The sequence below is a fragment of the Phasianus colchicus genome, chromosome 1, assembly GCF_987193195.1.
Source record: "Phasianus colchicus chromosome 1, bPhaCol1.hap1.1, whole genome shotgun sequence".
In the NCBI taxonomy this organism is placed as follows: Eukaryota; Metazoa; Chordata; class Aves; order Galliformes; family Phasianidae; genus Phasianus; species Phasianus colchicus.
Genome location: NC_143436.1, coordinates 127,411,533 through 127,483,621, shown reverse-complemented (window position 1 = coordinate 127,483,621; position 72,089 = coordinate 127,411,533). Strand labels below are relative to the sequence as shown.

Below are 72,089 nucleotides of genomic sequence, written 5' to 3'. Positions count from 1 at the left end.
AAGACTAAATAATATTAGAATTCTATGGCTATCTCAAAATCAGCATTAATAAGTTCTAGACATATGCATTTAAGACTCAAGTGAAAAGATAAATAAACACTTAATGATGCAGAAAGACGCAACAGAAAACATATACAGTTTCTTTTTGATTTTAGAAAATACGTAGTCAGTCCAAAAGTAGTACCTCCTACTTATTCCCATGGAAATTACAGCAGATACAAAAGAGCACAATAGTACTATTTGATAGATCAATTTCTCAGCTATGAAACACTAGCTTTCAGTATTATCAATATCATTAACTACATCTTTTTGCTAGGAGCGAACAAGAACCTGCTCATAAAAATCCATACCAGTGGAGGTGAACCACTGTCACCATTGCCACCGCTGAAACGCATCACCCACTGCCTCACTGTGCTCCCATCCACTGTTTGGTCTCCAGCAATGTTCAACAAGTGTCAATGAATTTGAAAATGAAGTTTTTTTTCTGCATGGAGGAATTCATTTACATGCCTTTTCTTCATCCACAATTCCATGTCAGATGCCACTTTTGTCAGACTGCTCCTCTGCTGCCATCTGCCACAGACCAATAAAGTGCAACAAAATACTGGTGGGAAGGTTCAGCCTCTACTACTACCTTACCATCAACATCCTCTTCTGACATTGTAGACATAACGAAACAGAAGGCATTACTTTCAGAGCAGCCCTCATACATGTTCCTGTTAAATAAGTAACTGAACAATGTCTGCTTTGAATAGTTAAGTGTACACACTTCCAAATCAATTTTGGCATCTTCAGTGTGGTTTTATAAGCAAGTATTTCTCTGTCATTTGGACATAAATTTCTACCACAACAGCTGTGTTGACATGATTTGCTTGTCATTTTTCACCCAAAATGCCACTGGCATTCCCCAGACAAGGAACAGAAAACCAAATTGTCAGTCCCACATCATTCAGTTTGATTGTTTGTATGGAGACCAATAACCTTGGGATGCAAGCTTTTGTTGAAAGAACATCATATAATTCACAACTCAAATGCAATCCACTTGTTTCCCTTTTAAAAAGATGTGCTTAACTTTAAATACCTATGCCCTTTAGCAAGCCTTGGGCAAGAACACAGCACAGAGGCTCTATAGAAAGCAAAACAAAGGAACTGGAATGCTGACGTTCATAGATGTTTTTTTCTTTGTTAACATACTCAACTGGAGGAGCAATATTTCCATTTTTTTCTGTGCTAGAGAAACAGAGTACCCTGATCAAGTTGCATTGGTAATCTGTAACACTTGAGCAGATTTCTTAGGCCATTATGTTTTGACAATTTACATAAAAGTGTACTTTCCAAGATAGTGAATTAGCTCACACAGATGAAGTTGATTCTTTGCTGTTATTCTGCATCCATATAGAGGCTTTTTCCTGGTCCCGTTTAAGTGTAAGGGAATAACTAATTATTTATTTCCTCTTTATCTGCCACAAACCCCATGAGGCATCTGTTCTGTGAAGAGGATTTTGGAAGGAACTCTTGAAGCTGGGGAAGTGGGATTACGCAGTGCAGGAGAGCAGCTCTGAAATGATTCCTCTTACTTCACTGAAGGAGAGGACATGGCTTACTTCAGAGTTTAATTTTGTTCTCATTTATACTTGCGTAAATCCAAGCAAGTAAGTAAAAATGGAATTCAAATAGAAATATATTTTATGGAATCCTTTTTAAAATTATTGTATATATCACTGAAAACCATATGTTGATATTCTCATTCTGAATACACTGTTAGAACAAGCTCAGACCTTTTTAACACTGTAATAAAAGGAAAAAATACAAAACGCAGCAGAAACTAAATAAATCCTCTCTTCTTTTCCACCTCAGGGAGGTTTTTATTTTAAATCTTATCCAAGGGCTTACAGAAATAAGTCCATATACTAAAAGTTAGCTATTAATTGTATCTGAAAAATGATTATTGATCTTGGAGCAAAATTGTCCCTGATAGGAGTTGAACACTAAAGAAAACACTAAAGTAATCTGAACATATACTTAGATTCAGATACTCTATTCATGATATTTCAATTGAATATTGATTTCTTAGTAGCAGAGATTACTTTAAGCTGCAGCATGTCTTAGTTTTTATCTAAAAAAACTGCACATAGATCATGTGAGATACATGCTATTTTGCACTTAATCATCTTCTACAGATTTTAAATCAAGCTTGATATTTGTTCTATTCCTTGTACTACTGCAAAATAGCTATTTTTAACTTTTAACTTTACTGAAGTCTGAAGTCACACTTCACAAAGAATAGAAAGTTACACTTTTTTTTTTTTATAGCTGCAAAGCAATAGCACAAGGAAAATAAACTAAGACAAGATTTTATTTTACTCTTCCTTGTTGTAACCGATAGTTTTCTGTTTTCAAAGCAATTTCTCTATGATAGAGTTCAGTCCCAGGTTCAACTTCAAGCTGTGTCTAGTGTAATTCCAGTGCTGCTAGTATTTCTGGAAAAAAGCCCAGATGGTTTTAAGTACTGTACTGTTAAAAAAAAAAAAAAGTAATTTCTTTTGCACATTGTATGAGATCAGGTATTGCTTGCCGCTAGAAAAAGAAGTACTTATACGACAGACTTTATCCACCTTCCAAATTTTTATTATACAGAAGATACAGAAGTATAAATTCTTCACTAAGACAAAATTAACCTTCTGATACCCAAGCAAAAAATATTTTATTTGTAGACATTTAAATTGCTCCCTTTCAACTTCAAGAGTTGAAGTTCTTCATTTTAATGGAGTATTTACATTCACTAGTATATCGCTTTAAAAAATGGATTTTCGTCACATACACTCTCTTGTGCCTACTGGCTCAGGCAGTCATGCTATTTCTCAGTTTCTATTAAAAACACTGTTTTTCAATATAGCAGCCATAAAGCCCAGATATGCTTTTTTTTTTTCCCTTGTTCTTTGGTGTGTCTCAGTAACCAAATATATATCTTTCAATGTCAGAGTAACGCTCTACAAACCTAAAGTGCATGAACTATGAAAATTTTTCACTCTCTTTCCACTTCAGTGAGTTGGAAGCAATCTTACAGCTGGTTTAGATTAGGAGAGTTGATCACATTCCTTTAGAAGAATAGTTCTGAACAGGTTGGAAACTAGAGGAAAGAAGCTAATGTAGTGAAAGGACATGAGGTCTTTTAGCACTAGGTTGTGAAACAAGTCTACTAGTAAAGTGGTAACTAATCCTCAGGAAAAAAAATGCACTTAAAAAATGCAAAACTCACATAGAGAACTGTAATTTTTTTTTTTTTTTAAGAGGAAGTAAGCAAAAGCTACGACTGACAGGTAAACAGGAGATTGAGGCCTATTTAGTTCTGAAAAGTATTTATAACTAGCATCAACTTAGTTTGCTTGGACGTCTACGTTCCTTATATGAGTCTATCGAAAATAACCTGTAACTGTGGTATCTTTCAGGAACTTTTACAAGGCCACTTTAAAATCCCACACAGAAAGTAATAAATAAATAAATACAAATAGAAGGACTGAAAAATGAGAGACACAAGTAGAAAGACAATCAGTAGAAATCACACATACTTAAAAAAGATGATGACACCTCATATAATCAATGAATGTACAGATGTTATAAACTTGAAATGTACCAGAGAATTTGGCTAAGCAGTTATTATATCAAAAGAAAGTAGATAGAATGCCTACCTGTACCCTAGGCTTACTGTGAAATTCCAGAGGAGATACCTATAGATAAGATTCTTCCTCACTGGTAGTCAGCTCTTAAATGGGTCTAGGAGAGGTGGAGCCAGGCTCCACCCCTTCTGGCAGCACAGGTGAATTGCCTTCACCTGTGCTCCAGTGGCTGACTCATCGTTTGCCTCAGGTGATCAATCAGAGGTTCAGGCCATGATTCAGCAGTTCCCATACACCCCTGCTTATTGGATACTCAAATATTACTATCGTCAGTTTCTGCTGATTTGCTCTGATTTTACACTTAAAAACAAAGATAGGAAAGATAACTGTTCATCTGAAAGAAAAATGACTGTAAATACATTCTGAACAAGTAGAACTGAGTCTGTTACATTTTTGTTCTTTGCATTAAAATCCTCAAGCATTTTCAGTATATTATCAATACATTGTGAAATATATTTTAATAGACACAACATTACAATGTACTACTGAAAAAAAAAAAAAAACCACTAAAATTTGTGTATGATACATTTAAGGAATCTGTAAATACACCCCTTAATTCCTATGCAGCTACAACTTGCATTTTGATAAATCTTCTTCCAAATAACTCAGTTTCCAAAATATGTTAAAAATCAATTTCTTCATAATGAGTTCCTTTGGTTTTAATATTAAGTTCCTTTAATTTTGATACTTTTTCAGGTGATATTTGGCTTAATGCTTATTGTAACCTTGAACAATATATGTGTAAGGAGTTGATCAGTCAGAAGTATTTTCTGTCAATACAGTCCACAAAGTACCTGAGAATTTTTTCACCTTTGCACAACATAATACTGATGACAAATGGAAAGAAAATATCATAAATACTATCCGTCATCATATTCATTTTGTATTCAATGACTGTAGCAATCACCAGCTACATAGACAGGTATAATCGAAACATAATGAAGTGAAGAAGGAAATCATTTTATAAAAAGCAAGATGGATAGTAATGAATGCCAATAAGACAATGTGACTTATCATTGATGAGTTCATCTAGTTCTCCGTTTTCTGCAAACAAAAATGCTGTACAGTAAGAGAATTACCGGAGGCTGCTCCAAAAGTAACTGCCTATCCTGTCTTCCAGCTATGTTAATACGTAAGTCAGATTTCAGAGTTCAACAGCCAGAAACCAATCTTTTCATGTTGTAACCAGTGACAAAAGCCCACTAATGGTTAGAGCATTTGTTTGTTATTTTCATTTTTTATTTTTCTTTCTTTTAATATCCCGCATAGCAAACCAGCATGCTTCACACAATAAAAACCACTTTTTGTAGCAGATTTGATGGAAGATTTTCTTAAGTAAACAAGAAAATAAGAACAGAGAACATCCCCAATAGAAATGGACTTTCTAATTGCAAAGAAGCAAAGTTTTTCTTGTAGTGAAAAGCTTGATGACATGAGGAAAACAACAACCAATTAATGAGCAATTTGTAGCACTTTGGCCCACTGTGAGTTCTGGCTCTGTTAACAATAAATTTGTATGAACACTTAGTATCTCCTGATAACTCTCTGTGTCTACAGCACTTTCTAGCACAAGTTATGCTCACAATTCATCTGCTTCTCACAAAACTAGAGTTGCAATACAAAAAGTAGAATGCTTTCATACAAATGGTTTCTTCTCTACATTTATGAATATCATAAAACCTCAATGCAGTTAAGCTTGCTAAGACTGCTTTTTGCAATTCAAAAATCTGGAAAGACATGGATAGGCTGAGACCTTCTTTCCCCAGGAGACATCATCCTCTGTGAGTCTTGCGTGAAATTTTCAGAATGGATAGCACAATATAAACTCTTACTAAGCCACAGTTCCTGCACAATTCAAGATCACATGCACCTTTGATTGGGCCCTGAGATCATGCATCAAAATATATTGCTGCTGGTTGAGTACTGGGAGACTCTAAGGGGGAGTCTGATACCAGCATTTTGAATAGTCTGTGTTAAGGTAAATAATGATCCATTTCATCAGGCTTGAAGTCAGGATTGTGACTTCCTATACTGTTTTAGTATGCTGGGCAATGGCAGCAGCATATCCTGTTTCAAGTCTCACACAGAACTTCAGCTTGTAGTATCAGCTCAGCTACAAAAGCAAAAATTTTTCCTGTATGGCTAGAATAATAGGCTTTCTAACCCCTAGCTATCCTGAACAGATTTCATAGCCAGTCATAAGTAGGCTTCCTAGATGCAGAAAAGAAAAAGAGATTACCTTCATTCTGCCGTTCGCAATGAAATGCTATTTCCTTATAATTCACACAGGAGAAAAGGCAGAAAATTAAGAAAAAAAGAAAGCATGAAACTTTTTATTTTTTTAATCAACCTTTTCCCTAACCAAGGTTGGTGGAAAAAATGCTACTTTCCTTTCTTCCAATCTCAAAACCTTCTTTATTTTTTTTATTTTTTTTATTTTTTCTTAGGACTCCTTATTTCTATCAAGACATTGTCAAACTTCTCATATTCATTGTTTTCAGAGGGTCTCTCTATTGTCTCAGAAAATTTTCTTCAAGTTCCAAGAAAACTACCTGCACAGACCAAGGAACAGGCACATGCCGAAAGAAACTCGTATTAAATCTAACAGAAATTTCCATAAGTAGTTTTCTTCATACTTTTTACATGCCCGTTCTCGCCTTCAGACTTGAACTCTTAATGATCCTTATGTTTCTTGCTCAGTTTCTTTGCAGGGGAAGCCCATAAGCCTTCACATCTATAGCATGTGTGAGAAACAAGTATTGAAAAGTCTATTTCCCACCAAGGAAATAGACCACGTAACAGTTATTGATTAGGACAAAGCAAAGCAGCAGATACAAGCTAAGAAATAAAAACTGCACAGGAAAATAAAAATGAGAACAAATGAACCATAAAACTGCAACTACAAATAGTATAACTAATTCAACCAGGAAAGAACATGTGGCCATAATGGATTTCCCACCATCTAAACTAATACCTGGTTAAAAATACTTGGGGAATTAAAGAAAATAGAAAAAAAAAAAAAAAAAGCAACCAAGAATTTCACATAGGAAACCATTTAGAAACAAGGGTTACATACTTTCAAAATGACTAATATCCAATTTAGGTCCTTTGGAGAGGCAGAGTATGGAGGGGTTCAGAGAAGCACCATGCTAAGGCTCATGTCTGCAATGACTCTTTCTTACTGTCTTTTCATACCACTGGTTTATATTTACATATTCTCTAGTATATTAATGTAAGCACTCAAGGAGAGCACATTCCAGCCAAGCATAGAAGAAAAGGAGAAAAATCCTCTCTTTTTGGTGATCAACTATTAGTTGATGATTTAAAATTCTTATTAAAAAAGACAATAAAACTTTCTCACACAGTAAGATTGAGATATTTTGGTTTTATTCCAATTAACTCTTTCTATTTATTCAATTAAATATTTTTCCTTAATCCTTATTGTCATAATTGATACATGATACAAAATGCACGTTTCCAAAGTTTAGGCATTGCCAGTTCTCAGTAAAGAATAAAATTAGAAAGATAGTGCTTCAGTAATTTTCATTGGCAACTGAGTTTACAATTGTTAATTATTAAATACAAATTTAAGAATTCAGATTAATTTATGGTGCAAGACTATTGCATTATCAGCACTTATGATCCCCATAATTTCATGATCATTTTTCCTCTCCTGAACAGAAGAAAACCTTACATTTAAAAACAACTGCAAGTGATTCCACAATGTAAGTTCATCAGGATAATGATTAAAAAAACAAAGCAAAGAAGCAAAGAAGCAAAGAAGAGCGCTTTCCTTCTCAGCTCTCTTTTCTCTTGAATTCACATATCACAGTGATGCATTCTAGCTTTTATAGCTCTGACTGAAAGGAAGCTGAAACTGAAAGAGATTGATCCAGTGGAAGAAGACCACTTCTGTTTATCAGATTTATGTCTCACTTGACTTACCATCAACTTACTCTTTTTGTACTCTACAGATTCAGTGAAAACAAGAATAAAAACAACAGAAAACAACCTCAACCTCCACTGCCAATACCTGAACACCTCCTTTTTCTTTTACTTTCAATGTTTCCTCAGTGCCACAAGCATAAATATTTCAAAATTCTTTCCTAGCAAAATCAAGTGGCAGAACAAAGCTTCTGAGACATTTAGCACACTAGGACCTACTCTTTCAGAATAATTTTTAACCACCTGATCGCTCCTCAAGAATAAGATTTCAAAAACTGGCAGTAGAAGTAACAGTTATGATATACTTAATCTATTATACAAGCAGAATAGATTATTTCATGGTCTTTTTTTCCTGGAACACCATTATCCAACAGTAAACAGTGTCTCCATAGCAGAATAATTAGTGCATCAGAGTCTAACAAGGCCTTACTGCCTTGATCTGGAGACATTAAGCATTTCAGTAAAATACAGATAAACATTTTAATTCCTTTTCAAGCTGTATAGAAATACCTGTTGATGCGCTGCACGCATGGATGGTACTTGCCAGTGTCTTTTCTTGGAGATGCCTGCACGTTATAAAAGCAACTACATAAATTTCCTTAGACTTCACCTTGCACAATTCTTTGAAGACCAAAAGGATATTAAAGGGTAAAGTGATAGCATTTTTTCCCAGACATATTTGCAGCTTCCTAACCGCTTTCGGCTTTTTTCAGGGCACATCCATACTGTTAGGGCTGCCATTAGTGGCTCAGGGGCCCTCACAGCATGTGCCATCCCACCACCACATCACGAGTAGGCAGCAGAGTGTATGGGTCAGCACCAGCACTGGACACCTCATTGGAGCTGGGGCAAAGCTGAAGCAAGTCTAAGACCTGAATTTAAAAAAAAGGAAAATAGTGAACCAAAACCAACTTCTTCCTTCTTAACATCTTTTTCTTACGTCTAATATCTTATTTTGTGAAGTAATTTTATATCTCAATGTACTGGTTTAAGAGAGAAGTAAATAATAGCTTTTTACTTTTGCATGTGCTACAGAGTTAAAGCAACTAAACAGAAGTAGTTAGGACCTCATTGTTTCAATTTCATCAGTAGCACAATTTTGTAAATTCAAATCTTCATAACCTGATATGTTTTATTTTTACTTAAAGGAACTGCCTTCGTGCTTGGGCGTGGAGCACTGAGTCAATACACAAAGGAAAGAAACTGTGTACCATTCTAATACTTTATTTGTATTTGCTTATTTGTGCTTAACATATAAGTAATCCTGAATGGGTGAGGTAAAGAAAAGTTCTATTTCCTTTTTATTTTCTTTGGTTGTCAGTCACTGATTCCTGGAATGCATCAGTACAACAAAAGTCAGTGTAAAGTCTTGTCCCAGGCTCATTGTCCGTGAACTGTGTGCTGCTTCTTGAATTTTAATATTTTTAATGTAAAAAATAGCATCATACAAGCATATAGATATTTAAAGACACATTATATATATACATACATATATATATATACACATATATATATATAAAAAACAGATAATTGATAAATAAAGGTAGTCAGGAAACAAATCATAATACACAACTTGAGCTGCTTTTAGAGATCTTTCTGCCCTAAATAGTCACTGGTCTATTACTATTTTAAGTTGGTCATAATTAGTATTAAAAAGGAAATATACCACACTTTCCTTCTCCAGAGACTAAACTATGTCTGTTCAGAGTTTTCTTATGAAGAATTTATGATTGAAACAACACCTTTAAACTTGAGGAAGGGCAAATGATGCCAAGAACATAGTGTTTATTTCCAAGAAAATAGTATTTTTTACGTCTTCACAAAGACTAACCCTTGTTCTGCATGTCCAGCAGCAACATGGCTGGTCTGAAAAGAGGAAAAATTACACTCCTTAACAAGATATTAAGTTGAAACAACCTTTCAGAATATAGGGGAAATGAACGGAATAAACAGAAATTAAGGATGTGGCTGTTCAGCTGGGTAAACAGAGGACCTATCTGTATTTTTGTGATCTTTCCACTTAACATAGGCATACAAGTCTCAACCTTCTTGCTCAATACATGCTTTTCCCAGTGAGAGAGCATATTGGCACAGTTTCCTTTCACGTCACATAACCTGTCTAAGGATTTCTAGACTGAAAAGGGGGAGGTCATTGTCAGCTTCTGAGTTTCCAGCATAGTCCAAATCCTTAGAAACAAGAAAGCAAGCCTGCTGAGGGCTGATTAAGTCCTCTCAGTTATCTATGACTTTTGATGTCAGAAATGAATCAATTGTTTCTGTACGACAGATATGGTTGTCACATAAACAGCTCCAACAAATTATTTTACATTTTGTATTATACATTTTTGTGCTTTTGTTCTAAGTTCATAATGAAGCAATCCCATAAACAAACAAACAAACAAAATCTCATCTAAGCAGGTTATGTGTGCTATAATCAATGTGAGATTGTGTAAGAACCATTTATAGATCAGTTTTGAACAGAGAAAAGCAATTTTTAAGACAGATAATACAGCACATAATTTTTAATGGAAGAATGACTTCAAATTCTATGAACTGGACTCATCCAAAACTGTGATGCAGATTTGGGAAGAGAGTAGTACTCAATAGCCAGGTCATTCTTTCATTGTATAAGTACTTCACTCACTAAAAATTGTTATAAAAATAATGAAGTTAGTCTTAGAAAGCACATATTGTGTTCAGTTCAGTTCTACCTCATTTTCCAGAAACAATTCTAAGTACATCTTGAAGGGAAACAATTCTTTCTGTGAATGAAGGAGCAGCTATGGGAAGGGAAAACTAGATTGGAAAGACCTATGATTTACGTCACAGGCTGGATCATAAGGCACTGTACTGGCCAGACAGTTCCAGAAATATCATTCTTAGAATGCTGATTGCTGGATCACTTAGCTCCCCTCTTCTACTGTAGTGAGAAATTAGCTATTTAATGCAGTATTCTTCCTTAGTGAAATATCAAATAAGTATTTAAGTATAATATCACACTAGCAACAGCAGATATTTAGTATGTTACTTTCTTATTCAAATTACCATCCTTCTTAGAGGCTTTCTATTTCAACAGGCTGCATCTTCTATCTTATACAAGAAAGAAATCTTGACTTTGAGCATGATACTTATTTAATATTAAGGAGTACAGATAAGCATTTTTTTCTGGAATCTAACAAGAAAGGAATGTTAAACATATCATGATATCCCTGATGATCATCTTAGTAATTGTGATGAAAGAAATCCTGGTTAAAAATATCATTGCAGAAAATACTAAGATGAATGGAAGAGGAAAAGAAAAATTTTCTCCATATAGTAAATAATTAGTAAGGCAAGTCCTATCAAATTCACTTACAGTTACCTAGAGAAACGACAGCTACTTTGGAATCATCTGTAATACTATGTTTAATAGATTGTTAAATAACTTACAAACATGCTATTTGTCAAACAACACAGGCTATTAGCTTACCAGCAAGAACTGTGTGTGATAAACACTGTTTTTGAATTTAGAAGAATTTTGGCACCAAATTTCATAAGCAGTTAAACACTGATTAAGGTCTTCCAGTAAAATTCTATTTGAAACAAGTTATTTGACAAATAACATAGTTCTAAGTTATATTACAATCTATTTAATTTCTTATTGCTGTGTAATACAGCATCCTATATTCTTTTAATACAAGGAGTTTCTTCTTTTCTCCCTTTCACATTGGCATATTTGGATCAGTCAGAGCTGTATACTGTTAAATGAACAGAATTCATGCCATGAGCTGAAAGTTTGACTATACAAAAAAATAATTGCTACGTATGTGGATGCAAGTGTGAGAATACGAGTTAGCAGGAAGAGCTTTGGGTGTAACAGGAAAAGATAAAATGTTTGATGTGATTCTTATCTTATCATGCATCATTTTATGAGTTGTTTTTCATGCTGTAAAGTACTTCTTGCAACACACACATACACTTCATCTTCTGTGGCCTCAAGGAGGCTTTTTGGTTGTTGTGGATTTTTCTGTGGGTTTATTTTTTTTGTGTGTGTTTTTTGTTGGTATTAACACATTTAGTTTAAAAGTTGATAATTTTTAACTGTTTTCAGTTAGTTAGAATTAATTTATCAAGAGGTTAAGTTCAATTCTAAGTGTAACACAGGTTAGTTTACAGTGCTTTCTTTTAAAGATAGATCTCCTTTTAAGGAAGCCCTGCTTTTCTCCTGTTTTTCATCATCATGACCCCCTCATGCAGAGTGTTTTCAATTTCCAGAAGAACTCTGACTACAAAACATAACTTTTCTATAACTTTTACCTATCTATAGGTAAAGATTAATATAAAGATTAATGATACCCCACAATGACTTTCATGAAAAACAGAGCTGTTTCCTGGTAGATCTCAGAATTTTATCTGAATTAGGAATAAATGCTGTATTTAGTAAAACATTTCTGGTGATTCAACTTGTTTTCTTTTTTCTTTTTTTTTTTTTTTTTGTCTGTGTGGCTCCTTTTTTAACCTTTATATCCTGGGTATATCTAAGCTATATGTACGTACAGATTCAACTATATCTAATGATACAGATATATGTATCTAGCTGATTATGTATATTTAGCTATAAAATTCACAAGATGGCTTCTAGAACTGGTGTATTTGATAATCACAGGAAAACAAAATCATTAAAAACTCAATGACTGAAAAAATATTAAGCATCTCCAGTTTGCTAATATTACTTTAGTTCATAAACTAAGAAGGTCTATAGGTTATAGCCAGTCATAGTACTCTTGTACTACGCTCATTCTCAACCACTGATCCATCATGATCTAGCACATCACACAAGACAAAAAAAAAAAAAAAAAAAGATGATCTTCAAACAGCAGGAGGGAGACAGGGAGAGAGAGACAGAGAGAGAATGAGAATATCAAGCTTCAGAGGACTTAACACAACTTTCATTAAGTTAAGGATTTTGTTATGTTAATTTACAAAAGATCTTTACAATTCCCTAAAAAACTATGGCTATAAAGTTATGAAAACTCACTGAAAATATCCAGGCTGGATGTAACTCTGGGCAGCCTGACCTAGTAGTGGTTGGCAACCCTGCCCATGGCAGGGGGTTGAAACTAGATGATTTTTGAGGTCCTTTGCAACCTAGGCCATTCTATGATTCCATTCTATATAATGAGATTTCGGTTTGGCTGAAAGCAGAATAAACATTTTCACAGACTAACTCAGAGAGAAACCCTACAGTTTTATCAAGAGACAAAACAGACAAAAAAAAAAAAAAAAAAAAAAGTTTCATTCTATGCAGCGTAAACCTTATAGGTGAACAGATAAGTTTGCATTCAGTATCAACCTAATAACCAACCTAATAACAGAAAATAAGATATCCTGTGCCTGTGGTAGGAGTTTCAGTTTAGATTTGGAATATCTGTAAGAAATGAGAATAATAATTGTATTTTTCTCTGTGTCACTTAAAAATGAAATCTGTGCAAGCATGCTGCTTAAGGTTTGATTGGACTTTAGGGATTAAACCGTGATAAGAAGAACTCTGACTGTAAGGGAACTGCATTTGAATTTAAGACACTGTGTGACCAAGAGTGGCTGAAACACAACAATAACTGATAGATTTCCATTATGTCTTTACCTATGGCACTGACAAGTTTAAATCCTAGTGACATCTTTAGTGAAACAAAGTGATAAAAACCTTTCAGTGACTGAGATGGGATTGTAGGTGTTTAGACTTAGTTAAATAATGATGTATAGCTTGTTCAAGTTTTGAGAGATAAAATTAGGAGATTTATCTTCCTGTTGTTCTGTGATAGTTTATTATTTATATAATGAAAGATTTAGCTCTGCTGAATGGCAGATGCTAAGGAGCACTTCAAACTAAGAGCTCTGAAGAAGACAGGATTTTGCAAAACAATTTATGAGATTTCTATCGATATATTTAGGTGGTAAGACTGATGCATTCAGTAACTTGGCTGCTCTTCCATCCACAAAAAAAGTAAGGAAAGTTCCATCCCAGTCAAGTGGTTTGAAAAATACCACTCAAATGTCTTGCTTTGAAATGTAACAGGACTACAACAAAATCTACCTGCTGGAAATTCTCTTCTGAAGCAGACTCACAAGTCTGCTGCTTCCTGTTTATTGTTTCTTTTTGTGCATATTTTCCTTGCAGCTTTCAGTGGCAACAGGGAATCCCAGTCTCTACAGCCAGCTTCAAAGACTTAGGCAGGAAGATGAGTCTGTTGTAATCAGAACTGGAGAAAGAAATCATATTCTGGGCACAAGCTCTCCATCTCCTTCTCATTGGAAACATGCTCATTTCCCTCACCCTCTCTCCCTCACTCTGTTTCTCTGATCTTCCATATTCATAACTTAACAAACACACTAATGCTGCAATATGGTTGAAATAACATAGTCAACCAGTTCAGAATTTTCTGCTCTCAAGTTCACAGTGTTGAGACTTCTAACATATATGAAGAAAACAAAGAGTGTTTCTATATTAGTTTATTAATTCTATATTAGTCTATTTTTTTTTTTGTTATCCCTATGAACAATTTCTTACAATAACAATATTAAAATTCAGTTTAATTTGATATGGCAAATCACTGTTTTTATTTCATGCTGTTATTATTGTTGTCTGCTTGCTTTTTCTTTGTGTATGTGATTTAGACCAGGTCATCAGCTTTAACAAATATGTATCCATAACAACAGACAGCATAGGTAATACATGGGAGTAGGAAAGAGGAAGAGAGAGATATGGAGAGGGAAGCAAGAAGAACTTTTTCTTTAGCCAGGCATTTTCTGAATATTACCAAAGTTTTTATGCTACTGCAATGTTCCTTAACTCTACAGTCACAATAACATACAGTATTTGATGGTGCAATAATAAGGTTTTATGCTGTAAGAGTTTGGGGTGGTCTCTTTAATCCTTGGTAGAAACAAAGTAGTATAGCATCTCCTAGACAAATTAAATGAAAATTTCATGACATACTTCTCTGCCCTGTTCTGCAGTAATGCATATACCAAAACAAACAAACAAAAAAACACCAACTGATATACAGTTGCTGAGATGGTTTTCTTTTTTTTTTGTTTTGTTTTGTTTTGTTTTTCCCAACAATATTCATTGTTTCCAAAATATAAGGATATTTGATGACTAACAACACATTCAAGAAGAATTCAAGAAACGAGAGCTTTCAGATGTAGAATTTCACACTATGTCTCTGGAATTTAACAGCATTTCAGCAGTAAGATAACTATATATACTGTATGTCTTTCTGTATGTATGTACATATTTAAGAATATAGGAAGATTTATTTTTAAGGCTTCTTTTTGCATCATTTGTTTAATCAAATCTATGCACTAATTTGTTAGAATACAAAAATGTTTTGGGTTAAAATAGGGAACATTTTTTCCTGAGGACAAATCAAAAAAGACATGATGCAAGAGCAAGAAATCAGATTGTTTGATTTAAATTTTTCTAAAATAATATATTGTGGCTAGTCCTCTTTTCTAATCTAGGTCACACATGAAAATGAAAACTGAAGTATTAACTAATCCAAGTCCTTCCAAATCACAAGACTTTAAGGTGGTAACTGATCAATTTTCACTAGACATCAAAATCATCAAAATTTCAGAAGTACAGTTTGCACCTATGGATATTACAAACTTTTTTTCTTCTAAGGGTTTATTTATTTATTTATTATAAACAATTCCTTTAGTTTAAGCTATGACATTTTTTCTATACAGCCAGGGAGAAATTAAGACAAATTTTCCACTTTCATGAACACAATTTACATAAAAAGTGAATACTCCTTGGCATTCACATAGGTCACTCTGAACCTTCCGTTTATTCCAATGGAAGCTACAACAGATACTAAGATCATAATAACTCTATTTTTCTTTCCAATGATGAACACAAGCCTGAATATTGAGCTTGAAAACTGCATAGCCATCTGGAACATTGCAGTCACCACTGCTGAAATGCACTACCCACTCATATCCACTGTTTGGTCTCCATAAGCATTCAGCATGCATTGATGAATGTCAACAGGTGCATTTTTTTCTGCATGGAGTAATTAAATTCAGTACCTTTACTTCATTCACACTTCCATGTCAGACACCATTCTGTCAGACTGTCCCTCTGCTGTCATCTGTCACACAGGAACAAAATGTAATGGAATATTAGGCAGAGGTTCAATCTCTACTACCATATTGACAACATCTGCCTCTGATGTTGTGGGCCAGCATAATAACATAGAAAGCATTACTTTCAGAGCAACCTTCATATTGAGATTTGAATAGTTTCAAGGTAAAGCAAACCAAAAAAAAAAAAAAAAAAAAAAGGAAAAAAAAGGAAACAAAGCATGTGTCAGTCTTTTCATCTCAGTTTCATAAAAAGTAAGGTTTGTAAGTCGAGGTAGTTGGTATCAAATTCAATTAACTTAAAGAAAAATGAACACTGTTTCTAGTTATTTAAGTTGAGTTTCTATGCACAGTCTAAGAGCCCTTATATTTGATAGAAATACCATGCATTTACTTTTGGATAAGCTTCAGAAAAAGAATGTGGTATAAAAAGAAAACCTTGTGCAAACAAAATAAATATTTATGAGTCTCTCAGAATTTATATTAAGAAAAATGGTATGAATTTTATAGCAAAGGCATAAAACAGAATAGTCAGAGATAGTTTAGATTACCACTCCTTCTGCTCAAAAAAAACTTTATTCTGCTATGCATCATTGACCTCTGTCAGCTGCATACAGTGTCATTGGTTTTACTAACTATATAGCATAGAGAATACTAGCACAGCCTGCTGAGAGGAGAATACCAAAATATGTTAGGAGCAGGAAACAATCATTGCTTTAGTCACACGAAAAGTGTCCACACTGCTGTTAAGAATGTTACAGACATTGCTGTAGAGTGACTGAAGTAGCCAAATCTTATTTAATTTTAAATGAGTTTTACAGTAGTCTGAAAATAATGACTGTTCAATTACATTGTGAAAATGGCATATTAGAATACTCAGATTATTATTATTTGTTTAAGTTTTAATAATATTACTTCAATGTAAAAAAAAACAAACACAAAACAAAACAAACAAACAACAACAAAAGAAAACAAACCCCCCAAAAAACACCATAATCCAGTAATTAAATGATGATAGTATTCTCAAAGGTACACAATTCTTCTAAATATAGGATTTCCGCCAAGACTGTCTTGGAAGTCTTAGATAGCTCTATAGATGCTGTTTGCCAAGCTGATGTGATTATTCTCTCACTGTTTCATTAATTTGATGTGTGAGAAATAAATATTTGCTGTGCAATTAACTGGAGATTATTATGGTCTTAATGGAACTCCCTCATACAAACAGATGTTCACCTTTTAGATGCATAGAAAGTACATCAGCACTTGGTAAATAGAATGAAGCTATGGGGAAAATATTGTGAAAGGTATTTAATTGGTGAACAAAATTGATGGTCATGTAATAGTTTTGGATTCACTTAATTGAAGTAGTGAACAACAACAAAAAAACAGTTACCATATGTGCAAATATGATATTTGCCAAAGCTGTGGAAATTGTACTAACTGTGTAATAAACAAATTTTCTTTTTTTTTTTTTTTAACAAAAATACTTGCTCCTTTTCTCAGTCTCATATATGTATCTTATCATACAATATTTTGTTCTACTAGATATATTTCTTTATATTTACACAAGGTTTTCTTTTTGCACAAGGTTTTCTTTTTATACCACATTCTTTTTCTTATCAAAAAGTAGATGGATGGTATTTCTATCAAATATAAGGGCTCTTAGACTGCGTGAAAAAAGACACTAAAAATTATCAGCTAAAAATTAGCTAAAAGTCACAGTCTATCTCTTTTAAATTCTGCACATATTCTGTATTCATGCTTGCTAACACCACTGGTTTGAGACTTCCTACAGAACAATCTCTTTCAATCTCTTTGTAGAATAATTGAACACTGCTTGAGGAACCAACCAAGGAGAAAGAACTACATCCAATTCAAGAAAAAATAAAGATAGAATACAGGTAGAACAGATTTTTTTTTTTTTTTTCCCAATAGCATGGAACAGTTACAATATAAATATAAATACGTAAATTTCTCAGCAAGCAGCTCCCAAGGAGCGTTTCCTTTCCTGGCTTTAAGCTTCTCTGATCTCTACCCTGAGCTGAGATTAGCTACAGCATCACAACTAGGTCTAGAGATGTCAGAAGCACTAAGGAGAAAGACCGCTGGTAGCTACTCTGTGGGAAGTGACAGAGGAGCAACTTCTTCCATCAAAAATAATATTGCAGAAGGGATCTTCCATAGCCAGCAGCAGGCAGCAGTATTTCTACCAGGGTTTTATGGCCCCATGTGAGAGTGGCACATTTGGTTTTGATCATGAATCTGAAAAAAGTCAGAAAGAGCACTAGACCTGAACACAGCAAGTTTCAGGAGCAAGCAAGAAAACTGTTGATTCAATCTTCTTTATAAAAACACACAAACTTGGCTTAACCACTACAATAAACCAACGTGATAACATCTTATTGTAGATTCTCCAGAATCAGAATTTCACTTAGAGGCAATTGGCAGAGCGTACAGTATTCTCACAGCAACTGTTACAAATGATGCAGTGTAGGTACAAGGATGTGGAGAGTTTAGAGGGAACCTGTGCCCGAAACACTTCTTTCTGTAAAGGGTAAAGTTGTGCAAGAATTTGCCACAAAATATTACAGTTCATCACCAGAATGTCTTCACTGATAAAAGGTCTTTTAGATAAAGAAGCGCAGACAATATATTGATGTTAGGAAATATAACACAGTTCCCTTTGTAACAATATTCTACCACACGAGACAATGCAAGATTTTGTGGTAGAGCCTGTTATGATGAAGTAGCCACAAAACCAATATTTCATCTTAAGGAAAGATAAATCTTCTGTGTCTTTTTAAGCAAACCTATCCTGCCAACCCTAAAAACAGACAGTCTAGCTAGAGGATCAAAGGAATACTTACTCATTTAGGGCCACATGGAGGCCATGTGGTTTTCTTGGTTAGAAAGGTGTTTCTTTTGAGGATTTCAGGGACATGTCTGTTTGCTTTCTGTTTAAAGTTGCTGCCATGGGGATCTATGTACCTCTCATATCTCAACTGCTACTAGTAATAAAACAACAGCTGGGGGCAGGCTGTTAACTGAATAGGGTTGTAACAGACAGTAGTAGAAAACACTGGGGTTGTTGCAATGATGATCTGTATGGGAACTGTTGTTCACGGCCTGAACCTCTGATTGACCGCGTGAGGCAAGCAATGAGTCAGCCATGGGAGCACAGGTGAAGGCAATTCAGCTGTGCTACTAGAAGGGATGGAGCCTGGCTCCACCTCTCCTAGATTCCATTTAAGTGCTGACTGCCACTGAGGAAGGATCTCTTTCTGGAGATTACTCCTTGTGGAGTTTTTACTGTGAGCTTACAACACTGGTGAGCATTTCCATTTAGTTTGATTACCTTTCCACTGAGATAATCTTACTAAGTCTAACCTCTGTATACCTAATAATGGGGGTTGGACTCAATGATCTCTGGAGGTCCCTTCCAACCCCTACAATTCTGTGATATACCCATTGATTGTACATGATCCAAATAAATACTGTAATAAGAAAAGTAGTAAAACATAATTATTTATAATCAATGACAATAGTACTACTCTAAGATAAGTAATGGATAGTGGGTATTGGGCTGAACTGAAATTAGAAACTTTGTCAAAAGGTGGCATTTCGGAAATTATTTACCACCTGTTGACCTGTTCTGACAAATCATCCTCAGAAAACTTCCCTTTGTTAGCCTGACATCAACACCTTGCGCTAAGAAGAAGCTTCTCTTAGCATGTATCAAATTTGAACCATTTAACCTTGTCTTTCTAAGTTAAAGTTAAATGTCATGTATTTATAATGAAAAACATGACCGCATACTTAACAATATTTGAAAAGTTAAACACTTTTCCATTTTCCAGTTTCATCACAGAAAAGAAAATGGAAAGATTAAAAAGCTTAAGACGTTGTTTTCCCTCAATACACTGTACAGACTTCTGACACAAAAGTGAAATTGAACTTGTTACATGCTTCACTAGTTGACTCTAGTAATTTCAAAATGATATGTCAGTTTTCCATCATCCATAATACGCTTTACACTTGCCTCACTTCCCCCTCTCTTTCTTTCCTTCTTTTTCTCTTCTTTTCAAACACTTTTGGGACCATAAGCATTACAATTTAAGTGTAGTGTTAACAATTTTAAACTTCCTGGTCTTATATATGCTAACTTAACAGTCTCCTCCCATCCCACAAAATAAATAAATAAAATCTGTATAGTTTCCAATTCAGATGGAAGGTAGACTTGATAGTAATAAGTCTGCTAGAATACAGACAGCTTAGTTTCCCCCAACTACATATACAACTTTGTTGCAGTAGAGGCTACCCATGAGCTTTGGACACCATTAAAATGAAAACTTCAAGAGATGTGAAAAGATTTTCTCTTACAATTTTACAAACATTCAAACAAGAAACAACCATCCCATGCAAGGTACAAAATGAAATTGAAACCTGAAAAATAGAAGAGGGGAAAAATAAATGAAAATATTATCTACTTTTATCTTTCTTAGTTTACCCACTCACCCCTTGCATGATAAATTATTGACAATGAATTTATCAGCCACATTTCATTACTAAATATTGTTACAGAAAATTTGAATAATTCCCAATTTTCCTTTTCAATATCAGAATTTGCAAACATCAGAAGTATCTATGCCTCAGTTTCCGATGCACAAAGATGTTGATGCTATCAGTGATTATCTGCTGATGGAAAGCAGATGTGTGCTCATCACAGACAGAAGAGAAAGATCCTGCAAGAGAGATAAATACAATCAGCACATCACATTTTCCATTCACCATTACCCTTCAAGACTTCAGTATGCCTGCCTAAAAGGCTCAGAGGTTGTATCAAATTGGACTCTGAAACAGTTTCCCTTCTATATACCAAAACAAGATCGTGTGATAGAGAATTGAGCCTTCTGCATTCTGGTGCTCTGAAGCATTACACTACGGAGAAAAGTGGAAAGGTTTCCTTTTTGCTTAGTATCATGCTTAAAACCAGAAGATAACCAATAAATATTCTTCAGAATGGTTAGCAATGCTGTGAATTTTATGGAGAGTGGAAACATTTGTATTTTTATTGATTCAAATGTTTTTAAGCTTGCCTGAGCAGGCAATTGTTCGTGAGAGGTCTTCCATTACATTAATATACTTTCATAATGAAACTCCAGTCTCTCTTTCCATCTGAAGATGCTCTACGAACTGGCTGTTGCGATGCATGGGTTGCAGTAACTTCCATTTTGCTGATTGTGAATGAAAGTTGCAGTGGGTGCTTCTGTTGATCTCAGCCACATTGGACTAGATTGCTCCCAGAGTGCCTGTGCCCTTAAAGGGATTATTTTACGCAGAAAGAGGCTTACATTAGAAAGCCAGTGAAGTACTAGAAAAGAAATAGCCAGGCCAGGATTCCTGCATTTGAAAAACTCTCCTTTTGACTCTTGTTTTTAAGTTTTGTGGTTGACTGTAGAAAATTAAGCCTAAAGACTTTTCAAGGATTAACTCACATAAAAACTGTTTATTTCAAACAGGAAATTTAAGAGAGTGAAAAGGAATTGTGCTTAAGAAAGGTAAACTTTCACCACAATTAAAACAGATTAAAATTATTTTAGAAAAGGTAATATTTTACACAAATGCAAAAAGTCTGGCAGTTTCCCAGAAATCTTGTGTTTTCAGGGGTGGTTTGAATGTAATGTTAAATGTTTATACTGGCCAGTAAAAATGTTTCCTCACAGATCTCAGGATATCACTTCTAACAAATCTGCTCTTTGTATTTATGTTTTCTCACCTCTCTTTTAATGTTAAAAGAAAAAAAAAAAAAAAAAACTCAGTAGGCAAATACTAAAAAGCATTATGTTTAGTTACTTTTCATGTCTTTTGTTCTAACCTTAAAAAACTAAGGAAGCAAAGTAAAAAGAGTGAGTTTTATCTCTCCAATCACTGCTGGTAAAGCATTGCCACTGTTTGTTTCACAGTATAACACATAAAATGTTTTCTGATTAATATAAGAACCAACTATTTTACAGTTTTATCTCACATGTAAGAATCTGAATTACCTCCTGCTAGATCGTTTGTTTCCCAAATTGCTACTGGCTTCTCCACAGGGATAGAAGACAGTAATTTAGTTGCTTTATTATTAACACCTGTGGTTTTTCCTGAGCATATGCTATGTTCATAAGAAAGCCATATTAATTTTCAGGTCCTTACTTTCAAAAGGGTACTTTATGTCAGATGAAGGTGGAAGACTGCCATCACTGGAAAATCTTCAGAATATTTACTAAAGGAAAAGGAAAAAGATAAAGTCTGATTGTGGTAGCACAAACTTTCATGAATCACACTGCCAATATAATCCAATTATGAATTAACTTTATTCTCCAACATTAAAGCTTTTTTCTTTTTTGCTCAATTTTTAATTTTCCTTTAAGGAATTAACAAAAAGTTATTGTTATAAGCTCCAACTTCTGGATACCTTCACAGATATCTGAAGTTTTACGCTGAAGTTTTACTGTGCCCCCAGGGTACTCATTTATGTAATTATTTTAAGAACTCATTTTTCACTTTTTTAAGAGTGGAATCTGGAGCTCTAGCTTCTCAAAAACTAGTCAGTTCTTCATTTCCTTGTGATATCTGGAAAGAGGAAAACAAGCAAACAAACAAAAAGAAAACAATTATGTAAATTACAAGGAGTCAGGGAGCCCCAAGGGAGAGGGGGGAAAAAAAAAGTGGATATTTATTCAACTGTTGAAATTACATTTTTGGATCTTCATAAAACAGTTTATAGTTAACAACAATACAGCTTATTAGTTTATAGATAAGTAGTTTATAAATAAAGTATCCAAATGATATTAATTTCACAATTTTTTGTTACTGATTACAGTACTGTTGTAAGGAATTGAAGCCTTCAGTCTCTTACAGTAAACAATCCTCATCGGATAGTTTCATTTGTGCAACTGTCAAAACAAACAAACAAACAAAAAAAAAAAACAAAGATGCTCACAAGAAACATCCTGTCTGGGAGCTGTAGGCTCTGTACCACTTATCTAAAGACATTGAATATGTGTGAGTCAGTGGTTTTACGCTTATCTTTAGGAAGTTTTCTTCCTTCTTCTCATTCTCTGTTTAATATTTCCTTACTCTTCCTTTCCTCGAGTTTTCTATTCCTATGTGTGAAATATAGTTTCTGTAGAGATAAAAGTTCATTGCTTGATGTGTCAGTAAAATATATATTACAGTAATGAAAGTAAATGGGATTTAAAAGGCATCAGCATCATGCTCTCAAAGTTGAAGTGATTGTCTTGTTCAACACAAGTGCAGCAACACTGACATAAGTGCCAGAGCAACTAGCTGTTCTTCAATATGCAATTATATTTCAGACTTACATCCTCCCCCACAGGTTTGTGAAGTTAACAGCTTATAAACCAAAACCTGTGTAAAAATCTGTGGCTTCATCACCAAACTGATTTCTCAGTGGAAATAGAAAAATCACAGTTTCTTTTCTTTGCATTAGCTGCCTTTAGATATCTCTGTGAATTTTAAAGTTTCAATATTGATCTATACAGGATAAAATTGTTCAGTGTGCTTCTCCAACTTCAATGGAAAAGGGAGAAAAGGAAATGTGGAGAGAGAGGTGAAGATGAAGAGCCAACAGATGTTTTAACTCCGTAATAGCTTGATTCATACTGAACACTTTGTTGCTTTCTGAAATGCAGAATTCTACCTTGCTAAGATGAGGAAGATTTGCAGCTTACCATTTCTTAAGCGAGCTCTGTACAATATCAGGAAAAAAATATTTTTATTACAGCATTTTTTGAAATTGGTTGAGACCTGGTCATGTGGATTAAGACTCCTCTGAACATGTGTGAAGGACTGGCATGAAGTTATAGCTAAATCTCAAAAGCACATAAGTAACTAGAGAAACTATGGATTTTTCACATTTGGGTATATCCAGGACCAGAACACCAAGCTTCTGTGTTGACTTTGGCAGAAGTATTTTGATGTATTAGGTGAGGCTGCATGAAGCCTGCCAGAATGCAATGTTACTATCTTGCTTGGGTTGTTTGTTAAACATTTAACTAGTATTTGGATCTCTCCATGCTAAATTCAAGAAAAGAAATCCCAGGAAGAATAAGTCATATATTCTGTAGACTCACTCCCCTCAGCATATCAAACAAAATATCTATAGACTTGAATGGAGAACCCAGCTGCACCTCCTTTGATTATATTGGCAGATCAAACAGTCTCAAGATTTTTCCACACATACATTGAGAATATAGAACCATCTGGAATTTGAAAGAAATTCATTGCAACGTTAAAACCATCTCTGTATATGGACACACCCAGGAGAACAGGGAAGTACTAGCAGGTTCCACATTCCTATACATGGAAAGTCTCAAATTCCTGATCCCCAACTATTCAGATTAATCCAGAAGTTTAATAATGCTATCTTCCCTTGGTGACCTGTGTTATAAAAGTATTTAGCTTTTTATTTATTAGTAACATACAATACTGTAGTCTGAGATCAGCTGACTTCATGCACTACTGGCTCTAAATTCAACTTGCAAGCTGCAAATCCACTACTGATATACAGTGTTGGCAATTTCATCCATACATTCTTATTAAGAGGAACTCTGCAAAAAAATTTGTCTCCAAGTCCAACCAAAAAGATTGACAACTTTTTCAACGTATAGTGGTTAATAAAGAGATGTATGAAAATATTCTGAAAGGAAAATATAGCTGCGTTTTCCATTTTTGACTATAAGACTTAGGAACAGTTAAATAATTAAACTAAGCTAGTAGTTTTGGTCAAATGAGCCTACATACTCTTTCTATGTTTCTCTTGTCATTCATCTCATTTCTCTCCTAATTGTGATTGTGGGGTGCCATTAAAGTATTTGCTTTTAGTGTGAATTTCATTTTTGCTCCTGTTTTGTTCTGGTAACTAGTAGAAAGGATCCTGCAGCGTCTTTAACTTTCTAATAGGCTAAAATGCTTTTCTATGCAGAAAACCAGCAGGAGTTTACATATCTTGCACTATTTGGGCAAATGGCAGATTTTCTCTCAAGTTTTCAGGAGTCATTGGACTTAAAGTAGCCTCTGACTGTTTCTTTATCTGTGCTAGTCCTCTCCCATCCTGTACAACTGATCAGCAAACACAGAGAAACCCTGAGGTCATATGCACTATCCTCATGTTGTTCTGGATACAGGTCTGTCCCATCTTACCTGAAGGTCCCCAGTCTCCCCAGAGGATCTGCTCTGCTACATTTACCATTAGGAAGTTTTCTATAATGTTTGTAGATGAAATTTATGCTGAATAAGACTAAATTATAAACTATAAACTAGATTCAAGTTACCTTATTTGTTTAAGGCATGCTAAGGAGATGCTCGCTTTAAGCAGCTGTATATTGTACAGTAGCTACTTTGGAGTAGTAGTTGAACTACAAGGCATAAGTTTTTTGTTTTTTTTTTTTCATACAGCTATATTCATCTGCATTTTTATAGACATTCATAAAATGCTTGATTGCTTTTCAAAGATAAATACTTCCAAATAGGGATTGGTGAAAAGCTATTACTCTTTGAAATTGTTTACTTCTGCCCACATGTTGTTATTCATTTTCATTGCTTCAATAGAAATTGGCACAAAATTTATTTTCTCATCTCTCTGTGATGCCATTATAAATTTTTAAAACAGATTGTGTATTTGTTTTCCATTTAGAAATTATTTAACTATGCCACTCCTCCAGACTACAACCATAGAGCAGTGACACAGACACGCAGTTACACTCTTAATTCTCCCATTTAACATAGTGAAAATGACACTGCTGACAGAGAAGCTACAGCCTACTAGATAAATCCATTCATATTTTTCCAGTCCTGTAGGACAATAATCAATCAGCTGGAATCTAAGCCTTTTAAATATGTATTGTCTCTATTATAGTCCTAAAACTAATCACCATTTCAGCAGATAATTAAAAAGATATTTTTAGATAAATTTATATGTTCCCTGACGTTATAGCTCAAGCTGGTAATAAGAAAAAACACAGGACTGACAGAAGTATAAATGTGATTGTTCTTATTTGTTGTTATATCTCTGATATTTTAATAAAGCTGATTCTTATTTTCATCTCCATGAGGTGGTCTTGGAGAAGGCCTACACTTCAGTCCTCCAGTATATATTAAAGTTGTACGCTATTTTCTAGAGGAGGAGGTTAGAAGGTCATCGTCCATTTATTAACTTGTTTTAAGTTTCAGAGTTCAAAATTCTTCCCAGACAGCTACTTAATGTTTAGGAAATATATAAAATATTTAAAGATTCATCTCTTTGCAGTGCTAGAGAGTAAATTCAATTTTTATCTTTTTTTTTTTTTTTTTTTTTTACAAAGACATTTTAATAGTTTCTATTGTATGTCATAAAGTAAAATTTTTAGATTTGATCTTATTTAAGCTCTTCATTATTTCAAATCTTTCACCATATGTTCTTGATAAGAAGTTGCACTCACACAGAAACTGTGCAGTAAGTACAAAAGTCTTCTCATTTGTCTTCATGAAAGTGCTTATGCCACATATACGTCACTCCTACCCATTCTTTTTGAACATCTTTACCAAATAGCAATAGACTTAAGCATATGCTTATCATTAAGTATCAGCACTGTGGAGGAGTAGTTCTATATCTGTAAATAAGTCAGGGGTGCAGAAGGGAAGGAACTTGATTTTAATGCTTCATAAAATGGTTTTAAGAAGTCTTAAGTATCATCTTGAAAAAAAAAAAAAAAAGAAAATTGAAAAAAAAAAAAAGGAAGTAGCTATATAGCTGAAAGCAGAGATCAGGATAGAAATATAGAAATGAAGACACAGTCTTTCATAGTGAGTGAGAATGATTAGTCACTGCAGCAGTTAACCACTGAATTTTCAGATGCTCTTCTCAAAGCCTTCAAGTCAAAACTGGATATTTCCATGGAAGTTATCCTTAATCAAATCCAGGCATTCAGATCAGTAGGCAGGAGAGAGGGATGAAACCAAGATTTAATAAAACCCAGGGGTAATGGTGCGGGATAAAATTTAATGGGAGCTGCAAGAAAGTTAGCTGATCTCATGGTCTTAAGTGAATTGCAAAGGTGTATGTTAGGACGGAAACCACATCGCTACCTTTTACACTTTGTGGATTTTGGCAGCTAATGTTCACATATGCTGGACTGCATGGTGATTATTAGACATTCAGTATCACTTCAGCAAAGAGAAATAATATTTATTATAAAATATTTTTGCAGTATGTTATTTTTTCTGGCTACATAGAGCAAAGTCATATTCATGTATCTGGTGCTAATGGCATAAACAGGGCTTTAAGAGCATCAGGGGGAGGTGTCTGTTGAAAACTTTGCTGTGTTACATTGTCATTGCCATTAACAATATATATATGTTTTGTCAAGGTGGGCAGCTTTGACTCAACTCACCACACATAAGTGATTCTCCTCCTCTGAGCTGTCTGAAGAAAAATTGCAGAATGGAAAAACAGTTACAATAGAGTTAAGTTTGAAACTACAATATTAGAGGTTGATCTGTTGCAATGTCCAGGATGTGCAATGACAGAAAGGGAAATAAGTGAGTAAAACCACAAGAACCTCCCCCCTAGAAACAAGATTAAAAACATGTTTTTTGGAGAACTTTAATTTTCAGCTAGGTGTTTGCAGCTGTGGTATTTGCTGTATCATCTGAGATTTTAAAATCAGTCAATTAGCAATCCAAAAAAAGAGATGAGGATTGGCATATTGTTTATGATATCTTACCTTGTTAACATTACAGGTAAGTAGATTTTTTGCTGTTGTTTTCTTGTTAACTTTCTAAAAAGAAAAAAAGAAAAAAAGAAAACAAAATACAACCTACCAAAAGCTTTTCTCGAATTTTTCAAAACCAAAGAAAGGTAATACTAAGATTTAATCAGGGATGAAAGTGCCAAAAATAAAATTTGTATCACACTACCACATATTTAAAAAAAAAAAAAAAAATAGTGGGTTATCTTTTACGTGTTATGAATCTGTGCTGAAATTTTTCTGTTTAGGTCCATAAGTCAACGGGATATTAGTGTAAGTAGATGTTGAAATATTTTTAAAACTGTTTGTTTTCTTACGCTAACAAATATAAAAGGAAAAGAAAACATAATATTTGGGACTTTTTTAGAAATTTTTGTATGATACAATGAAAATGCAAGAGATATTTCATATATTAATGATTAAGCCAATAATGGTTTTCACTGGGTTTTGGAATATTGTTATGAATGTGATGCTGGAATTTTTTAAAGATATTTGCTTTATACTTAAATGAAGAAAGTAGCTCAGAAGGGTTCCTGTACTCATATGGGTTAATTACATTTTAAAATGGGTTTCATGTCAGATCTCAGAAAACCAAATCCCTTTAAAGTACAACACATTTCTTTTTGCACATACATTTCTTACATGTCTTCTAATGATAAAAATTCTAGTAAATATATAATATATAAAACAGAGGTATTCAACTATTTTAAAACATTATTTTTTCTGATTTAAAAGCATTTGTTGTCTGTGTTTTGTAATGACTTTCAATTTTTTATACTTTATATAAAAATTCATATAAATCTTTCCATAGGACAAATTGCTTCATTTCAAAGCAGTTCCATAAATTTAACATAATTTATAATGGAAATCTGATTTCAGCTTCTCAGAATGAAAATGATTCACTTCACAGAATTTTAATGTATTTCTCTGAACATGAGAAATATTTTTACATTAGGTGAGAAAATAAATTATTTTATCTGTTTAAATCTTTATTACGGCATTAAAATCAAGTTTTTTCTTTAACTTATTATTTCTGTTAACTGACTACAAAGGGAGAATAGGGTTAAGTGTTGGAGTTTTCAATGTGATTATTTAAAGTTTAAATAACTGACTTTGAAGCAGACTTGTCTCATTATCTATTAGTTAAAATTTTGAATAATTTAGGATGAGACTCAAATGGAGAAAAGGTTTAGTCATGTAAGTTGCTAGAAATTGTGAGGTGTCACTACTAGCTGATCTGATATGGGTATCAAGTGGGTATCTGATATGAGTATTCTGTTATTCACAAAAATTTCCCAGTGTTCATCCTTACGGATCCAGAGGATGATCAGAGGGCTGGAGCACCTTTCTCTTTTAGAAAGGCTGAGGGAGGTGGGCTTGTTTAGCCTGGAGAAGAGAAGGCTCCAGGGAAACCTCATTGTGGCCTTACAAGGCATAAAGAGAGTTTACAACAAAGATGAAGATTTTTTACCAGGGCCTCTTGTGACAGGTCAAGGGGAAAAAAATTTACTCTGAAAGAAGGTAGTCCTACTTGAAGAAACATTTTGTGATAAGAGTGATGAAAAATCACTGAATGCTTAGAAAAACTGTGCATGTTCCATCCCTGGAAGCATGCAAGGTCAGGCTGGATGGGGTCCTGGCAGCCTGATCTGAGGGTGGCAGCCCTGCCTACAGCACACGTTTGGAATTAGATATCTTCCAACCCTCTGGCAGAAGGAATATTTAAATGTATTATCAGCTTAACCTTCAGAATTCTTTCCATTTAATACCTGAATTGTGTTGTCTTGTTCATTGCAACCTAACTTTAACTAATAGGTGCTTTTTTGTTGTTGTTGGATTTTTTTTATTTTATTTGTTTGTTTGTTTGTTTGTTTGTTTGTTTGTCTATTTATTTATTTATTTATTTATTTATTTATTTATTTATTGTACTTTGCCTGCTCAAGGCGCAGTAATAGATGTGTTCAGGCATACTTCCAGTCCTTTATCTCATTGTTGTCTGCACAACAGATATATACAAGAAATCATTCTCAAAAGATCCATTATTCTATGGATAGAATCTTCCATAAAGAAGATCTTCCAGAATCTTCGTCATCCTTCTGCACTAGTTCTATATGGTTATTTTATTTGCACACAGTACTCATAAAAAGTTTTATAAAGAATTTTAAAAAATAAAATTAAAAACCAGCAAAGGACCTAGATATGATGTCAGAATTAATGAAGCTGAAAAATTATGGAAATTCAAGACTTGTATTGACATGGCATAGAAACAAACATTTTGGCATTGTACAGAAAATATCAGAAGTGATGCATGTGGGTAAACTTGAATATTCTTCTATTTATCTTAATACAAGAATACAATATATTATTACAAAACTTTTTACTGCTGTATTCATGTCACTTTTGATTTGTACTTCATTTAGTTATAATTTCATTTCCTTGTTTGTAATTATTCCTGCACAAAACAAGTTGCAATCAAGTATTTAAATAATTATGTATTGGACTAAGAATATTACTAGAACATTAACCTTCCTTAATAAATGTTATAATTAATTAATTATTTATTATAGCTAGCAGTGGGCCAGAGCTCTTGGTTTTGCAATTCCCTGAAGATGCCAGTGTACTCCTTAACTCCACTGTGTGGATGCTCTGTGTCTTTGAATACCCCAAGGAGGAGAATGAGGAGCCAGTTGTGTACTGGAGGAAGGGCCCCAGCTGTGACAACCAGCAGAGTCTTCGGTCAAGTTCAGGAGCAGGAAGGCCACACATACACATTACCAAGGACATATTCAGGGGATTCTCTATCTTAAAACTGAGCAATGTTGACAAGAATGACAGCAACTTGTATTTCTGTGATGTGATACTAACCCAGAAAACCCATGGCAAATGTGGAAACGGAACCAAGCTGACAGTGCACGGTAAGAGGTATCTGATAGTCAAAGAAATTGTATTAATGGATGCAAGGTGAGTTAAATATTCCACCAGTTTTACTCACTCAGTGCTGTGAGAAGAAGGATGGGGAAAAGGCAGTCTACAGTCATGATCTGAGAATCTGACTGTGAGCAATTAAACATTGATTCAGTAATTAATACATATTATATACATGAAACATTTTGTATATTATAGTATTTTGGTTAATCTTCAGTATTAATATATACATTATATATTTAGAATATGAAATATTTTTTCTCTGTATTATCCACAAACATTTACTGAAACTATACTTCGCTCCATACAAAAATAAAAAATTATATAAACAATTTCCGTAATCCTGAAGGGGACAGTGACCTCAGTGACTGAGGTAAATAATTTTAGAGAAGCCAAGTTTTTTGCTTGTAGACTTGCAGGCATATCTGATTAGTGCATGCTAAAGGCTACAAAGCATCTCTATGTTACTAGATTTCACTTTATATATAATAATTTCCCAATGCAGTTCTTGAGTCCCTAAAGAAAAACAGCTGTCAGTGAAATCCTTCTGACTTTCACACCATAAGCATATGTTTTATTTATTTATTAAAAAAACCCAAAACATATTTTTCATCATAACTTAAGTATGTGCAATATAATAAAGATGTTTTTGGATCTATCACCTGTTAAATTTGTTTACTATTCATTTTATAATTAGCTCAGAGCAGTTTAAAGAAATCATCACTGAAGTAGAAAGAAGACAATATTTCCTTCATGAGAAAAGTAACCTTTTAGTCCAGAAAAAAAGAGAGAAATAAAATGTGATAAAGACAACTGTGCTGACTAGTCAGTCTACACTAATCCTTCAGATTAAATCATTAAAATAAACCCCTATTTCTTAATTTTTCAAATACTTAATTTTCTTCATTTCAGATTTCACATGCAAAGACTGTATAAGATCAGAACCGACCTGGTGGTGTTGGTTCCTTCTTCTTGGATACGCTCTCTTTGTCACCACAGTTATCATAGCTTTTGGTGTAAGTAATAACTTCAGAAATAAATACTACAGACCTAAAGATGGGTGGCATCTTTTAATAGAAAGATACTATAAGTAAATGAAAGAAAGATGTTCATGCAGCTATGGCAAAGTAAAAAGTCTGTCTCTTTTCTGTTAACCAAAGATTTAGAGGTAGAATCTCCTGTATTTGGATATTTGAGGGTATGACCATAAAAGAAAGCTCTGGCAGTGGAGATACTTAGAAAAGCAAAAGCTACCATTTTCAAAGCTTGCTGACCACTGAGAAGCTATTCTTGATGTTGCTGAATGTTACCAAGTTTTTATTTTCACCTGGAAGTGAAAGATAATTAGAAAAAAAAAAAAAAATCTTAAATGATTTGCAGTTCAAAACACATCCCGCTTCCTCTATACTTTTGGGCTTCAGCTCCTAATTTCATGAGCTCCACCAGGCATACATTAATATCTGCTTATGTTTTATTTTACATGTGTTTCAGCCAACCAACCAGTCACGCCAGGGCTTTATGCCTTCCCCCACCCACCAGTTGGGTTGGGTCCCTAACCTGACATTTCCTTAGCCAGCATTGGCAACTAGAAAATATTTTCCAAGAAAAGAAAATATTTTTTTATACAAAATTGTCTAAGCCCAGAGTGATTTCTTATACTTCCCATGGTATTTCAGAAATCTTTTTTCTTTCCTAGTTGTGGATCTCTTCCCTATCTCATAATCATTTTAATCAACCTCTTCTTATGTATCCAAAAACTAAAAAGATAACTTTCAAATAATAGTTCTATTTTGGTCATATTTAGGAATATACTTTATGTGAAGAAAACCATTTGGAAGGAAATAAAGCTGACCTATGCCATAACGATGAAAATTGGAATCTCAGTCTCTGAGGGCATGGGCAGTACTAAAATGTGCTCTAGTTGTAATTACAAGGTCCTTAATTGCAAACGTATAAGATGATAACTTATGAGACCTAAGAAGTTCCTTGTTCATCACCAATAACCTCTCCCATCAAAAAACAATATTTTAGAGTTTCTTAGGAGTTAACAGATGCAGGCTAAATTGGACCTAGAGGCAATAGGTAACTAACTTAACAGGTTCTCAGCTTGTACAGTTAAAAGGGCCGTTTAAGTGTAACTGAAATTAGAGTTATTGCAACAGCTCCCTCTCTGCTGATTTCATTATTAAAAGATTCAGCACCATTGACAAGTTACAAGACCTACAGACATTTATGGTATCTGATTGCCCTTCTGGGTCAAGTAAAGTATGGGTTTTGTTTTCCTCAGAAACCAGTTGTTAAGTGCTGTTACTTCAAAGCCACATCAAAATCAGAAATGTTCACACAATTCAGGCAGTAAACAAACAAAATTTGCTAAGATACAATAGCAGTAAAATCTGTCAAAATACACTTTTTGCATCTGAATAAGCAAAAACAGCCAAGTGAATCTTTCCTAAAATGAGTCACTGTGAGTACAATTAGCAGTAGCAAAATATACCAGATCTGGCAGGGATGACTTTCACTGAGAAAAGTCAATGAAGAATTGAGCTCATACAGTGCTATGTTTTGGATTTGTGGTTAAAAAGTATTGATAGCATGCCAATATACTGTACAGCATTTGCATGGCATCAAGTTATTTTCCATTTCTCAGTCTGCTTCCTCAAATTGGTGGCTAGGGATAATCAAGTGGCTGGGAGTGAATGCAACCAGGATGCTTGGCCATAGCTGACCAAAGGGGATATTCCACCACATAACATTGTGTTCATCAAGAGAATCAGGGATAGAGGAAGAACAAAGGGTTTTTGATGGCTAAAAAGATGACCACTGTTCTCTGACTGGTTTGCGTCGGTCAGCTGGAGGGAGGTGGTGAGTGATTTCCCTTGCTTCATTTAGGACTTTTTGGTTGTTTATTTTCTTCCTCATTCCTTCACCTATCAAACTGCCCTTGCATCGACCCAGGAGATTTCTCATTTTTGTTCTTCTTGTCCTCTCCCATCCTGCTGGGGAGGGGGAGGTGAGTGAGCAGCTTCATGAGTGTTTGGCTGCTGGCCAGGGTCAAGGTAGCACAGCAGCTAAAGAGAAAGACACTGACATTTTTGAAGTCAGGGAGTCTATAACTTCTTACAGGTCATTTCTTCACTAAATGACAAATGTGCCATATCATGAAAATGTGTATAGTGTCAAAATCAGAGTGTGAAATAATGGAAGAGGTACTAGATCATTCAAAAGCCCCTTGGCTTTTCGACACTTCTAGGCCACTACTTAAATTTGGTATGTCAGGGTTGGCTGAGCCCTTCAGGTACCTTCTGGAAGGAGCTGCTATCTCAGGAAGAAGTCACACTTGTCTTTTCTTAGCTTAAATTTCTCTTATATTTCTTCTTACTCTTGTCAAACTTTTTTTCTGTGCTTCAAAATCAAGACTAGGGCATAGCAATGTGCTATTCCCATGAAACGTGCATGACAATTGTGCATATTTTATGGGGAAGCCATTAGAGCTGTCAGTTCTGGATTCTCCCCAAAAGAAGATATCTATCCCATCAACTCTCCAGAATGATCACTTACTTAAGCTACATAAGAATACAGGACAAATTTAAAAAAAAACCAACCACCTCTTTCTCCCTGAACAAGTTGTTTGTTTAAATAAAGTAAAAACATTTATGCACCTTAAAATATAGTACCATGCATTGAAGAAATATTAAATGAAAACACTGATATACAGTCAGACCCACATTCTTTTTCTTGAATACAGTGAGAATTACCCCTATTCCACTACTTGTAAAAATAAGTTCTTCATTGTTTTATTGTGATTGTGATATGCAACCTTATGAACAATTTAGAATTAATACTCATCACTATCTTAGTGAAGCAAGGAATATATTCTCTGAAAAATGAGGTAGCTAGTGGAAAAAAAAAATAATAGCTTAACAATATATTTTTTGGAATATTGCAACAGATTCATCACTGCTGTAAAAAGTGCAAGAACAATTCAAGAAATACAGATAGCAGCACTACCCTGCCAAGTGAATGGATTTATGAGAAGCCATCCAAACCCGTTAACAATGGGTCTAACCAAGAATATGAAGATATGTCACTAATAAGAACTTTCAGTCACATTGAAAGGAAAGTGATATGAAAAACAAGCCTCACAGTTGTAACCATAATGCTATAAGCATGTGAATGTAGTGTACTACTTCAGGATACAGAAGAAACTTACAAGTCATTTTGTGAACTTGGAATCTTCTTTGTTCAAGATTTTTTCATCTATTCATGAATTTACTTCAAAACTAATGAAATTAATGCTCTATGCAGCTACAAATGCAATGATATTTAGTGTGCACAGCTACCACCAAAATACTGTTAAAGCTAAAGGTATTAATACTTCAATGCTAAGAAAGCTGATCATGTATGCTGATATTTTTTTTTTTTCCGTTTCAAACTCAAGGACACATTTGGAATTTTGTTTTATCTGGGTTAAGACAGCTTCTTTGCTTCACCAAAGCAACGGCAAATTCAGTACTACAGTACCTGTCTGCTGCCGATATAAATTTTTAAAAAAGATTTTGTCATAGAGGCGTTTCTCACGTGCTCCTGATGTACTGCCTGACCTTATTTCCAGCTCCTTATCCTGCCCTCATATTTATATATCCCTGCAACTTCTTTTACTTTTGGCTGTGTAGTCAGCTATGCTACTGATATAGTGCACATTTGTACATGCCTCTCTCAAAAGAATGAAAATACTGAATGTTTTTAATAGTTATAATTTCTGAAGAAAACATAATAATTACTGATGAAGAGCTTGTCTTTGTTGTTCTTCTTCTGGCATATCTAACATTATAATGTAAGCTATTTGGATTAAAAATATCTTTAAAAGTTGTTTAAAGTACTTAGGATGCTTTTAGAGTCCATGTAAACAGCAACAATAGAATTAAACTTCATAGAAAGAGCTTACCATAATTTGCATAATAATTAAGTGCTCAGAGGAAGCTGTGCCTTGGAATAGTTATGTACATGTGACTTGAGAGAAGTTAATACTTTGACAAACTCTATTTGAGTTATTGAATTTTTCTATTTTTCCACAAACAATTAAATATTACAAGCTGAGTACTGTGTATCAAGATTTATTTTTTTTTAAACACTGAAAATATAATTATGAAAGGAAAATGTTCATAGGCTAAAATGCCAGAGATTACAGCCTTATACACTATCTATAAAACAAAGAGTAAGCTCTTTTTTACTCAAGGGGGCAATAAGTTAATATTCAAGACTGCACATTATGATGTGGATGCACATTGCTAGTGAAGTTCAACTAAAGCTTTATCAGTACTGCATTTTTCTAAAATACGTGCCTGTTCTGCAAGTAAAAATACTAATTAAAACAGTTTTAAAAACCGATATTTGACTCCTTTTCTTGAAAGTACTTCTGATGCACTTAGAGACAGTTAAGTATGACTTCCAGAAGGACAGACAAACAATTGGCTTGTGCATTTGGAAAGGTGGATGGCAGTCATGAAATCATGAAAAAAAAGACATTTTCTTAAATTTGAATAGTAGGAACTAAACAATGGTCTCCTTCACTCCTCTACTCAAGGTTCTGAGTGCATCTTCAGTCATAGATATTCAGGTTTCCAGATTCAGAAATTCAAACTCTAATTTGGGATGAAAATATGTAAAATTTCCATTTTCATATCTGAGAAACTAGATGCTCAGATGCGCTTCAGATTTCCTATTTTAAAAATGTTTAAAAATATTTTTATATATTGCTGATTATAAAACATGACCAACCTCTTCTTTTTAAAGTTTTTATTTTTTATTTTAATTACCTTAAGTATTAAATACAAGGATTGTTTATACGTCTTAACATGTAGCTTTAGAGAAGATCCTTTATGAGGTGTGAAATCCATCTTAAAGGAAGATGCAGTCATATGAAGGCAGAAGTCAGTGAACCAAAGTTACCTTCAAGAAGCACAAAGATGTTAATGCATTCAATGGAAGTTTCCATATCTTGCATTTTGACAAAAATGACAATAATTCATTCTTAATCTAGCAGACATAACTATAGGGCAAATGCCTTTCAAGACATCTCATTCAGATAACACGTATTCTAGAATGGGGCTGTTTTCTTTCCACTTTACAGCGCTGCTTCCATTTCAGATCAATGGTCTTTCAAAATTGTCAACGCAGTTTTTACACTTTTTCACATGCTTCTTAGGAACACCAGAGCTATTTTCTATGTATTGTTTCCTAATAATCTGCAGTTAACATTCAAGTTAGAAAGGTTAAATATTCAAGATTTTGAGTGTCTGAAAACAAATAATAGGACATATGTGCTATTACCTAATACCAACACACAGCACAAGGATAGTAAAAAACCAAAATCATTATTTTCTATGTAGCAGTCAGCAAATTTTGTGTCAGCAGGGCTGAATCCAGAGTTATTAGAACACAAGACATTTTTAGTAGCAGATATATGAAATTACATTTTCTAATTTATACTTTTTTAACACACATATAGTAGTGTAAGTAATGTTAACATTCTGATTGTACAGTAATTTACAGAATCAGAGAACTATTGCTTACAGGAGACCTCAACAGCTCATTTGGTCGAACCTCTGCTCAAGCAGAGCCTCCTAAGAGCAGGCTGTCCAAGTCCATACCTAAGCGACTTCTGAAGATCTCCACAATCTCCCTGGGGAACTCTAGCGCCTCTGTCAGTGCTCCAGTATCCACATAGCACAGACGTGCTTCCTGATGGTCAGAAAGAATCTGCTGTGTTCCAGCTTGTGCCCGTTGCCATGTCATGACACTGAGCAACACTGAGCAGAGCTTGGATTCATCTTTTTTCATTCCTTCCCATCACTTATTTATACTCATCTAAGATCCTCATAAGCATTCTTCTTGCTGAGCCACACAGATCCATAAATCTCTGTCTCACCACAAAAGAAAGATGTCCCAGTCCTTTAATGATCTTTGTGTGTCTGCAGTGGACTCTCTGTAGTCTGTATCTTGACAGCAACCACTTATTAGCACATGAAGGTAGAAAATAGATACGTGTTTTGGCAAGTTTGATTTCCTTCAACTGTTTAAGACACTAAAAATGTATTTTCTTAAAAACTTAGCCTACTTATGTAGTAAATCTAACAGAAGGTGAAAGTCTAGCAAGCACAAATTATGCTTTCAGCCATACAAGGACTTCAGTTAAAACACCTCTAACAGAAAATGAACAGAATCTGTTTAAGATCTTTGGATTTACATTTCTTTAAAGCATTTTTTAAAGGGGAGAAAAAGAACTTAGGTCTTTGTGAAAAACTGTTAATATGGTGTAATAAGCATTAAGGTAGCACCTTCTTAGCGTAACAGATTTATGATGCTCTAATAGAAAATTCCAGCTATTAGTCTGCAAAATTAGCCAGGAAATGCCAAACAGCAGAACTTGCAACATGCTAATATTCACTTTGAAAACATAACTGCTGCTAACAGAAAACAAAGCTTATGAGGCTTTTCAAGGTGGTACAGCTTGAGTATGGAGGAAGGAGGAAATAAAATGGGCGACATCACAAAATCTGAATGCACAGTAGATGGATTCCTCTATGAAACAAAGAGATTACAACTATTCTCCTGATTTAAAACAGCAAATGCTTCTGTAAGAGGCTCACTGATCAATAAACATTTTATTTCAAAGATTCAAACATTGTTGGCTGAGAATGAAACATTTCTGAACGTGCTTTACTATGCTACACTATCATTAGATTAACAGCCTTAAGACAATAAGCTTGCATCACTTTTCTTTTTTGCTATCTTTTATAAAATGGCACTAACTGAAAAATCTCTGACTCTTGCTTTTCTCATTGAACTTTTACATCCCAAGATAAAATTAATTAAATAAATAAATATTCATACTATAATAATAAACACTTCTAGATCTTTCCTTTGCATTGCTATAATTTTATTCCTCCTGAAGAGCATTATGTTATCATAAACATCTGAAGGTCAGTTTCTAAAGAACTGAACACTGCCTGGGGCACTTAGAGCTCAGTGTAAAGGATATGGCTTATATTCCTCTATTAATATATACAGAAAGAAGCCAGGTTTTAATAAACTAAAGAGCATATCAAACTGTGACACACAATGCTCAAAAGCAACATACGTTATCAAGAAACGAGTTTTTCATTTAATAATATTAACAGGCAGCTCTTATAGAACTGCATCCAGGTAAACAAGCTTTGTACAGATTTGCTAAATATACATGGCTCCATGACTGCTCAGGAAGATATAGCGCTGGTTCTGCTTTTCTGAAAGTTCATGAGTAGCTCCAAGCCCTCAGAATGCTACACAGAAAAGAAGATTCTGCCATAGTACCAAAATAAGTATTCAAATTGAATTACAAACTTAGGCTACAGCAGATCAGTTTGCAATCATCTTTTAATAGCATTATTCACTATTTCTATTTATGTTAAAAGTTCTCCTCTGTGTAAGTAAGAATGGAGGCATGCAGGGCATGAGTATCTTTGTAGCATCAAAGCATTTCAGCTCTACCTGTAGAAATGTTGTCCTACATATCTGAAGTCCTACGTACCTGGAAATCATATTCTATTTTCACTGCATACAGAACTCATGCATCTAAAAATGTTGATGCAAAGCATTATTATTTTTCTAGCAAAAACAGCAACAGAAGTCAATCCTATCACATGAATCCTATCCTGATATCATCTATATATGAATACATTGCTTACATTAAGAGGCCTTCAAACAGCTACAAAATATGTATAATTTAACTGTAATTCTCACCTCCCTAGATTTTCAATTAGTTTGGAGAAGTGCTATACATAATTCAATCTCAATTTTTTGTAAGCATTAAGAATTCATCTTAAAAAATACACTTAAAAAACAAATGCTTTGCTTTTAAGTAGTTGTTGATTTTAGAATTTAGGCAGTAAGACTAAAATTTCTGAACTTGCATTTAAGGAAATCACTGCAAAGTGAATGGTAAAAGAACTTATATCCAGGCACTTTATCAGGTTGCAATAAAACATTTATTTTATGAATAAAGCATTCTGAGAAACTTACAAATAAATTCTTCACAAAAGTTTCAAGAAAATAAGCTCATTCCATTTTAGCAGCAGAAGAAAACACAGTAAAAATAACTACCCCTCTGTACAAGATATTTTTAGTGGACAAAACATCACAATTCTGTTACAACTTTCAAACAGTATTTCTAATTGAGAAAGTGCACTTACTGAGAAGCACAGAAACTTTCATGTTCAAAAAAAATAAACGTATCAGAGGTAAAAGTGCAAATGTTTTATTTCTTGTGGCTAGAGCTAAGAGTTCAGATCCTTTAAAATGCTTTAAGAAGTAAATTAGATTAGCAATATTGCAAACACTCGATGAGCATGCGCAACTGCTATATTACGTGAGGAGTACAGACTACAACACTGATTAGTCTCTCAAATAACACTGAAAAAGTCTTCCGAATTTCTATAATTATGGTAACAGAAGCTTTTACAATTGCCAATTTAAGGTCCAGTTATGGATCAAAACTTGAATCTTCTCAAACAAGCCAAATACTAGCCAAGTTCAGTTCTCAATCAGACAAGTTTATACAGGTCTTCTGAATGGAGCTGATACTTTCCTGGCAGAAGATGATGCAATTCCAAATGGGACTTTTTATTTCAATAAACAGAAATTGTGATAACAATATCTTAGATTTGAATTAGAATGTCTATACCAGTGTTTTGAAAGCCATCAAGCTTTATTTTTTATGTTTTGCCTATTCAAACCAGTTTTCTTTTAGTAAAAAATGTACAGCATCATCAAATCCATTTTGGTACAGTGATTCCATTTTCTCCTGGTTTGGTGGGAACATAGCTTGATTAAGTCTTACTAGGTTGGCCAAAGACAACTGCAAAAGAGAGAGGTGCTAGAAATTAATTTATTAAAGCAACTTATAACAATAATGTCAAGTCAGAGATATGTTCTGACCGTGTTTAGGTTAGCATATTTTAAAACTGTCTACGCTCGTAAATCACATATTCAGGCACACTGCTGACAATCAAAGCAAACTTATACAAATAGTCTGCGTATGCACCAATAAATTCATAACCTCTAAGACATGGTGACTGTGAAACTGCCCAGAGTTTCTGAAATGTTTTAAGTACAGTAACACACAATGTAACCACCTCAGACAGTGGCAGCTGACACGTACTATACTTCTACAAGGAAATATCTTGACCTAGTGCAAATAATGCTATTTTAGCCATATACTTTATTTATTTATTTATTTATTACACATTTTTGTAGATCTAAAAGCCAAGGATATTTCAAAAATTTCTAAAATGTTGCCTGAGATTTTATATAAGTCTGCATTTGGAATACCATAGAAGCAAGGCAATTCTGCAATTTATTCTCAAAATTATTCCACTCAGCAACTCATTTTCTTCTTCTAGATGCGCTAAATATTGGACATAAGCAATAATCAAAAAATACAAAGACAGTTACGCATTTATTTTCAGTAAGATAAATAATCTCATTCTTTATAATCATTTACCAAGTACTGCAATGCTGTGAAAGACTACAAAGATTTAGAAATTGGCTCAATTTAGAACATTAAAGAACATTAATTTCACCCAATGTAAGAAAACATATTAAGCACGGTTTAAGTGAGACTTAAAAAGTATAGCAACTGTTGCTAACCAGTTTGTTTTTTGTTTTTTTTTTTCCTCCTTTCTAATAAAGTTTCTTTGGTAACAATGGTAGATCTACTGCTATTCAGTATTTTCTTCTACCATAACAAAGGATGCAATATATTGTAGTAAAAGCCTGTGAGAAAAAGCCTGAACAGACAGAAATGTTAACAATGAAAAGGTCATAAAAAAAATCAGCCTTGGCCTACATAAACATTTCTATGACATCTAACGAAATTTCTGGAAAAGTGTTGCAGTCACAGGTTTTAAAACTTTAACATGAGCTCAATTGAGCAATGAAGTGTCAAGACATTGGATATAATTTCAAATGTAGAACTTATATATATATCAGAGCAGCTGACTTAGTAACTAAAACAGATGTGATAGTTTCCCTCCAGTATTTTAGAGGAATAGCTGATATTATAGCAAGTCTACATTATGTGTAAACTGAATAGCCTACAACATACTTACTCTATTTTATACTAGATACATGCCTTTCAACATTTCTGGCAAAATTTTTACTAGATCTTTCTTTCTTTTGTGTCTAAGGAAAAGCTTACATTTTGTATGCAACATAGAAAATGCAAAAAACATTACATAAAAAAAATTATACACAAAAAATAAACACTTAAGTATAAACTGCTCAACTACCTTTTCTTCTTCTGAAGTTAGTAAATAAACAAGCAACTCACCATTATATCTTGTTTTGCAAATTTAACATACAGATCCACACGTCCTTTATCCTGTGGACAGATATCTAATCGACCACTGAAAGGAGAAATCGTAATCGTTCGTCCAAAAGGCAAGATAGGGAGGCCATTGGTAATGCCACCATCAACCCACTTCTACTGCAAAATACAATTTTCAAAATAGCTTAAGAACAATATAATAATAACTGAATGCTTAATCATTTCTGTCCCTGCCTCTTCTACAACACTCTCGCGGAAATCTAAAAGTTTTCCTCCAGGCATTAAAATCTAAGAACAGACAATGCATATAGCATTCAGTTTATGAGCATCTGACAATGCTGAAACATATCCATAAGCTTCCCAGACACTTAAATATTTTTAATCAAGTGAATAAGTCTTGTTTAGTTGATCTATTAACAAAATGTCCCAGAGAGTTAAAAAATATACATTTTTTCTCAATGTACAAAGGAAAAGGTAAGATCATTACTGTTATACCTGAACCACTCCACACAGCATATATATTTATAAGCTTTAATCTGTTACAAAGTAGGAGCTGAGAAATGTCCTGTAAAGGGGAAAACGGCTGCATGAACTAAAACAAATGTGACTTCACCTCTCCTAGAATGTTTTGGTTTTTTTTCAACACTGAAAAAACTGCAACACAAAACAGCAATAGCTGGAAAGTAGATGACTAAGGTGGAAAGGGGCTGGACGCACAGTACTTGAGAGGAAGCAGACATCATGTCTTCTACGGGAGTTGAGCCTACCTGGTATTGTGACCACAATAAAATCGCTAAAATAATGAAAGTTTTCTCACAAAATTTCTGAAAATGCTACAGGAATTTATTCACAAAAGCAGCAGAAAAGCCATCTCCAGTAAAAAAAAAAATATGCTACTGTCAAGTTGTTTATGGTATACAAATTAAACTGTCTTCATACTATTGGAAAGATAGTTGCATTCTGTGTAACAACTGCTATACAGAAAGTGTAAGTTTAGGTTACAGTGTCTGGTCTTTGGAAGCCCTCCAAATCACTGAAGTTCATGATTTAATTGTATAGACTGCTCTTAGCTGTATCCTTCACTCTCACTTAAAGCAAGTCTCCTCTTCATTCCATAGAATTTTTCCCCAATGCCATGTTAGAGTTCATGCAATCAGATGATTTTATTGTCAGTACTGCCTTATTGCATTGTCAACTTCTATATCTTCTGATACCTGATGGACTTAAGACCTTTCCATATGGATATACAGCAAGAATCAGGCTGCTGTTTATTTTGTTCACACACCCGCACACTTCTTCACTTCCTTGGATTAAATCTGACATTACAAATTTCTTTTATGCTCCTGAGCTTAACATGTAAGCTACAGATATATGTATATATTCAATATAAATGTGACCCTTCTTATCCTATTACTTCATAATCAGCTTTAAGAGCTTGACTCTTGACATTAGCTGCTAATATCTGTAGCCATGATGCATCACTGAATTCCTTCACTTTCCACAAAAATTATACTACTGTGGAGATTATTTTGCCTTAAAGGACAAGATAAAAAAAAGCCATCAAAAGCTGCCTTTCAGATTTCTCAAACTCCATTACAGTAGTACTACTGTGAGTAAAGCTGAAATGCACCTTGAAACACCAACGTCTATCAGTTTTAATCTATTCTTGAACTTTTTTTTTTCCCCCCATAGGTAGCTGATTTAGATACAACAATCCCTGAATTTTGAAGTGTTTTTTTGTTTTAATTCTGATTTCTACAACAATGAGAACTGTGAAATCCCTATCTGAGCCATATCTATGATATCATAATACAAGACTTTATTAACACCATTCAGAAGTCTAGCTTAGTCTTTTTACACCCTTTAAGATCTTCTACGTTTAAAAATTCTGATTATTTATTTTTTCCTCCCTCTCCCCTTCATACAACTTAAAGAGTTCTTTGAAAATTTGAAAACATTACTGAGGCAAAGGCAATACCTTTTGTTAAGCACTATCTTGAGTAGATTACGTATTTCCTGGATGATGCTCTCTGTAGCATTTCCCTTTCTTTCAAGTACTTGGGAGAAACTCTATTAAAGTATCTAGAGGTAGAAATCTCTATCAAAATATTTTTATTTCTCTACCAAAAATATTTTTGCTCCAAAGTCTTTCGTGTTACAGTTGAAAACAGAATATTTCCATGCTGAAAACAAAGAGATGCAATGCTCCAGCTTCCTGTAGTTCTATTAACCAATTCTTCAAAAATGCATTCTAGCTGATGAAGCAAATTCCAGGTAGATTTAATTCCAAATAAGTTCCTTTATTATGTAAGTACAGTCCAAAGACAGAGAAAGTTCTAAAATAATGTGCAATGAAAACCAAGACAAACATAGAAGTTAAAGATGGAGGCTGGACCTAATGGAATCTACTCATTTACCAGTAGGTAACTTTTACAAAGGCATCCTGTAAGAACTACAGTGACTCAAACTACAGCTTCATCATCACGTACAGTTACTCAATCATCAGGGGACATCTATTCATTTCAATGATCAACCTTCCCAGGCATTCAGAGGACACCAACTCAACTCAAAATAAAGTAATTTTACATGGAGCAGGTTTTGCCCATCTAGACATACACAATAAAGGTGTCCCACTGCTTTCAGTAAAAGTTTGTTTTGACAAAAGCCAGTATGTCCAAGTTTGCATAGCGCAAGGCCACTCTACTGTTGCTGGAAGTGTAGTTCCAGACAATCTTAAATACTCGATCCAGGCAAAAACCTAGCCCAGTCTAATTAAGATCACTAGCAGACCAAGTTCTCAGATGTTATCTTTGTATTACACATCCTTTTCCTTCAGTGCAGCTTTGGGCTTATCAAACTGGGAGAAAACATGCTAGGAACAGACTATGCTAACGTGCAACTTAGCACATTTATCCCCACCTCAGATGACTTGGTGATGTGCATGCAGGTGACATAGGTAGCCCGTTCCATATTCTTAGCTCTATTATGCAATATCTGGGCCCCCAGTTACCTACTCACACTCTTTCATTCACTACACCAATCCATGGAAATGCAATACAGCTTCTAAGATTTTGCTCAGTACTCAAAGTATTTTGGACTAGTACTCACTTCCACTTACTAGAAGTAGTCATTTCAAATAAATAAATAGATAGATAAATACATAAATAAATCCACAAGTAGACTTTGTGAGAAAAGTCAGGCATCCAGAATTAATCCATTCCAACAAATAAAAGTAAAAGCAATTTCTTTCTCCTTCTCAAATACCTTTGATACATCTGACGTGAGTGTAGAAGAGGCTTTGATAAGGACAAGCAGCTTTTAAATAACAGAACTAGCTGTCCTGATACATTCATTGATTTAACTTCTGAATGCAAAAAACTAAATTAGGCAGGAATGGGAATAGTTCACTAAGAAGAGGCTGCAGGTATTTCAGTAAATATCACAAAACTTTGGCAAATGCTTATAGCAGCGCTCATCCAGTAAAATGTTTTTTTCAGTCAATTTAGACAGATCTCTGATCCAGCTTTTCAATTTGTTAATTGAAAGAATAATGTTAAACTTCTTACAAAGACACTCCCTTCCCTTTGAGTACTGGCAGAATGAACCACAAACATCCACGTATGCCCCTCAATCTGCACAAGAAACATACAAGGACTTCAATCCACAAAGTCTCCAGATCCTGGCAAGCAGTCTCTCATTTAATTCAAGCAGTCAAGTACAGTGATTCAAACTCTTTAGTCATTTTAGATGATATCTATTGATGTACAAATAGTTCAAAATCTGAGAAGTTTTTTGTCATCAGAAAGGAACTCAAAGTCCCTAAACAGAAACATAACTATTAGATATGAATGTTAGAATGAATAGTTTAGTGTTGTTTTTGTGTTGGTTTTTTTGTGTGTGATGGTTATCATGATGAAAGATACACTAAATGCAGAATTTGGACATGTACGATGAACAAAAAGGAAGTAGTAACACTTTTTAGAAGGAAAAGATATTTTTTTGTTCTAATAATTACAAACCAAAACAAAATTATTCTTAAAATGTTATAATATTTATATAAGACAAAAAAGTTATTGGAACTAAACTGCAATTCTCACCTGACATCCCCTGAGATCAGGCAATTATATCATAAATGAAGGAAGTTATTGGAAAAAAAAAAAGTTAAACAGTGAAACTTTACCTCTCCTTTATACTCGACTGGCTTCATTCCAGCATATACTGGTATAAAACTACTTGCTAGCAGGACCTAGATAAAAGAAAGAAGGACTGGAGAAGAAGAGTGAAGAAAAGGCAACAAAATAATTCTAAACCAATACATATTTTCATGCACATATTCAGAATATTAAACATTATAAACAGTCTGGAAATTCATTTATGCACATCTTTCATTAGTTCAATACATTATAAATTCAGGTATTAACAAATTGCTACTTGTTCTTCTGCAAGCTACACTGCTGTCTAGAGCAGTTCTCAAATTTATTTTAGACTAGGACACCTCTTCTGACATGTACAGGAATGCGATATGCATATTCATATACCTTTCTATCTATTCCTAACAGTATCTATGAATCTGTGCATGTGCATCTATGTATATGCTTGTGTACCTAATGAACTACCTGGATATGGGATCTGCATATAGCTAGATATTTCAGATATGTCAGATGTGTCAAATATTTCAGTACAGGCAAATCTGGCCCATATGCATGAGGGTGAATGAGAAACACAAGCAGCTTACAGGCGTGCAAAATGGCAAAATGCCATCAGGTCCAAACAAGCAAATAATTAGTGGAGATTATGGAAAAAATGTCCAAGTTTATTTTGCTTTTTTTTTTTTTTTTTTTTTTTTTTTGTCTCTCTAGAATTTTATTTATTTTTACAACAAATTAAGCTACTTTCAATGTTAAACATTTTTTCTCCCCATACAAATTTGAACTAAGGCTTTACTTCACACTTTTTCTTGCCTACTTCTATACCCAGTGATCTAAAGAACCAGATATTTGTCTGAGCTTAAACAGTAAGGTTTTGTCTTCGACTTGAAAACTGAAACACTTCCTTAGAAACAGGTCTTTTTCCTGACAAAACAGTAAGATAATGTCTCCCTCTAACCCAACACTCAAAACATCTAGAAAAATGTTAAAAAAGGAATTCTTCCTTAAAACTTCCTGCTTATTATATTTCCTCCTTTTTTTTTCTACTATATCTTGCACTACAATACAAACAATTATTAGAAGGAACATTTCCTTTACGTGCACATTTGACCTACCATTTCACAAGCCAGTTTATGTTTACAATTCTGATCTAGATTTTTTAAAATGGTATTCAAAAGAGAAGAGAAGGGCCATAGAAGATATGCTGTAATGGTTAAAATATAGTTTATGCATGATACTTAATATGGCATTATGTCTATTCCCCACATAGTACTGGGATTTATTTTCAAGACAGGAATTCCTTTTGTTCACTCCCTCTTGTGATTGATCTTAAGTGAATATCAGTGAATCAAGAGACGTAAAGAGATTCACAGAATGTTATAAAACTTGAAGATTATTTATTTTATTCTCCCCTACTAAGCATTAACCATTAAATGGTAATTAACAGCTATCCTGTTATTTTTTAAAAGGCGATGCCTACAATGCAATACTTCTGAAACAAACGAAAGAGACAGATTAAATTTTAGCAAAATCTCCAAAACTTCAGTATCAAATTCTGCTTATTGTTTATCTACATAGTGGCACTGTAATATCAGTGACTATTCGACCAAAATATTTATTATACACCTAATAATAACACTCCTTCCCACTGAAGAGAGTCATATATTTTTATTTAAAGCAGAACTATACAAAATCATTACCTTAATGAGATCCTCCCTGGAGGCAAAATTTGAAAACAAGTAATTCTTCCCATTTCTCACATTAGTAACGGACACATAGAGCCGATTCTCAGCTATCTCATGAGCATTAGAAGGAAGAATAGATTCTATGCCTTCCCTAGAATAAAGAAAGCACTAAGTATTATTCATCATGTAAAAATCTTGCAAATACACTGAGGGATAAAGCTCTTCACAGTATGAAAAAAGCGTGTGTTTTACTCTCCATTTTTATTTAGAGAGCGTCATACAGAAATGATTTAATAGATGCTTTAAGATAGGTACCTAAGTCTTTTCATAAAATCGTAACCAGGAGTTACTGCACCAAAGTCCAATTTTCTGACTTCTTCTGCAAATTCATAGGTAAACTGCTGACATTTCTGAAAATTAAAATATTCACCATTAAAGATGCTTTCATCATAATTTTCATTATAGAAAGTAAGTTCAACTGTGGTATGCAGAACATACTAACAGCTAAAACTTTAATCAAGAACAACCTACAAGGCCAAATTAAGATATTTTCCATGTGTGAGCGGTTTGCATCAAGATATGTTTAACAAACTGCTGATCCAGTCACACAAACTAATTTGTAAGAAAACATATATAACAAGATCCCTAATTTGTTAATAAAAATATATTTAAAAAACCAAAGCTCCCAACAATACCATTTTGTCAGCCAAGAAAAGTTCAAGGCTACTTTTCTAGGTATCACTATTGCTCAATAATCAGTTCTTTGGATCACACCATTCCAGAAATGAAGATCTGTATTCCAAGCACCTTTTAAAAGTTGGCAAAGACTAAAAAAGTAAAAGGAGTTAAAGACCACTTCTGTATTAAAACCAGACATAAGTATCTTAAGATAGCTGTAAGCATTAAAAACATCATAGTTTCTCCTTGATAAAAAACAAAAATTATTGACATACATTTAATGAATGAAATACTATGTTTACTACAACTGATGGAGGACAAATGAGCAAAAGACAACTGCAGAAAACCAGGCTATAGATTCTACAACCAGAAAAGCTCTCTTACTTAAGCTGAAATGCTTAGTTTTAGTTACCATGAAAAAAATAGCTTGAAGTGTGCACCATAACTCCAAAGGCAAGTAAAAGAATATGAAGTGTTTATTTTTTAGCAAAAAGATTCTCAAAACTTTAAATACGATTCTAAATGCATAAGACTTGCTATTTAGTATCACTTTTACTTTACCATTACTGTTCCATGCAGACTATATGACTTCAGAGACTTGGGAAAAATATAAAATTCAATCTTTCCCAACATTTTGTAACAGGACTCAAAAAACATACTGTACTTTCATGTATCTATATAAACATTTTTTTAAACAGAGTGTAAGAGCTGCCTATAAATAGTTTGGGATTCTCGGCTTACTAGCTTATTGCATGAAGAAATATATTGATAGTAACAGAATAAATGATTGACATGACTGGGGAAAATAAAGAACAGTGAGAGTACATGGAAGAAGAAACAGGAAAAAACCTGGGTAGAAGATCAGGAGCAAGCTGGTTGGAGCAGCTTAGTTCCCTCAAATCACTTGTACTCTCCTATGTACAGGTGCAATAGACCTCCTATCTAAGCAAAATGCAGAAATTAAGGTCTTGCACCCACTTTCTAAATGATCTACTAGTAAATCTATCAAAAATACTAGTGAAAATTCAAAGTTCCATATCTCTTAAAGCAATGGCTACTAATTCATTACATTTTCACTTCTACCCTAGGCAGTATTTCATTCACTACTGCCAGTCCAATTCAAATATATAAAACCAGTTACATGCCCCAGGTCTTCAGTTTATTCCAAGGCTTCTGTAGTCAATCCACAAGAAAGAAGCATATTCAGACAGTGATTCAAATCTTCAGCACCTCAGCCTCTCTCTAAAGGGACAGAAGAAATCCCAAAACTGCTACAGACTATAGAAGTATTTCATAATTAGGATCATTAGATCTGCCTTAATAAAGTAACTGAAGTGAAAGGGAAATAACAGTAAAAGGGAGTTGGACAACAGCAGATCTAAGTGAACAGCACAAAACTACTTTCCATATTATAAATGCTAAGAACAGATCATATTTCTAGACTCTCAATCCTTGCTGTCAAAAGGCACTCTCCTTGAAGCTATGAATTATTTATAATTTTTAGTGTCAGAACCTTTAAACAATGCATCTAAATTTCAAATAGTGACTGAGAACATGTTTAGAAATGGTAACTACTTCTATTGATTTAAGTAAACTTGACATCAAACATGATCACACACACAACTCTCAAGTCCCATGCCTTTTCAACAGTGACAAAAATCCAAGATATTACACCAATGCATCTACAAGCTGTTATATTTTAACAATAGTCAAGACAAGAAATCTTCAACGTTACATTCTCTTCTAGTTCATAAAAGTTTGTATTAGAGCTTTGAGAATAGAAGATTGAGAAAGTCCTAGTCATAGCTTATCTAACACAGCCATTATTCCAAAAAAAGAAAAGAAAACCTATCTGATGTCAGAGTTACATTTATGGATATTTCAACAATTACAAATGCTATCATTAATGTAATAATTATCTCGATATGAAAATTTTGTAGAAATTTCAATAAAAATAAAATATTAAGCATTTTCTACTCACTATACAACACTTACATGCTATAAGAATTAGGAAATATTTCTGTCTAACTCCCAGAGAGTTCTCAATTTACAGTTAAACAGTGTAATAGAGTGACTTAAAAGTTATTATGAAAATGGGAAAGGGTAAAAAGTTCATGACACATTCTTCAGTTTATGCTAAAATGATATTGTCAGGGCAAAATCCAACATGATATAATCTTATTTCCCAGAATCAAAAACTCTTCTCATATTTTGACTTAAAAACATATTATAAGTTGAATCAGATTAGAAACAAATATTTTGCCTAGAAAAAAAATTAAAAACGCTGTACTTGGGCTTAAAAAAAAAAAAAAAAATCGAGCTGCTGTACTTACCATACAAGAAATTAGGGGCAGAGGTAAGTATTACACCAAGCGAAACTGAAACTGAACTATTAATTAGAAACGACAGACTACACCTGAACAAGTAACATATACTGTTATCTTGACAACAGCACAGAACTTTGCTAATATCGAGTCATATAAAGAAAGCATTTGTGGGAGTGGAGGTAAAAAGAAGCCAGAGAAGAACTTACTATTAAGAGACAGAAAAAACAGAAGTATGGCAAACTGCAAGTTATGCTCGTATCATAGCAAAACAAAGAGTTCAGTGGCAACATGTGATCTGAGCTGACACTATTCAAATCAAAAGATGTTGAAGCATTTACAGAGAGAGCTGGAGAAATTTACCTAATGTTCGTTAGACTGAAAAAGAGGACTTATGAAAAAAAAATAAAGTTATCTAACAGTCTTCTCTCTCATTCTCAAAAATGTTGTTTACGATAACTAAAAATATTAAAGGACTATTAACATTTCAGCAAGGCCTATTCCTCTAAGTATATTAAAGGAAAGCCATTAAAGGCACATCAGGAAAAGTAGCCTTAAACTAAGGGGAAAAACAAGCAAAACAAAACTGGAAAAAAAAAAGTGTTTTCTCAGAAAGCCTCATCAACTTCATAGTGAAGACTTACTTTCTTTTATCCAGTCTAAATCTATTCCCTTTTAACTTACTACTGCATTCTCTTCCTCTGTCACTACAGGCCTTGGTAAAAAGTTTTCTCTGTCTTTCTTATAAGCCATCCTTAAGTATAGAAAGGCTGTTATGAGGTCTCTTTGGAACCTTTTTTTTTTTTTTTTCCAGACTGAACAACTTCAACTCTCTCAGCCTTTCTTCACAGCAGGGTGTTCTAGCCCTCTGATATTTACCGTGGCCCTCCTCTGGATCTGTTTTTTAACTGGTCTCGATCTCTCTTGGACTGGGGAACCCAGATCTGGATACAGTACGCCAGGTGGGGTCTCATGAGAGCGGGAGCATAAATCATCTCCCTCCTGGCCACACTTCTTCTTATGTGGGCCCGAAACACATCCGGTTTTCAGGGCTGCATGCACACATACTGGCTCATGACAACTTCTTCATCCACCAGTATTGCAAGGTTCTTCTCTAAAAGATGCACCCCATCAGACTCTTGTCTCTAGTGTAACAACTGCACCACTTCATCTCAGTGTCAAACTTGCTAACTGTGCTCTTAATCCCACTATCTATGACACTGATAAAGATATCAAGTAGAAGTGGTCCCAATATAGACCCTTAAGGGACAGCACTTATTACTGTTTTCCACTTGGACACTGAACTATGTAACTCTCTGGATGCATCTATTCAGTCATTTCTTTATCCATTTAACAGTCCATCCATCAAACATATCCCTCCAATTTAGTGTCAAGAATATTGTGAGAGACTGTATCAAAGGCCTTACAGCAGGACTAACAACTACGTGACATGCTAGAATAAAAGTTTGTGAGGGTTAATTCTCCCCTGACATACAGTGCAGCTATTGCTATTAAGTCTAACTTGCACTGAGTCTAAAGCATGCCCTATCTAAAGTTGTCCAATCAAGAACAAACAGTAAGGAGCCTGTGAAAATTAGAGCCTGTGTGTTGTGTTCTGGCTATAAGGATAGAGTAATTCACCATTTTCATATCCTTCCATAAAGAACAGTGCTACACATTTGCTTAATAGTCTGCCTATAGACAAAAAAAAAAAAAAGATCAACTTTGTAATGTACAATGAATAAGTAAAGCACAGATATATTTTGATACAAGAGGTTGCATGCAACTCAACATTCAGACACACAAAGTTTGTAATTACACAGCTTAAATACACAGTCCATATAATTTTATACCAAAAACTGAGCACCATCATTTGCATAAATACTTGGCTTTTTGTCCATGCCTCACAGATTTTGCTAATGAAAACATATACATGAGTCCTATTCCTTTACAAAAAGCAAGGTGAAGATCAAAAATTAAGGATACCTCCATTATTACTTCTAAAAATTAAAATTTTTAAACTTAAATATTTTAAAATAATCTTTGAAAATGATTATGTCCTACACCTACGAGTTTATAAATTTACCTCTATATTTTCTGGTACTGACAATAAGACAGTGGCAGCCAGGGATCCCGCAGAAGCTCCTGCAAAATCTTTCACAACTTTCAGTAACTTCTTACCATGCCTGTATAGAGCAGCTGCTGCCCCCAAGTGGTAAATACCCAGAAACCCACACGATGCAAATGACAGATTGACATGTTTCATTTTTCCTGTGGAAATAAAGTTTTGCAGTCAGGAAGAGGATCGGTTACTTTTGTCTTACAAACTACAACTACGTTTTTGGGAAAGAATACATAATATATATATAATACCTATGTTAGAAAACTGTTTACTTTAGAGTAGTAAGCACTTTTGATTAACCAATATATCAAAACAATTAGCTGCTTGAGTTTAGCATCTCCAAAACTGAGAGCAATCATTCTAAAATGCTCCTTAGCACAAATTCCTTCTTCAATCAGAACATAGAAGTATGTTTCTATATATAACATATCTGCATATTTTCATCCATCTCAAAGAAATACAGAAGTAGTGTCTTAAAAGTGTTAACAGTAATGCTGAAACACTAAAAATTATCATGCTTCCATTAAGCACAGAACCTTGAATCTAATAGCATTCTCTAGGGAAACAATTTTTGTCTTTCATCTCTGGAACTCATTTACTTACTAGTACTAGTATTCAGTAAGAGATAAATTCCCACATAAAGTCATTCCTTATTGAAAGGAAAAAGGCAAACACATCACTGTTACTGTTAAAAAATACAAAAACACTGAGGCAAAATGTAAATATAAAGCAAAAGTTTGCTCATAAAAGCATGAATACAACCTGAAGGTATCAAGTACAGAAGAAAGAAAAAAAAGAAACACAGAATTCAGATTGATACAGATAGAGATGGTTTATTTAAAATAAACCACATATATACAAAGCTATATATTTTATTAGCTCTTCTGAAAATGACTACAAAAATGACAGCAAAATATTCTCCACTATATTGCACAGATATACAGACACTGTCCATGCTGAATTAAAATACAAAATTATTATATTTGGGTACAAATCAGTATGAATGGGACTGAATACATCAGTACACTCAGGAGTATACCTGATTGTTCTGGTCTGTGGTGACATAGCTGTTGAAATTTTTCTTTTAGAAACCACTTAGTGTCAGTACTGATGAAGCTTTACAGACATATAGCAACAGATTTTTAAGTTGCCTCTCCAGCTCAGAAATCAAAGGACTGGGAAAACAGCAGCTTTCTAAACCACAACATAAGAAGACATGCTAAACTACTGCTTTATATATACCATGTTTAAAATCAGACCATTAATGGGTCCCTCTGCCTAAATGGAAGGATTACTATTTCTGTTGCAAAAGAGATCTCATGGCATCAGGGCATATCATTTTCTATTTTAGAAGACAATTCATTCTGCTAAACCACACTATGTTAAGACAGTTTAATCAACTTATTAACCATGCTTTATCCCCCTTTACATACAGAACACTTCCATATCCATTAACAAGCATGAACACCACAAAACAATTACGTACACATACATAGAAACAAATCAAACCACAACAAGAAACCTGTAAGAAAACAGGTTATATTTGTTATCCTACAAATATGACTTAGATGAATAAAAATCATGGCTCTGTAAGAGACTGTTTGACAGACGTAGTTAAGCTATGTTGTTTCACCTTGTAAAGTATTCTATAAGAGGAAAAGATGAGTCATCTAATGCTGTATGTCCTGTAAAATCAGAGAAGGGAAACCAACATACCCACTTTCGTATGAATATAAACTGTCTCATTTGTTTTGATTCTTACAAATTTTTCACGGCAGTACTCAATTTGCAAGTCAGAATGGCACATTTGAAAGACAGTATGATTCAAAAATTCTTTTCCTTTCACGATCTGGTGAATCACTGCTCTTTGATCAAAAAGAACAGCAGGGTTATAACAATTCTCAAGAGACATATGGAGAAATGTAATCAAGTGTACAATATGACTATTCCCTGCCAGTTTCTAACAGAGCACCACAAGTGAGAACACTGTCACATCTGAATATAGACCATTTTTTCACCTGAGTAAATAGCAGAAATCTTGTCATCTTAGAAGTGGTCTGACATGCAAGACTTCAGAATCAGAATATTCTTTGATTGTTTAATGGAGGTTCTTGCTCTTTGCGATATTAACTGTTAACTAAAAAATTATCATATGGCTAAGCTGTTAAGAATAACATTAAGTGCAACTTACAAGATGCACAAATGCATTCCAGCATAGCTCTGGACTGTGTATACACTGTAGAAATGTTACTTACACTGGACAAAGCAAATGTTCTTGCTACTGCTGTCCAAAAACATTTTCATCTTACATGAATATTTCAAAATATTTTAACTGGCTAAAGGAATACGCATAGTTCTACTGCCTACAAGAAAAAAAAATGTAAGAGCAGATAAATACAAGAAGCTGGGACACTGGGGCTGCTTGAAATCCCAACTTCACAGATTATGCAAAAGCATTCAGGAATAAGTATAACCACACAATTTGTTTTTTAAAGGATTCTCACATCTGCAGAAAGAATTGGTGATGAGAAAAATATTTGGAAGGGAATCATCTCTATACTCAGTTGCACCTCAAACATCTGTATCTCAGGCAAGACGCATAAGGAGCTTGTACTGCAGAATTGTGTTATGTTACAACATAATTTTTCATGATTACTGTTTTCCTAGTTGGTGCAAACATGAAATAATTTTTCATACTTTTGTTTCATGAGCAATTTAATTACATAAACATTTTATGATCTCAGTGCCTTAAACAGTCGTAACTACCTCCTTGTCAGTCTGTTTCTAAACAAAAGCTGCAAATGCCCTAAGCAACTGACTAGAAAGCCTTTTGAAACAAAAATTAAATATACATAGAATGAGAATGACTAAGCACCCTGAAGCACAGAAGTACTTTGAGTTATTATGTATGACGCATATCAGGACACTTGAAAATTTGTTATTAGGAATGAGAAAGCAAGCAAAGGTATGGAAAGAACTACTACAGCTGAATTATAGCAGCACCGCTAAAATAAAGGTCATATTTGTAACTACTAAGGGACATGATAATCTTAAATTTAGCCAAATTAAAAATCACCACTCACATGTTTAACGCTTCTTCATGTATATAAAAGGAAAAAATGTGCTCGCTAGCACCACATAACATTAAGAGCCTTTAGTATATACTCAATAAATTTTTTTCTCAGCCAAAAATGGGCTCACAGAAAATGATAGCCAATTCAACAAACTGTACTCTAATTAAGAGTTACAGTGGTTGCCAGGAGAATGGCAAAACTAAGTTTTGCGTATATCCAGTAACAATGAATAAGTACTGTATAAGTTTGAACAGATGGAAAAAAAAGAAACATAATTATGTATCAATTTTTAAAACTATTATAATGTAAGTAGATATTAAGATTCTTAGAAAAACTGTCCTGGTGTCTGGAAGCTATAAAAGTTGCATATAATTCCCTTAAAATAAGAAATTAAATAAAACACATGATTTCAGACTGTCAAGTTCATAATTCAGATCACCTTGATCATTAATACAAGATATCTAGATAAGACAGGAAAAGCTGGCTTCTTAAGATAATGAAAAAAGTTTCAATACCTTCTAATGTGTGCTGTTTTCCATCATATTCTCCACTGGGACTATTTCCAGAAGTTCTTTTAGTTCCTTCTGCACTAATAGCAACTGCAGTATCTATTACTGACTGGTTTTCATTCACCTTGGAAACCTAAAATATTACAATCAAATATTACCATTTAAAAGAAACATAAAGAGTACATACAAGGGAAAAAAAAAAAAAAAAAAAAAAGCTTGTTTATCATAGAATCGCAGAATGGCCTGGGTTAAAAGGGACCACAATGATCATCTAGTTTCAGACCTTATATAGACCTAAAAATTCTATTAGAATAGTCACATAACCATCTGAAAGGATTTTCCATAATACATTAGCCCTTATTAAACTATTTGAAAGTTTGACTATTTATAAGCTATATGTAGTAATTTATATTTTAAAGATTAAATTAATTAGACATCTAGAAAAAGATAAACACTACAATTTGGAATGGTCAAGTCTCTAAGACAAGCCTTAATTTTGTGTCCCTTCCCACTGACTCTGTTTATACCCACATATTTCTTTAATAACCAAATTCATGCATTTTTATCTACTCTTCCCAATCTGGTAAGCACAGCACAGTTTTTTTGCCCTCTGCAAAATACTGAATTAGTAAAGAGTTTTCCAAAGAACTCTACTCCTATTATTCACTAAGTGGCTTTCACCAGCTATTAATTCTGTCAGCTATCATTCTGTACTGCATGGAGTATAACTCAAAACAAGTTAAATTTTCTCGCCTGCTTAGAACTACTGGACACACACACAAGATGTTATACTAAAACACTGGTTCTCCTGAAACTTCTTGCTGCCTGCAGCTTTGCCTTTACTTATGAAAGGCATCTTCACTTCATAGAGATGCCTCTTACTAGCAACAGAAGATACCTGCGATTAAAAAAAAAACACTTAGGCAAGTAGGTTAGAAAGTGAAAGGCAAGAAAGTGAAATCAACACCTACTGATGCTTATCGCATCTACCTAGAACACTATGGAAGTAAATACTTACCTGGCATTTAGCTCTGTCATATGGTGCTCTCAAGGTAAAACAGTTTAGAATTCCAGTCCAGAACTGCTGGTTTTTCGGAAGAATGGAACTACACAATCTGCCTTCTTTCAACTCAAGTATTTGTATTTGTGCAGTAGAGAGACTTCTGGCAGTCCACATTTTCCTAAAAGTAACCTCAGGATCCAGATGACGGCACTCTCAGAAGCTATTTTACTATAGATTTACTAAGTATCAATAGATGAGCTGCTTGGACACCATAAAATTACACTGTAGAATTTTCTTCAAGGTAACCTGTTTGAAAATCTGAAGAAAATAAATTAAATAAATAAACAAACATGCAATTGAAAGGTGGCTGTACACCCTGATCCTATAATAAGGCTCCCCTTACAACCCTCAAACTTAGCTTTCAAGGGATCACAACCTGGAACACAGATGTCTTACAAGTCCATTTGTAAGACAGAAACAGCTGCAGGAAGAACCTTTTCTCAGTAGCTCCTTCTCTATCTCTGCATCCAGCTAGCACTGTGCCATACACCACCATGAAGATAATTGTTCATTTCAAAAACAGGAAGCGCTAAAATTACAGAGACAGGGAACAAACGAACATAACCTTCCTTATAATTAATGTGAACATGTTGTGCATTCTGCCTCAGCTGAAAAAAAGTGTAAGGACTGTCCTAGGGACTTCAAACCTGTTGTTCACAAAAAAAAAAAAAAAAAAAAAAAAAAAAAAAAAAAAAAAAAACCCAAAAAAAAACAGGCAGTGATGTCAGAGTCCAGTAAGAATTGCTCAAGCACGTTGTTCAGCCTTGTAATTTTCAGGGCTGCATATCTGAAGGGTTACACACACCCCAACCTCAAAGTCTGGCTCACATCCATTGAAGCTTTGACGTGGACATGGCATGAAAAATAAACCAGCCTATTAGTTTGTCTACCTGGGCAAAATGGAGCCGCGCAGCCCTGAGAGGGCAGGGACTCAATGCTAAACAAGCAGCTTCAGACGTAATCCCACTCCGAGTTTCAGGTTTTCCTTTCACGTCACCCCGCATGCTGTAAGCGTTTGTTTGGTGCTCCCTCCAGGTAGGCTCAGTAAAAACGCGCTATCAACAAGCCAAGCAACGCCGAAACAGTGAGATATAACTTTTAAACGGAATAAAAACAGAAAGCCAAGCGGCAACGCACATGACCGTAACGCTGAGAACAGTCGCTAAGACGTTTAAGCTTGCAGACTTGAGACAGAAGGCCGACGTTTTAACAGGCCGCCTCTTTCCCAAATGTAAACTCCTGTTTTCCCGGCCGCCACACAACAGCACCGCCCTCCCCTCAGACCGGCTCCTGGGAAGCCCCACTTCTCTCTAACCCCCCCCCCGGTGCCCGCAGGCAGCCCGAACCGCACCTCACAACCACCCCTGACCCGCCCCCGCCGCGCGGCCTCCTCCCGCGCCAAAGCTCGCGAGACTTCCGGTCTCCCCTCGCGGGCGTGCGGACGGGTGGTAACCATGGCAACGGCCCCGCGGCACCACCCGTGTGGTGCGGGACGGGGCGGGAGCGGAGCGGCTCTGTGGCGCGGGCCGTTCCGGGAGTACGGACGGCGGCGCTGCTTCGTCCAGAACAGAAACAGAACATGCAGATAATAGGCATACGTTCTTTACACTGACCGTTTTGACCCTCGTGCCTTACCAACAGACTCAGATTTTCAATGGCGTAATTACCTTTTCTAAAGCAGGAGATAAGAAAATAAAAGTTTACAAGGTGGTTTCCCCATGGGATCATCACACATATTTTCTTGTGTGGAGGCTACAGACACCGTTGTGACATAACCCGCTGTCGCCCTCGTCAACGTATAATGAAGATAGATCAGCAGAATTTAGACAGGGAGAAAAAGTATCATTTGAGAAGTAAATCACAGGAAAATAGCAGCTTGTGTGATGTATGTATGTAATTATCAGCAGCTACCAGATATTATCAGACCATTAGGTATTAGGACAGACACACGGCCATGAGCCTGAACATTGGAAGACATCAATTTGCGCGCTGCTCTTCTGTGTGAGAAAAAGATATATTCAGTATGACATAAGCTTGCAAAACAGCATTTAGAAAACCTCTCTGGAAGTGTATCTTCTTGTTTGTTAGAGTCCTTGGAACTGCTTGCTGTGAGTCTAATCAGTCACCTTGGATTCCTTTTTCTGTGAGATAGCTAGCGTGCATTCTCAACCTATAAATTTAAATTCTGCTTCTGTGGAAGGAGGAAGATAATTAAAATAATCAGTGGCACTAATTATCCTTCTCATTAGAATGATACAGATATTTCTGAGTGAAAATGTCCAGTTTTCACCAGAAGATGGATATATGGCGTTTTCACATGAATGTTGATCTGTAAAAGAATATTTTAAAAGGAGCAAATTCCATGGCATTGATAGAAGTTACGCTAAAATCCTTGTGCATTAAGCATTATTTTATTTTCCTTTTATTAAGGAATAGATCTTCAATACTTCACAGACTGTGCTGTGATTTATTGTTTTGGGAATTTATTTTAAACTGAAATTTACTGTAGATATTTTTGTATGAACAACAAGAGGAAGCAGCAACAACAGCAATTGACTTGCAGCCCATTTCCACATACACACACACACAAAGAAATCATTGCAAAACAGGACCCAGGAATTGTCTTGTATTTCAGCAACCAAACCATCTTATGGTTTCTCTTCTCTTTTTACCATTCTGCACTGTTTCCTCCTGCTGACAGGGTGAGCCTACAGATGAGGAAACCATATGAGGCCCGGTACTGAAAAAAACATCTTGTTTTAACTGCAGAGAAAGTTCTAATTTGTAGCAGACATTAAGAGACCATGTTTACATCACATAAAGTGATACTTTGGGTGACAGTTTTGACAAGTAAAAATGTCACTAAAAAGCAGGATGACCCTTTTCATTCTCAATTGTCCAGATGTGTACAGATTAATTCTAAATAATTGAACTAAAATTTCTGCTTCATGTCTAATCTATTAATGAACTGGAAAGTTAGTGATGTAGATTAAGTTCACTGAATTGGTGAGAATTAAACCTTTAATCAGTTCCAAGCATAGGAAGAACAAGTAATAATTATTTCCATGAGTTAAGGAGATCTGTCTGTCTCAAATGTAGCAGCAGTTGTGTCTCTTTTGACTTTTTTGGAGAGAGTAAAAATAAGACTTCTTCAGCTCCCTATTTAAATTTCATCCTTTCTATTTCTGTTTTCTGTAACCAGAATAGGTTGGACCCTTACCTTCAGAGTGTCAAGGTCTCATTTAACTCCCCTTTGTTGATGCTTAGATAAATTCATCCTTATTCAACATTTTATAGCATGTTACATATCTTTTGTTATTTGTTCCTTTAACTGTTGCTGCTCTTTGTAATACTCTGCCATTTACTTAAGACTAAAGTGCACACAAAAAAACATATGTGAGTCCTGAATTATATAAAGGGATGGGGTATATAAACATTTCATTGGCTTTGCAAAGTGGTGTTTGACAATACAGGTATTTTGAAGCACCAGTATGTTTAAGTTGCAACTTACTTCAAGGTTCCCTTAGCAGGCCAAGCTGCCGCAGTAAAAGAAGCTCTTGAGAATATGGTTTTATATTGTTACATTTTTGGTTAGCATGAGTAAGTTGGTTAGTGGTGTGACTACTGTAATGTGTCTCTACTAGTAAGAATGTGAATGCTTATTTCACAGTTTGAGTCCTACATAGAAATGAAAAGATACAGAAAGAAAATCAGTCAAGAGTAAAAAATTTGAAAGCCTTATTACTGACAAAGTTGTTCCATGCATTATTCAGAATTATACAGATTTTGAAATTATGTCTTCTGTTGAATGGCTCTTTTTTATGAACTCAGCATAGTAAATTTTTCTGGAGAAAGGACAAGATTCTTATTTTGGGTGAATGTCATTGAAGAATTTAACACAGCGTTTTACGACATTACTTCAGACTGGCCTAGATCCAAATGGTGATACATGGATTGAAAGCTTTGAGAAAATGCAATGATTTATTAGTGTATTTTAGCATCTAAAGGAAAAAAAGGAAAATCAGCTGCAAAACTAGTAAGGAAAAGGGTAAGATTTTCCTATGGGCTAAGAGTAAAAACACTGGTCACTGATGGGCAACCTATAAGTTTTAATGGTAGCCACCTGTAACTAACAATTTCCTCACATCCAGAATCTGTTTAAAAGGATTGTAACTCTTTCCCTAGGCCTGTGCACTAAGGCTCATTGATGATACTGCACGAGTGCATAACCATGGCTCAGACTTTACAATGGTTTGTGTGGGGGAAAAAAAAAAAAAAAAAGCCATTAGAAAGTCTGTAGATTCTTGTGAGAAAAAAGAGCTAAAATTGCTGACAAATGAGAAAAGGAAAAGCACTGATATGGACAGGTATAAGATGAAAAGAAAACATAGAGTGCCAGAAATGACAGATGAAAAACAGATTGTGCTCCAGGGATCTGCAAGAAGCGACCCTCCTCCTCAGAGCTGTCTGCTTGGCTAGCAATGATTCTTCATTGAAAAAGAGGAGATAATTAATTTTCATTGTGAAAGAGAAGATAAGTATATTAGTATTTATGTAATAGCATTTTTTTTCTGTATTATAACCAATAAATAGTTTATTTATGTATTTAAGCTGGGTGTATTCTGCTTGCAGAATCATGTTGTGCATAGTTAAGCTTTCCAAACAGTGGCCCAAAGAGGAATGATGACAGGAGGAAGAAATTCCCATATAAAACAAATGTACAAATTGTCATTAAAAAAAATAATAATAATAAACTCAAAAGAACAGGAATGCTTTGGGGTTAAAGACAATCTGTTTTGGAGTGAGGCTGGTAACTTCATGAGGGATGGAGGAAGAATTAGGATGGTAATTTCTGGCTGCAAGGAAACTGTGAGAGAAGGAGGGAGTTAAAGAAGCTGAAGATAGGTGTGGAGGCCCATCGCAGAACAGTAGTGGAAGACTTTCAGAAGGCAGATTTCAACACGTGATATGGAAACCATCTACGATACTTACAGCCGGTTTTATGAAATTGTAGTTAGCAAAGATCTCGTCAAGACAGTGTTTTATTAGAATTTATACAGAATTATTAAATATTTATTAGAAATGGAAAAAATTAAAATGTTTTTTGTTGTCTTTGTTAAAATTTGTCTTTGTTAAAAGACAAGATGAAAATAGATCCAGCACAACACTGAATAATGATTGAAATCCTTCTAAGATGTACTGAAAAAGAGGAGTAAACATTATATGGGAAGATCATTTCTCAGATCAGGGAGTGTAGAAAACAACTTTGGTTACAATAGTAACTATCACAGCCTTGTGATATTAATTACTGTCTAACTCTTCTTCTGATTGTAAGCTGAGCGTCTCTGAGTATTAGAAGCTAAGTGTCTTAACAGTATATAAGCAGACAAAACCCATCACTGACAGATGTGCAGATGCTGAATATTAGTTTGTAAAATTCTAGAAAGCTCAAATTTGTCATCTTTTAAATCTAAAGCCTTGACTGGTTAAAAAATCTTTTCTGTAGAAATCTGAGTAAGTGGGGGGAAGCCCCTGCAGTGCCTCCTTTCAGATGCTTATAGAGTTTTTTTTTCTATGTCATATTCTATTAAATATTAGTCTACCTTAAGAAGCTAGAACATTAAATTCAAGGATTCCATTGCAGAGGCCAGATTTTTCAAGATGTACACTTGTAACTTGCTCCCCACAGATACAACAGAACAAAAAAATACATGATATGAGACAATTGTCCTATTGAGTTGATTTTAGCCAAGAAAATTATTAGATACTGAAGGTGTGGTTTCAGCCTTCCTGAACAAAAAAGTAATATAGCATATAGCTAGTATGAAATTGTTAGTTAACTATGCCAAATCTTAGCAGAAGTTCAGTTCAAGCCTGAATGATTTTTATTGAGGTTAGTCACATCCTAAATAGCCTAATAACCTCATACAATATAGCTTGCACACTGACCAGCTTGTAGTTGATTTGAGTTGCAAGTAGTGCTATAATCAGCATAATTAATTAAACCAAACACAAATATTGTGAAAAGTAACTGATGTTCTATTAAGGCTTCTTAAATAAAATGATAAGATCTCATTTAAAAGGAATACATAACACTAGTTTTTGCATGTTTGTATTTGCTCAAGCTTATCTTCATTTCTCTCTGTGCAGAGTTCTGCCTGCAGTTTATCACTTCAGTGCCACTTAGATTGACTTCATTGAAGCTAAATAGGCAAGGTACACTTCATTTTTATTCTCCTGTCTATGCTTTATCTGGAAGATTCTTTTAATTAAAACTGAGTAACACCAGCTAACAGAAAGACTGAGTGTAAGATTTCCCCTGGGTTGATTCATGCTATCTAGTCCAAAGATAACATGTTCAAGTTACTTTTCAGTATCAAAGAGTAGTTCTTCCTCAATTTCCAAACGCCTCATCTGTTTAGATTAACATTATGTAAATCATGCATTCTTCCTACAAGGTTTACTAGTTCAGCCTTTTAGCAGCTTTGTATCTTCCAACAATCTCTAAGAGTTTAGTTTTTGCCATTACATATTTACATTTTTATCTAATTGCAAGATTAAAAAGACATTTTAAGTCATTTGGTTATCATCATGTCACTGATAGAAAAAGTAAGATAAGAGTTTGCTTGTCCTTTGTGGTATACAACTGACCGTTTTAGACTAGAAGATTTGTCTTCAGTGGCAGATAGCCTGAAGAACTCATCTTTGATTTCCTTTGTCACACACAGTGGATATTCCAGAGGAGGCTGTTCAAAAGGATTGATAATGATTTCTGTCTCAGCCATATTCATTCTGTCCCTCCTCCCTGCCCCCAATAATTCATTCATGTCTTTAATGCATATATAACATTGATGTTCCTTTACAGTAAACTATATCTGTTCATATCATCTGTTAAGATGAAGCAATCCTCTGAATACCCTCTTTGTTCAGACATGTAAGCTGCTTGATTTAGAGCACCAACTGTCAGATAGCTTAATCAACTAGTACATTTCCTACACTTAAGGACTTACGTATTTCTGGAATACTTTAATCATTTTACAAGAGATGCAGAGTGTGTAGCACAGACAACTTCTTAGGATGGTGTCTTCATAAGCCTAATGGTTGTTTTACGGTGGCAATCTCAACAGAAATTTTTATAGCAGGCTCATACATACATGTATATCTGTCTGTAACACATATGAGGGTTAAGAGGAAAAAAAAAGCACACATACAAAGCAAGATCATTGTAGGTTACTAATTGTCTGGACAATACAAGAGGAAGATGGCTAGATACAAGCTAGAAAATTACCCCCACCCCATCAGCTGTTAAGAATTTCTATTCTTAAAGTCTAAACAGTAGGTGGCGCTGCAGTTTGTCTTGTCTTTATAGATAATATTATCAACCTAAATTACGTTTACTTTTTCCAGTTCCCATTTTCATAGTTTCTTTGATCTGATGAAGGAGTCAAGTGGAATTCTGAAATGCAAATATTTTCTAAATAATAAAGAAGATAGATTCAGAAGGATGGAATACCTCACCTATAAGGAGAGGCTGAAGGAGCTGAGATTATTCAGTCTAGTGAAAAGAAGGCCCTGGGGAGACCTTATAGTGACCTTCCAGTACCTAAACATGGTACTGACTCGGGGAATGTAGTGATAGGACAAGGGACAATAGATTTAAAATGAAAAAAAAAAAAAAAAAAAAAAAAGTTTAGATTAGATATAAGAAATAAACTATTCACTGAGAGTGGAGGCACAGGAAAAGATAGCCCAGAGAAGGTGTGGATGCCAAATCCTTGCAAGCATTCAACGCCAAGTTGGATGAGGCCCTGTACAACCTGGTCTAGAGTAAAGTGTCCTTGCCCATAGCCAGGGATTTGGAACTGGATCATTATTAAGTTCCCAACCCAATCTGTTTAATGATTCTATCTTTCTACAACATTGCCAGGTGGTTAATTTGAGGCCACAGATAAAAGCAATAAAACCAACAAGAAATCTTTATAATGTAATAATAAGTAAAAAATAATGTAAAACAGATCTTTGACATTTGTTCCAAAAAATCCTGTACATCTTATAACAAGTTGAATAAAATATAGCAATATTTTCTAAAACTAGTAGTCAGAACAGAGGTAGTGGGCTTTTTCTTTTTTTTTTTCCTTCTTTCCCAATTTTTATTATAACTGAAACAGAAAACTGATATAACAGTGAAGGGTTTTATTCAGCAGTGTAGAATTGTTGGTTGTTGCTCTTCAAGATATAAAGATTTTTTTTATTTTTAACATAAAAATATACATTGTTTGATATTGTTTATATGTCTGTATATTTCATAGAAGGCCCAGATGTTTTTGTTTGTGTTTTCTCATAAGTAGTCATTTTTATATTTCCTTTTTCAGTTTTTGACATCTTGGGTGGGGTTCATTTAAGGAAAGTATGCATAGGCTAAATTCTAGACATGGATATTTGAGCTAGATATTCTGATTTGCCAAACTGTTCAGGAAGCAGAAATATACATTATTAGAGAGGAATTCATTATAACTCACAGTATAATTTTAACTGTATTAGAATAATAATTCCCTACAACTGCTTATTTTTTCTATACTGACATTGGAGAAGATCTCAGAAACCATTTCGGAAGTAAATGCCTTTGGTTTGTCAAAATGAACCTCTATCGTGGCAACAGTGTACACTCAGCTGCCAAATGCTGTGTCCACCATCATTTGTAATTCTGAGGTGAGATGAATTACTGTCTGGAAACCAGAGAGTAAAACCTGAAGTCATCCATTAAATAGAAAATAGACTCAGAAGAATGGACACCATAGATGGGAATGGCACCTTGTTGTTAAATCACTTCATCTGCTTATAATTTGTCTCATTTAACTTCCTTAAACACTATTTAAAGATGCCTGTGCTTGGCTTTACAGCTGACATGTCCAAGTTTCTCACCACCACTTCCTTTGCAAGACTTTCTGTAAGTATTTTTGTTGTTGTTGTTTTCTCTATTAAATACGACTGACTCAGATGCATTAGAGGATCATAAGAGGTTTGTGTACCGACTGCAACATCTCATAAACATTGCTGTTGATGTGTAGCCTTCTGATGTTTCTTTCCAACTTCCAATTCAATAACCAAATAGTTAGGTATTTTGCATCTTTCATCTTCTCTAATATTTAAAGTCTACCAAATTAATAAATTATTAAATTTTTACTTGATTATCTCATTTTTTTTCCCAGTTCTGTACAACTCTTGGAAAAAAAAAAAAAAAAAAAAAAAAAAAAAAAAAAGTAGATGTATGTAATTGGAAATTATTTTGAAATCTTTGTAGTTTTGATGTGTTCCCTCTGTTACATAACCTATTGCTTTTGCAATTTCCAGAAGGTGTATTTTTCATCTTCTTTTCACATTTTTTTGACATCTGTCTACTTTTAACTCTTTATTTCATCATCCCATTATTTTCTCTCGTCTTCTTTTTATTTCACATGTTGTATGAATTGAGGTATGCAAAGCAGATAACTCACATTATATTTCTTTATAAAACTTTCACATAAATCCATATCATTCTGTATGTGGCATTTCTAGAAATAGTTGTTTTTGACAGCATTTTGTCTTTCTGAGACTGATTAAGCTAATAGGCAAACCATTTTTTTTTAATATGTTTTGTATCTATTTATTAGACTTTATTACACTTACTTCCAAGCAGGAATGGTAAAGAAATTTTATCTAAATAAGCTAATGGTGTGAATATGATGTGGATTAGTTATATATTGTTAATTCTTTGTAGCTAGTGATTCAGAATTAAAATGGTCATAGTGAAGCTTATAGGCATAAACAATGTTTGGATGTTAAAATGGAGCTCTTAAACCTATTAAAGCACTTTCATCTTTGTTTTCAGGGACTGTTAATAAAAAGGTAGAAAGAACAGATAATATTTTGTTTTCTATTCTTGGGCAGGAATTTCATCTTTGTAAAAATCTAAAAAGGATTTGAAGGACAAACTCCCTTAGTAAGGACATAAGTGACCACTTAAGCTTGTTTGGGGCCAAGTTTGATCTCTATACTATCCATTGTCTTCTGTCTTCCTACTTCATAAAAACATAGCATCATCTTTCCATGCAGACAGTATGTGTTCGGTAAGCACAGTCCTGAAGTGCTCACAAATGGCATTTAGCAGCTGAAGTGTTTTGTTCTCTGTTTAATTAGGCATACTTCAAAAGCACATGACTGAAAGATACTATATATCTGTACCAACAGTCTCCTTTTCTGCCTGAGACAATACTAGACTGGAAGGAGAAAGTTATTTATTGATTTACTTTGAGAAAGACATTCTTCTTTATCTAAAAGTTATCTCTTTGCAAAGAATTGCAGCAAGTTTGGTGTAAAGCAAGAGAAAATATGCTTAGTAGAACAATAGGAACGGACTGAGTGAGACTGAAATACAGGTTTTATATCCAGAAAAATGATCTTAATTCCTATTCATAGGATCTGTTTTGGCACTTTGGTTCTTTTTTAAAAAATATCAAATCTGTCTTATCTGAGTTCTGCTTTATTTTCACAGATCCTTCGGCTCTGTATTTCACTCTGTATTTTATATCAGTACCTTTACTGGCTAAAACAGTCTCCAAGGCTGTAGAATGAGCAAAAGATATTACTGAAATGATACTTTGCAGTTTTACTTAAAAGCTGTTCAACAACATTTGCATAACATTTGCTAGTTGAAGATCTTTCCACATTTCTGTAGTATATGAAGGTCAGATTTAACCTGTACTTTACTTTAGAGATAGGGCAAAGCTATAAATCCAACTTGTTTAGTTTGCAGGAACTTTCACAGAATCACAGAATGGCCAGGGTTGGAAGGGACCTCAAGGATCATGAACTTCCAACCCCCTTGCCACATGCAGGGCCACCAACCTCCCCGTTTAATTCTAGACCAGGCTGCCCAGGGCCCCATCCAGTCTGGCCTTGAACACCTCCAGGGACGGGGCATCCACAACCTCTCTGAGCAGCCCGTGCTCTGTAAAGAATTTCCCCCTGACGTCCAACCTAAATCTTCCCTCCCTCAACTTAAAACCATTTCCCCTTATCCTGCAGTTGTCAACCCTTTCAAAGAGTTGATTCCCCTCCTGTTTGTAGACTCCCTTTAGGTACTGAAAGGCTGCAATGAGGTCACCCTGCAGCCTTCTTTTCTCCAGGCTGAACAAGCCCAGCTCCCTCAGCCTGTCTTCAGAGGGGAGGTGCTCCAGTCCCTAATCATCTTTGTGGCCCCCCTCTGGACCCTCTCCAACAGCTCCCTGTCTTTCTTGTACTGGGGGCTCCAGACCTGGATGCGGTACTCCAGATGGGGCCTCACAAGGGCAGAGTAGAGGGGGACAATCCTGTCCCTGCTGGCCACCCCTCTTCTGATGGAGCCCAGGATACCATTTGCCTTTCGAGCCACAAGGGCACACTGCTGGCTCATGTTAAGTTTTTCATCTATCAAGACCCCCAGGTCCTTCTCCACAGGGCTGCTCTCAAGGACCGCTCCTTCCAGTCTGTATGGAAGCCTGGGATTCCTCTGTTCCAAGTGCAAAACCTTGCAGTTTGCTGTGTTGAACCTCATCAGGTTCACTTGGGCCCACCTTTCTAGCCTGTTGAGGTCCTTATGAATGGCATCCCTTCCTTCTACCATTCTACAGTCTTTCCTTTCTGAGAATTCAATCACCAGTCTGATATAATGAGTTCATGTTTGTAGTAAGCATGCTCTTGAATGACCTGGAGATCTTGTAATAGTAATTTATATGTTGAACACATCAGTTGGCTATGTAATTTTTCAAGTGAAAGGTGGGAAGTCCTGAAGTACCCATCACTGGAGGTATGTAAGAGGTGTATGTACATGGCACTAAGGCACATGGTTTAGTGGTAGGACATAGTAGGTCAGGTTGATGGTTGGACTTGTTGAACATTGCTAAACTTGACTGCAGATCTGGCAGATCTACTGAATCTTTCTTGAGAGGTAAATGTGAAAATATTGAGGTTATTCTGATATCATCTACCAGGAGATCAAGATTTTGCCGTGACAAAACAGAGTTCTTGATTAGTCAGTGTTGCTTTTTTTTTACCTAAAGATATCCTGAAACAAGGGGAAAGCTTACTACTGTGGCATGTAGTGAAGGTAAAGCCTTAAATGAGGCCTGTGTGAAAAATGTGAAAGAGCTCTCTGCTTACATCAATTAATCTGTTTTTAGTGCTAATGTTTCTGAGATAAGAATTCTAGACATAAATATTCCCATTTGGTAATCTTGTTTCCCACATCTAGTAATCTTTTCTTGATACATGAATCACATTCTGTAGGCATTTAAATAGCTTAGATCCAACAGAAGCTGTGGAAATACACCTATCCTGAAGTATCTAACTTTTGAAAAGCTCATCTGAGGTAAAATCTGTTCCACATGATGCAGAACTGGCCTTAGAAGGAAAATCGTTGTCTAAGCACTCTGGAGGAAGGCCTTGCTCTTATTGTAGAAAAGCCATTCCAGAACTAAGAATTTTTAAATAAGTTTTCATCTGAATGATTTTGCTGCTATAACTAGAAACAATTTGTTGAAAAATCCTCATGTACTTGTATGGCAGTCTTGTCTGATTATATTCTCTTGCTGTATAGCCTCAGGAGTATTTGCACAAACCTCTTGCATAAGCAAGCTTACAATGTTTTCTACTGCAGAGGAGGAAAAGTAGAAAAAGTGTCATATCTGCTGAATCCAGGTTACATGTGGCAGCAAACAGCAAAGCAGCCATCAAATGGTGATTTCCTGACTTTCTTTCCCAGGATCCAAAACATGTGCAAGAAGTTCTGCTCAAGAGCAAGGAGCAAGCTCAATTGGCAGGGCTTATCAGTACTGGGAAGACTGTGGAAGACCAGAACCCTTTTGGAACAACAAAAATGACTAGCATTCATTCATACAGTCTTACAGGTGAAATTTGAAAAAAAAAAAAAAAAAAAAGCTTTTCTTTACAAACACACTTAAAAACATTAAAATGTCACAATTCTTCCAAAATATTTTGCTATTTTATGATCAGACTTAAATGCTATATGTGGTCCATGCTGACCTTTGGCATCAGTGCATAGTGCACTGGTGTTGACAGTGCATGGTATCTGAATGTATCTCAATACTGTGATATTTTGCTCTGAGTTTGTGACACTCACTCATTGCTTCTATGTTTTCATATTTGATAGTAGTGTGTTTTCCAACCAATTACTTTTACCAAGTTTTTGTTTGAAAATTGAATTTTTTTTAATTTATTTATTTTGGAAACAGAAAGTGAAATACACTGGTTTAATAATAACCTTCCAGAATGGAATATAATTTCAAAAACAGTATTTTATGCTATTTCTTATCATTTTTTATGACAAAAAAAAATATCCTTAAATATTCAGTTAATTCATTAATTTGTTAAAATTCAATTTTAAATTCATTATTTTGTAATTTATGAAGCTTTGAATAGATATCTCTGAACACTTGTTGAACTGGAACAATAATACTAAGTTGAATGTATAAAACTTCCAGCAGAAATATTTAATTTCAAGCTTTTTCTTTGTCCCTACTGGACAGCATTTCTTTTGGCTGGAAGTGTTAGTGGCAAAACAAACAAACAAAGTCTCCTTTGTCTCAAGTATCTCCTCTTTGTTTTAAAATACTTGAAAATCTCTGTGATCATCATCCTTGTGAGAAACACAAGTTGTAGACAAAAATGCTTACTGGAAGAGAAATGACAAGTCAGTGTTAGAGACCCTGGTGAACATCTTAAATATGGAGTCTAGAGAATGTGATAAAGGAATGTTTTTTTGCTTATTTTTAAAAGAGACTTCGGCTTACATGCTTTTGTAGTGTAACCCTGGCAGGTAACTATGTAACATGCAGCCACTTGCTCACTCTCCCCGTGTAAGATAGAGAGAACTGGAAAGGGAAAAGTTTGAGAACGTGTGGGCTGAAATAAAAACAGCTTACCAGTTTGCTAGTAAAGCAGAAGTTCTTTGCACAAGCAAAACAAAAATAAGGAATTCATTCACTACTTTCTATTAGGAGGCAGGTGTTCAGCTATTTCCAGGGCAGAAGGACTCATCATGCATAATGATTTCTTGGGAAACTCTGAATGCCCTCTCCGTCCTCCTTCTTTACCCCAGCTTTTATTGCTGAGCATAATGCCATGTGGTACAGCATAGCCCTTTGGTCAGTCTGGATCAGCTACCCTGGCTTGATCCTATCTGCTTGTGCACTCCCTGCTCACAGGAAGGGCAGAATGAGCAGAAAAGTCTTTGCCTTTGTGAAAGCACTTCTCTTCAACAACTAAAACCATTAGTGTGCTATCACCACTATTTTCATCCAAAACACAACATCATACAAGCCTCTAAAAATAAAATTAATTCTAGCCCAGAGAAAATCTTGACATATGCTTATTTTATGAGGAGAATAAGTGATTGTACTTTTCCTGAACTTGGAAGATGGGTTTCCTGTGCTTCCCTCTGACAACATGGGAATTCATAAAACCTAAAGAAAGAGTTGCATTTTTATTTTCTCTTGATTAGTCAGCATGGCTGGCAGGAAAAAAAAAAGTACATTTTGTGATATTTTAATGGATATGCAACCTTCAAATTCATGTTGAAGTCTTTTTGAAGCATTCTGTTTCTTTGAGCAATGTAAG

General features: G+C 34.6%; 2 protein-coding genes and 1 long non-coding RNA gene across 9 annotated transcripts in view; 1 reads left to right on the top strand and 2 right to left on the bottom strand.

Moving 5' to 3' along the window:
* The window catches only part of LOC149920024 (uncharacterized), a 7,835-nt gene extending 3,998 nt beyond the window's left edge, over nt 1-3,837 (bottom strand). Inside the window, exon 1 of the long non-coding RNA XR_016463788.1 lies at nt 3,690-3,837. This is a non-coding gene — a long non-coding RNA (uncharacterized LOC149920024). The remainder of the gene's footprint in view (nt 1-3,689) is intronic.
* A 23,582-nt stretch (nt 3,838-27,419) lies between these two features.
* Nucleotides 27,420-35,857, top strand: LOC116230769 (uncharacterized). Its single transcript, XM_031596126.2, has 4 exons — nt 27,420-27,533; nt 30,109-30,456; nt 31,379-31,482; nt 34,419-35,857. Exons 1-4 carry the CDS (start codon nt 27,485-27,487, stop codon nt 34,596-34,598), a joined length of 681 nt encoding a protein of 226 aa, XP_031451986.2. The 5' UTR covers nt 27,420-27,484; the 3' UTR covers nt 34,599-35,857.
* Nucleotides 35,858-36,317: 460 nt separating this feature from the next.
* Nucleotides 36,318-62,492, bottom strand: PNPLA4 (patatin like domain 4, phospholipase and triacylglycerol lipase). 7 transcript variants are annotated; one of them, XM_090125968.1, is made up of 10 exons: nt 58,575-58,781; nt 58,328-58,492; nt 57,393-57,695; nt 56,381-56,507; nt 52,756-52,940; nt 47,983-48,077; nt 47,683-47,818; nt 46,015-46,080; nt 41,838-41,990; nt 36,318-40,364 (listed from the first exon to the last, which is right to left on the bottom strand). In XM_090125968.1, the coding sequence occupies exons 3-10, from the start codon at nt 57,549-57,551 to the stop codon at nt 40,233-40,235; spliced, it is 1,053 nt and encodes a 350-aa protein (XP_089982094.1). In that variant the 5' UTR covers nt 57,552-57,695; nt 58,328-58,492; nt 58,575-58,781; the 3' UTR covers nt 36,318-40,232. The 7 variants fall into 7 exon arrangements, with proteins under 7 accessions (XP_089982094.1, XP_031451984.2, XP_031451982.2 ...); XM_031596124.2 differs by lacking the exons at nt 58,328-58,492; nt 58,575-58,781 and adding an exon at nt 58,789-62,492; XM_031596122.2 differs by having other exon boundaries at nt 58,328-58,781.
* Between the last annotated feature and the right edge of the window lie 9,597 nt (nt 62,493-72,089).

Excerpts from the sequence above, each read along its gene's own strand:
- PNPLA4 (XM_031596124.2), bottom strand. The coding sequence starts at position 57,551 with ATGTGGACTGCCAGAAGTCTCTCTACTGCACAAATACAAATACTTGAG. Across the intron at positions 47,819-47,982 it reads GATTTTATGAAAAGACTTAG|GGAAGGCATAGAATCTATTC; the intron begins GTACCTATCTTA and ends TCTTTATTCTAG. Across the intron at positions 46,081-47,682 it reads CCAGGGAGGATCTCATTAAG|GTCCTGCTAGCAAGTAGTTT; the intron begins GTAATGATTTTG and ends TCTTTTATCTAG.
- LOC116230769 (XM_031596126.2), top strand. The coding sequence starts at position 27,485 with ATGAGGATTGGCATATTGTTTATGATATCTTACCTTGTTAACATTACA. Across the intron at positions 27,534-30,108 it reads TTACCTTGTTAACATTACAG|CTAGCAGTGGGCCAGAGCTC; the intron begins GTAAGTAGATTT and ends TATTTATTATAG. Across the intron at positions 31,483-34,418 it reads CAGTTATCATAGCTTTTGGT|ATTCATCACTGCTGTAAAAA; the intron begins GTAAGTAATAAC and ends ATATTGCAACAG.